Source organism: Panulirus ornatus, chromosome 20, assembly GCF_036320965.1.
Source record: "Panulirus ornatus isolate Po-2019 chromosome 20, ASM3632096v1, whole genome shotgun sequence".
Classification (NCBI taxonomy): domain Eukaryota; kingdom Metazoa; phylum Arthropoda; class Malacostraca; order Decapoda; family Palinuridae; genus Panulirus; species Panulirus ornatus.
The window spans coordinates 61,267,326-61,339,414 of NC_092243.1; the positions used below are offsets into that span (position 1 = coordinate 61,267,326).

The following is a 72,089-nucleotide window of genomic DNA, read 5'->3' on the forward strand; positions in this document are numbered from 1 at the left end:
CAAGTAAATTGGGAGGTGAGTTTGAATGGAGAAAAACTGGAGGAAGTGAAGTGTTTTAGATATCTGGGAGTGGATCTGTCAGCGGATGGAACCATGGAAGCGGAAGTGGATCATAGGGTGGGGGAGGGGGCGAAAATTTTGGGAGCCTTGAAAAATGTGTGGAAGTCGAGAACATTATCTCGGAAAGCAAAAATGGGTATGTTTGAAGGAATAGTGGTTCCAACAATGTTGTATGGTTGCGAGGCGTGGGCTATGGATAGAGATGTGCGCAGGAGGATGGATGTCCTGGAAATGAGATGTTTGAGGACAATGTGTGGTGTGAGGTGGTTTGATCGAGTAAGTAACGTAAGGGTAAGAGAGATGTGTGGAAATAAAAAGAGCGTGGTTGAGAGAGCAGAAGAAGGTGTTTTGAAATGGTTTGGGCACATGGAGAGAATGAGTGAGGAAAGATTGACCAAGAGGATATATGTGTCGGAGGTGGAGGGAACGAGGAGAAGAGGGAGACCAAATTGGAGGTGGAAAGATGGAGTGAAAAAGATTTTGTGTGATCGGGGCCTGAACATGCAGGAGGGTGAAAGGAGGGCAAGGAATAGAGTGAATTGGAGCGATGTGGTATACAGGGGTTGACGTGCTGTCAGTGGATTGAATCAAGGCATGTGAAGCGTCTGGGGTAAACCATGGAAGGCTGTGTAGGTATGTATATTTGCGTGTGTGGACGTATGTACATGTGTATGGGGGGGGGGCCATTTCTTTCGTCTGTTTCCTTGCGCTACCTCGCAAACGCGGGAGACAGCGACAAAGTATGAAAAAAAAAAAAAAAAAAAAAAAAAAAAAAATTCTTTTCTTGTGTTGTACTCTTCTTTCATCCAAGATAGCCATCATTAGGGCACATTTATGTCCATACCACATCAGTTACTAAAACAAAAAATATACACGAGTGCATCATATATATATTTTCAGTGCGTGATATTTGTTTTGTGATTCAACTTTTTCCCAGTACATCCTAAAACAAAAAAATTAGAGTACAAGTTACATTACCAAAGCTTGTAAATACTTTATATTTACTTAATTATAACAACAGTAAATTCCCTACTTAAAATACTCTCCTTTTTCCCCAGACATGATGTACAAAGGAGAAACAAACCCCATGAACCTCTCTAAATTGATCATGCCAACGTTGCGGTGTCCCTTCTCTCTGAAGTTGTACCCCTGGGATGAACAACAATGCCGCTTTCGTTTTAGCATCACCAATGTCAAGAGCGACAGCATAAAGTTTATTGCCTACTCTTTTAATTATACTGGAAGGAAAGTATTCGACGAATACTGTCTCTTCAACTGGAATATTGACGTGTCAAATAACACAGCCTTTTTATCATTCAAGTTACAACGCCAAGTGAATAAACACATCTGGTCGACATATGTCCCCACAGCCCTGCTCCTTGGGATCTCCTATGGAACACTGTACATTCCAGCTGAATCCTTTACAGACCGTGGCACCATGAGCCTCACCACACTATTGGTGCTAGTATCACTGTACACAGAGTCCCTCTCTAGCCTTCCCACAACTGCTTACAACAAGCACATTGACCTTTGGTACTTATTTATTATCGTGTATGTGTCACTCATCATCGCTGTGCACCTGGTCACCAGCAACTTCCATTCCACAGACACACAGTCCACCAAGGTCTTTACTGACCGTTTGAGTAGAAAAGGCCGTTGGTTCCACCACATCAACACCACCACCATTCTGAAGACAGCACAACTAATATTTGCTCTTGCCTTCATTATCTATGTCCTTTACTATGTCTATCTCCTGTGCTAAAATCCTTTCTCTGTATCTCCTTGATATTTAATGTGCCTCTGAGCTGAGTCAGTTGTGGATTTACCACAGATTGAGATCAGAGCAGAAATTGTGTTCTTTACTATTAAATGCACACAGCTGAAACCCATGTCCTTGTAAACCCAGATCAGCTAATTCTTCTACCATAAGAGAATGCCAACACACTTCGATATTCTGGTCTTCAGGATATGCTGTTGGTACAATATAAGTTAAGAGTATTTGTGAATACTAAGTCATGTCTTACTTGTGGTTTCCTGCAAGAAGTATCTTGCTAAGTAGTACACAACCTAGTTTTTGTGGGTCTGTCCGATATGTTCAAATTAGAGAAAAGGAAAGCATAAAAGTTAAGAGTTAAGTATCATAAAACATCAATGGCATATGCTTAACTGACTTGGTCCAAAAATTACTACAATTATCATTATCATATATTCCCCAGACCCCTTTGTCCAGAGGGATTCCTGTAGCTTCAAAGGTGTACTACTTACAGTTGCTGGAAAATGAACTCCTTTGGGCAGTGAAATGTTCCTCAAGAGACTGTACTCCCTTTTGTTACTAATGATGATACAGCTCACAAAAGATGAATTTTCACTCACACCATTAACACAAACTGGTAGATATAGTAATGCCCAAATAATCAATATGATCCATGAATCAATAAGACCCTCTTTCTGCTCACAGTCAGTGTAAAGCACATTTTCATTAAAAGAAAGGTTACTGATTGGACCCCTTCAACTAGTAAATCTTTCTGATTCTTTACTGAAAACATCAACAGCTTCTGTAATTCAGTTGTTCCTCCTGCATATAAACCTGATCAGTTTATAGCTAACTCTTTTACTGATGAAGCTTTCCTTTTCAACACATTAATTTTCTCTAACTCTGCTTTGGATGATTCCTTATCTTGTCCCTTCCCTCGTAAACTGCCTTTCACTAAACTTATGCCCTCTCTTATGTTATCCTTGCAATAGGACTTCTGAGTTCTGTCCATACTGTAGGTGAGCAAGGTGCATGGACCAAATGGCATACTTCCTCATGTCCTACATGCATATGCCTCTGAGCTAGCTACAATATTTGCTCATGCCCTACATGCACATGCCTCTGAGCTAGCTACAATCTTTGCATATCTTTCTAACTACTGTCTAAAATCCCAAACTTTCTCCCTTCTTTGAAGCAGGCTTTGGTCCTGCCCACCCTTAAGAAAGGAGACCATTGCAGTTCAATCACCCCATCATTCTCACTTTTTTTATTTCCATTGTCTTCAACCCTTCCTTAATTCCCACTTTCTTAATCACTTAGAAACCCACTACCTTGTTTTACATCACCCACATGAAATTAGCAGTGCAAGGTCTAGTGGTGATGATCTCTTCATGTAACCCATCTCTCCTCCTTTCTTTGTGCTTTTGTTGAATCTCTTGTCATAGTCCTCAACATCTCCAGAGCATTTCATGTGTAGCAAGTCTTTACTTTCTAAACTTCCTTCCTTTGACTTATCTGTTTCTCCCTGATCTCTAAAGCACAGTTTCCCTTCCAAACATTCCAATGTGTAGTTGTTTATGGACTGACTATCATGCCTTACTCTATCAACAGTGGTATCCCTAAGAATTCCTTCCTGTCATTCACCAGCTTTTTTTAGTCCATAAAAGATCTTCCTGCATTGCTATTCACTCTTATGCCAAAGATTCTACTTTACATTCACCCTGTTCTTAATTCTTACATATCCAAATTTCACTGCTCTTTATGATAAAAATCTATTGGCCTTGCAATGTTTCACTTTTTTACAGTGTCAGCCTAAGGAAAAATTTCAAACCACATGCATAACTTGGTAATACTTCCTCTTTCCAGCTTGAATGAGAAACTATACATTTTAATGATGCAGACAAAATCACTGAATAAAATTTTTAAATCATTTTGTTTTCAGTTGTCTTTTAATCAAACTCAGTATCTATTCTTGAGTGATTGCTGCCAGCATAAGGTGCTCACATTTCTTTTTCTAGTTATAATGAACTGAGAATTACATTGTTTTTTCTAAAGATAGTGCACTTAAGATTACTATGGTACTTGTCACTGAAATTTCATATTTTTCTTAGTTTTTGATTGGATGCAGTAACTTTTTAAGAATAATATATCAAGAGGAGGATAAGGAAGTCAAAGGACAGTACTTGGCAGGTATGTCATTCAGTTAAACATTATGGTGACACAAAGTCGAATTTGAATTTTTCCACCCATCAGTTTAGTCGATTTTTCCTTCAAAGATCATGTGAGGCCCACAATTTTTTTGTTAGGGGGTAACAGTTCACTTACAGTTAATGTGGTATGCTACAAAAAATTTCAAGTGTCTCCATCACCAAGTGAGAACAGGCTTTATATTCTGTATAATATTTCTTGTCTACAATACTGTATTTATGGTGCATATTGATAATAATTAATGGCATCTACTGTGGTATCGTGCAATACAGTGCTTTCATACTATAGACTTGTGTGTACTGCATTTTTGTGCTTATGTCTGAAAGATCATCCCAGGTACCTCAAAAATTACTGGTCAGAAATGCATCCCTCTCCTAATACATAAGAATCTATGGACAAAAATATTCCATATATCAAAATTTTGATTATTGCAAATTTTTTTGGAACATAACCCTTATGATAAATATAACAAGATGTATTTCAACTCATTTTCCTTCCCTTTTCATCTGAGTACTCATTCTTTGTATTACACAGAACATATTTCCTTTGTTCATTCAGAAGTATGCAGCATCTCACCATGGGAAAGCAGTAACCTGATAATGTTCAGAAGTGCAAAAAAAAAACTTCACCTATAACTCTTTCTGAACCTCAATCATTTCCTACAGTGAAATTTCAACACACTTCAGTTCAACCTATAATAACATAAACATATTGGGTATAACCATATTTTCAATTCCATCCTGGAAACTACACAGACTGAACATCACAAAATCTACTTACAAAAAGCTGGAAGTGTTGTACACGTGCCATAAGTATTTTCTTGTGAGCATTTCCTGGGGTCTCTTTCACCATAGTACAGAACTCTTAACACATTTGGGGGTGGCTCTTCTTCCACTTCTTTCTTTTCCAGAGTGGACTCAAAAGCTTTCCACTTCATCAACTTCTGCTCTTGAGAGCTGTTTACGTGTGCCCCAGCCCCTAAGATCTGAACCTGCAACACTTGCCCAGCTGAATACTTCCCATAATTTCTGTGTGGAAACAAGGCATACAGCCATTATGATAATTCCTCCTTTCCTTCAACAGCTAAGATGTGGAATTCTTTCTTTTTCCCCTCCTATAATATTTCTATATTTGCGAAAGATGAAAGCCGGCAAGGCAGCAGGTTTGGATGGTATTGCAGTGGAATTTATTAAAAAAGGGGGTGACTGTATTGTTGACTGGTTGGTAAGGTTATTTAATGTATGTATGACTCATGGTGAGGTGCCTGAGGATTGGCGGAATGCGTGCATAGTGCCATTGTACAAAGGCAAAGGGGAGAAGAGTGAGTGCTCAAATTACAGAGGTATAAGTTTGTTGAGTATTCCTGGTAAATTATATGGGAGGGTATTGATTGAGAGGGTGAAGGCATGTACAGAGCATCAGATTGGGGAAGAGCAGTGCGGTTTCAGAAGTGGTAGAGGATGTGTGGATCAGGTGTTTGCTTTGAAGAATGTATGTGAGAAATACTTAGAAAAGCAAATGGATTTGTATGTAGCATTTATGGATCTGGAGAAGGCATATGATAGAGTTGATAGAGATGCTCTGTGGAAGGTATTAAGAATATATGGTGTGGGAGGCAAGTTGTTAGAAGCAGTGAAAAGTTTTTATCGAGGATGTAAGGCATGTGTACGTGTAGGAAGAGAGGAAAGTGATTGGTTCTCAGTGAATGTAGGTTTGCGGCAGGGGTGTGTGATGTCTCCATGGTTGTTTAATTTGTTTATGGATGGGGTTGTTAGGGAGGTAAATGCAAGAGTCCTGGAAAGAGGGGCAAGTATGAAGTCTGTTGGGGATGAGAGAGCTTGGGAAGTGAGTCAGTTGTTGTTCGCTGATGATACAGCGCTGGTGGCTGATTCATGTGAGAAACTGCAGAAGCTGGTGACTGAGTTTGGTAAAGTGTGTGGAAGAAGAAAGTTAAGAGTAAATGTGAATAAGAGCAAGGTTATTAGGTACAGTAGGGTTGAGGGTCAAGTCAATTGGGAGGTGAGTTTGAATGGAGAAAAACTGGAGGAAGTGAAGTGTTTTAGATATCTGGGAGTGGATCTGGCAGCGGATGGAACCATGGAAGCGGAAGTGGATCATAGGGTGGGGGAGGGGGCGAAAATTTTGGGAGCCTTGAAAAATGTGTGGAAGTCGAGAACATTATCTCGGAAAGCAAAAATGGGTATGTTTGAAGGAATAGTGGTTCCAACAATGTTGTATGGTTGCGAGGCGTGGGCTATGGATAGAGTTGTGCGCAGGAGGATGGATGTGCTGGAAATGAGATGTTTGAGGACAATGTGTGGTGTGAGGTGGTTTGATCGAGTAAGTAACGTAAGGGTAAGAGAGATGTGTGGAAATAAAAAGAGCGTGGTTGAGAGAGCAGAAGAGGGTGTTTTGAAATGGTTTGGGCACATGGAGAGAATGAGTGAGGAAAGATTGACCAAGAGGATATATGTGTCGGAGGTGGAGGGAACGAGGAGAAGAGGGAGACCAAATTGGAGGTGGAAAGATGGAGTGAAAAAGATTTTGTGTGATCGGGGCCTGAACATGCAGGAGGGTGAAAGGAGGGCAAGGAATAGAGTGAATTGGAGCGATGTGGTATACAGGGGTTGACGTGCTGTCAGTGGATTGAATCAAGGCATGTGAAGCGTCTGGGGTAAACCATGGAAAGCTGTGTAGGTATGTATATTTGCGTGTGTGGACGTGTGTATGTACATGTGTATGGGGGGGGGGGGGGGTTGGGCCATTTCTTTCGTCTGTTTCCTTGCGCTACCTCGCAAACGCGGGAGACAGCGACAAAGTATTAAAAAAAAAAAAAAAAAAAAAAAAATAATAATTTAAGAGTCAGGTTTACAAACATCTAAGGAGCTCAGATTAATCCTTGTTGTATTTGGTTCCTGCTCACTATCTTCCCTTCATACAACATGGCCTCAACTGGGGTATGCTTTTGCCATAAAATGTAGGCTACTAAAAAGAAAAATCACTATGATCCAACATCAAAATAACCCATGAATCAGTATATCTAAAAATCAGCATAATTCTTAAATCAAGTTCATTATTGTACAACCAACTTGACCCCCCATGGGACTCCTCCAGTTTCAAGGAAGCACTCCACGCAGGAACAGAGTAAGGTGGACTCCTATGGAATGAGGATTTTGACAAAGCTGTAATCTTTCCAATGAACTGATGATTACACAACCTCATCAAAGGTGATTTCTAACTTATGGTGTTATCACTTATAATGTTGATTAACTGTAATGCATGAATCAACATGATCCATTAATCAATAAAGCTTCAAGAATCAGTTTGATCCATTAGGATGATTCAAGAACCACTATGATCCCTAAATCATTATGATCCATCTGTATGATTCAAGAATCAATGTGATCTATGAATCAATGATGCATTATTTGGTATGCATGCATTCTCCTACACTTAGCTATCATGTTTTGCATACAAATTGCTACCTTACTTCTGTCAGTAGGATGCAGCCCTACTTTTCTGTTTAACCCTAATAGCTTAATTAATTGTAGTGAAATACCTGTCAAATACTTCATTGTTAGTTCACTATATCCTAGATGTTACATATCTATGTGTAAGCACTGTCTCCATTATATTCATTATCTGCTAATAAACTGTACTTGCTTGCAAATAAAATTCTTATTCTTGCATGTTATGTTCTTACACTGCAGTAACATGCGATGATGAAAGAGTGACATGGACTGGATGACAACTGTATAAATGACAGTCATCACTATTGAATGATGGACACACAGGTGCCCATTAGAGATGCAAGTATAAAAGTCGAATTTATACTTAAAAGGCCAAACACAATGTTGTAAAAGATGAGATCCCTCTGAAAATGGCTCATGTTGGGGATGCCTTGCATTAACAACTTTGGAAATTGGTACAGTGAGTCCAATAAGACTGCTATACCAGTCTTATCAATAAAAGGTCAAGATGTCTAGTTAAGTGACATAGTATATGTTATCATGTAAAGAGTTCTGTCTCTGTTTAACTGTAGTTTCATATATTTCATAACAATCTACTCTTATAAGCTTACATAACTTATCTCCAGGACTTCAGGCACAGACTAACTCCCTATCTGGTACATATCCTAAAGAACCTTGATGTTAATATTTTGGTTTATTTACTAAATCTTTAGTTTCTTGTCCTAAATTCATGATAAAAAAATCTGAGTGGACAACATTCTAGTATATGATACTTAATGTGGATACCATTCTAGAAAATGATTCTATCAGCATGAAAATCTATCTCAGTTTCCAAAACAAGATGGGAGACAGGAAAAGAGGAATCTCATGGAGCTAACATACTTGATCTATCATCAACTGTCAGTAAAGAAAATAAAAATTATTTCAAATAATAAATGTAAAATGGGAAAATTGTATAATCCATAAGTGATCATTACAAACAGTGAAACTTTCAATTTTCAGATGAAAATATGAAGATACGAAGTTACATCATGAGCTGTAAACAAATCATAACACTTGAGCAGTCACACTGGCTAGAAAATTATGATTGAGGGCATTTTCTCGTAAATGGGTAAATGTACCATGGCCTTTGGCAGCCTATGATTAGCTAGCATCCCCATAGGAACACTTAAAAGTACCCAGTTTAAAGCTATGAAAGCCAGGTCACACACAGATCTGACAATCCTATGAAAGCCATGTCCTGAATGGAAATGGTTTAAGTGACATGACCAGGATGTACTATAATGATCCAGACATACATAGAGGATAAGTGAAGAAAGACTATCTATGTAAGTGGAGAAAGCAAGGGATAGTAGGAGTCCTAGGAGATGGATGGATGGAGTAGAGGAAGCCTGGGGTATCAGCCAGAGCATCCAGAAGAGAGAGAGGCATGCAAAGCAAAGAATGAATTGAATCATGGTGTATAGGAGGTAATATGCTGTCAATGGGCTGAAACTGGGCACGTGAAGCAGTCAAGGAAATTTGTGTTCATTTTGGGTAACACTGGATATGGCAGCTAGAGAAAGGATGTACAAATGAGGCCATTATTCACTTGTTTCTGATGTTATCTTCGTAAGGTGGGACAGACAAATAGGTAAAATGTTGTAAGATTTGATGAATGAAACTGTTTTTCTCCAGGGTGATGTTCCATAAGCTTTTGAGATCTCCAATTCTCTAATCTCTGTTGAGGTAAAAACTTAACACTTTTGTTAATCACCTATTTGGTGCTAGCATTCTACTAGCTTGACCCAAATTTACCCATCAACCAATCAGCAACCCCCCAATGGCAACCAGGTGGGTAATGAATTGCAAACTCATAATCCTCTGAATGCAGATGTCAACCTGATCATCACCATCAGCTATGAGAAAGCTTTTCTGAAAGAAAGGGGAAGGTAGGGCTGGAAACAACAATCTAGAAATGATGCTTGTGGGACACCACACTGGAGAGAAACAGTTTTTCTTTTATTCTTCGAAATTCATATAGATACTCTCCAGGGTCAGACTGTCCTCATACCCTATGGACCATACCAACTTGGAGGACAGTTAGAAAAAAAAATAAAATAGAGGATAAAGTAACACAAAAAGCAGTTACCTTAAGGATTATCTTTGAAGCTCTGAAGTCCACCTGCATCAATTGTAGCAATCCCATCACCACAGAAGTTAGAGCCACTATACACCTGATCCCCTACTTAATACCTACGTGACTTACAACTATCTGTACATACAACTGGAAAAAAATATAGATTAGAAAATAGAGGAAATATGAACTAAAGAATCTTAAATAAAGGTAAAAGGGAACTACAGAATCATGTAATAATGCTGGTTAATATAAAATGAGACAATCATGATAGAAATTGAGTAGGATAAAAGAATGTTTTACAGGTATGTGAATTCTACATGCCATGTTAACATGTATCTGACTTGCATCCATTTCAAGATCCGACTAGTTGGTCAGAACAGAACTCGGACATAGGTCAAGGGACAGGGTGTATTTGGATTAAGGTGAGTGTCAAATGAATACCAAAGACCTCTCTTTTGATCTTTTCCAGAGAAAGTCTTCTCAAGAAGGCCATGGTGGAAGCTATCTTCCTAACATCATGGCTCCAACAACTAGGCCAGGTTGAGCTAACAAAAGTTTCATAATCCAGGAAAAGGAGCTCCTTTCCATCACAAGTTTTAAGCTCCTGAACTGAAAATTTGGTATGAGATCTAACTGAAGAAAAATAATATACTGTTTAATTGTAGCTTTCCAAAACTAAATCACTACTGAGGTATTTCAAATTTCCATTCTTTTGCCAATAACTTAGGCTTGAATCGAGCTTGATCCAAGATATATCATGAAAAATGAGAAAGTTCTGTCTGGACACTGTATGCATCTCACCAAATCTCCTGCATCTAATCCATAAAGACGAGTTTTATGAAGAGCCATTGAGGCATTATGCCTTACACAACCCTTGTTTCATATATTCCAACCCTACACCATCCTTCATTCAATCCTTTTTAGAATGTTTGTACACAAGCCTCTTTTCCAAGCTTGCTCACTTTCACTTCTTTCACACATTTCTCTTTTTTTAAGATCAAAAATTTTCATATTTTCTTCCACAAAGAAATGATTATTGATTTCATCTGCCTTCTCTCCCAACATATTCACATCCAACAACCTTTCCTTTGCATGACTCTCTGTAAGTATATAATCCAGGAATCCCCACCGACCCCTAATTCTATTCATCTATATATACTTAACTAAGCATCTTCTTAAAACAAGTTTTCAGAGTCATCATTCCATTTTCAGCAAACAACTCAACAAGTTCTTGCCTACCTACATTTACACAGAACCCCACACCCCATGGCTTACCTTCAATTACCATGACCACCCCCTCTTCATTCATACCCCTTAGCATCATGATTCAATCCATTTCATCAAGACATTAGAGTGAAATGTTCCCTCAGCTCCAACCTTAAAGCACTCCATTCTTATTCACTCCTTTTAAAACCAGGTATAAAGGCACCAACAATCACCTATTTCTCATAACAGACTTTCACTCTAACCCACGTCAATCTTGAACCCACTTCCTTCCACTCTTACTCGTTCCACTGCTCCATTCTTCATCAAAAGTGCCATCCCCTCTTTCTCTCTCACAAACCCCATGATGTTTCCAAACCATTATATCCCCCTTTCCTTCAACATAATTTCACCAAGAGACATAATATCTAGGTTTTCCTATCAATCACAATACTATTCATTCCTTCTGTTCATCCTAGCTACATCCACACACCCAGGCATCCCAACCTAAGCCTTTGAAGACAAATTCTAGTTTTGATCTTTCTTCTGTTCCTGTTTCTTGAAAGTTATGATACCCCCTTTTTTCCTTAAATAGATAAGCTACAGAATTCTCATCCTTCTTCAGTCTTTCCCTCTTCATATAATGTATCTTCCTTTACAGGTTAAGTCTACAAATACTTGGGGAGCCCTGATTAACTTTGATTTTTTCCCTAGTATTTTTCTTTCAGCCAAGATGATCTTGATTGGGGTATTTTTGTCCATGCCATGTCAACCAAAAAAATTTTAAAAAATTAATAAAAATGTGGCCCTCCCATTCCTGTCCATCAGTCACCTAAGATGTAGTACACATGGGCAGAATTCTTAATCCCCTATCCCTAAGGTTAAACTTGCTTATCTAAAACATTTTCTTCTTTAATTGTAAAGATGTTTTTGAGCATCATGTCATGATTCATGGCACTTTAATCATCAATATATGACACATTCCCTGAACATTTTCCTGTATCGCAATTCTCAACACATATCACTTGTGCTGAAAACATAACTTACACAAAATTTGCACATAACAAGAAGAGAATGCAAAAACATGTTCAGCTGGCAGTCAGGAATTGTTTAAGTCCCAAGTCTTTAAAAATTGGGTTAGGATCCCATGATCAAACTTTTATTATGGCTACTGCAAGATGGATCCTCATCCCAAGTTTCATGTCAATTTAGCAGTTTTTGTTTGGTCATAAATGAACCATGGAAAATACAAAATATTTTCATTAACAAGATCCCTTAATCAAAAAACTAAACAAACTACCCTATGGTGAACTCACAAAGAATTACATGTTGTATGGTTGGACAGACAGACTACCAAGGAAGTATCTCTGCAGCTTGAAATAAAAGATTGGGTAAATTAATTAATGAAGTTCATTAATGACAAAACGGTGGATCCTGGTTCTTCAAAATTTATATCGACAAAGTGTATGTGCAAGCCTATATGCACTTGATACACCTTATGTAAATGGAAATTGAATTAATGATAAGAGAAAGACAGTGATAATGATGAAAACTAAGTTTCTAATACAAATCTTTATTTGTGACAAAAGCATACCAACAAATGCCTCTTACTTCTTAATTTAAATACACTCTTGATTTTCGAGAACTATTGCACTAAAATAAATAAGATATAACCCCATCTTATAAAATGACAATGAACTATCACAGTTAACATTAAGACCTGCTTGATCCACTGAGTTCACACACTTAACCCTTTTATTACATAATCTGGATATATCTAAACAACCCCATAGCAACAAATAATAATGCACCCTTTCACATTCTCTAAAGCTATCTTAAAATTATTAATGTTACTTGATTTCTACCAAGTTCAGGTAAAAACAATTGTAACAATTCAGCTTTGCACTTGTATAGTACATGAAAATAGGTATCACTTCTCTTCTGATCTTTTCAAATTCCACTACTTGAAAAGAGATTAAAAAAGGCCTTTCTTCTAAATCATGGAGATCTCTGAGAGCACTTCCTGAAATTTCATCATGCAACAAAAGGGTTAAGTACCTTATCTATAATACTGAACACCTGACTTTACATAGAAATAAACACTAGATAATTTGTGCCACAACTAGTAACAATATGGAACAGAGACAACCTGTCACAGCTAAAATATTCAAATTCACATTATGACAAAATAAGATACCAATGGAAGTCTGCAGTGGCAAGAAAGTTTCTGGTAAAAAACCACCTTCCATAATCTGACTGAACCATCTAGGGTACGTAAGTGAAATCATATCTGTTCTGTTTTCAGTACATAATGTAGTTAAGTATACAAGAAACTGAGGACTAAAATATCTCGTGAGAGTATGGATGGCGAGGCTTGTGGCAACTAAGACCCCAGGAAAGCAGGAGAATGAAGAGATGAGTTTTGTCACCACCAAATTTTGGGTCACACCCACCAAGCCACAGATGGGAACCAGCAGCACTAACAAAAATGAGCTGGACTCTTCTAATAACATCTGTTGAAGATTTAAAGGCTGTTTGTTACAAAAATCAAATCAGACAAGGTTTCAATTACTGATCCTTACAATCCATAAACATCAACTGAATAAGCAAGAAACTGATGGATATGATGAAATTAATGTGCAAATTTCATTATCATTCCAGGAACCCCTAAAATTTAAAAAAAAAGAAGTAAACTTTACATAAAATTCAGATAAATATCTTTTTACTTATCACAGTTACCATAACATACATGGCTGTTCATGCCTTAATGGACCGGTCTAAATAATACCCACCAAATGTTTTCTTCATTAACCTATATGGTATACAGTTACCTAGTAAAAGTCAAGTATTCCAATATTCAACTCGATCATGATAATTTCAACATCAAAGTGTAAGGGTGCCATCTTGTTAATGGCCAAAAGGGAGTGGCCAGTTCACTATCAAATGTACCCCTGACTACATCAGCCATCATCTTTTTACTTATCTACCTAATGCCTTAAAATCTCTTCACTACATAAGGTGGACCTAGTGCATGAAGTCTAACAGTCTTTTCACATACATCCTAAACCTGTCTATGTATGGTAAAATGAGCCTTCTCCAATACCATCTATCTATCTATATTTCTGATGCCTGGTCTCTCACTTTTCAACACAGCAGAAGAATCCTAAAACCAATAAATATTTTCCATGTCTTTAATATAAAGTAACAATTTTTGGTAAGCCACAGCAAAAGTCTCCACTCACCTCTATCCTTACATGCCTTCCCCACATACACCATCCCATGCATTCTTCCACCATTTCTCTCCCTCCAGTGCTCTAAAACTCTATTTCCCATGTCACAGGCAGTCTTTTTCTCACACCAACCCTTTTAATCATACTATCATATGCTCTCCTTGTAAACTCACTGTCTTCCATTCTTTCCACAGGCCTAAATCACCTCAAAGTATTACATTTCACCCACTCTACCACTCCACAATGCATTTCCCGCCATACCAAATCTCTCATACAACCCCTTATTTCTTTCTTTATTCCATTTAGTCATACCATTATGCTCCTCTCAAATAGCTCATTTCCACAACCTGGATTCTTGGCCTTTGTGATTAATTCCATGGCCATGTTTCAATTGCACAGGTCAGGGTTGGGAATACTGTGTTGTCCCTTAATCCTTTCTCCACTTCCATATTTATACTTTGACTCTTCATTATTCTATTAGGGGACCCAATGACTCTTCTACCCTGTACTGCTCTCTCCCTTATCTCTTCTTTCACACCACCAAACTTAACCAAGATAAATAAATACTTAAATTCTATCACTTCTTCTGTCTTTTCACCCATATCTAAAACAAAGTTTGGTACACTCTCTTCTCTCACTCTATAAGGCTTTGCAAAATCCTTACTCCTCCCCATTACTATAATGCTTCATAGTCATCAAGACAATTATTCTTCAGTCTGATAGAAATATTCTACCTCATAAAAAAAAATTCCAATATACATTCAAACAGTAAATAATAATGTGATTCATGCAGGACCTTCTACAAACACGACATATCTTGAGACGAGCAGCAGAAACAGCACTCACTAGTATTGGTGGCAGAGTGGGGATTGGCATATGTGTGTGTGTGTGTGTGTGTGTGTGTGTGTGTGTGTGTGTGTGTGTGTGAAGGTGAAATTGTAATTCAGTTCAAATAATTTTATTTAACATGTAATTTTTCTATACATGCACCATTACGTTTCACAGAGACAAGCCACTTCATCAGGAGTAAACAATTTATAAATTTTTTAAATCCCAACACTACCATACAAGTTCTGTCTTTGAACAATTCATAAAATTTTCAAATCCCAACATCACCACAAAAGTTCCATTTTCAAACAATGCATAAAATTTTTAAATCCTGACACCACCACACAGGTTCCATCTTCCATAAGGAAGAGGGAACTTGTAGGGTGGTGTTGGGATTCAAAATCTTTATGAATTGTTTGCACCTGATGAGGCACATTGTCTCCATGAAATATGGCACAAGGAAGATGGAACTTGTGTGGTGGTGTTGAGCTTTAAAAACTTAATGAATTGTTTGCACTATAGGAGGATTGTCTTTGTAAAACATGTAGTGGTGCATTTATAGAAAAATTACCTAAAGTAAAATCATCTGAACTACTTAAATGCGATTTCACCTTCAAAACTATCACAGACTTGTGTGATCAACAAATATAGTGTGTGTGTGTGTGTGTGTGTGTGTGTGTGTGTGTGTGTGTGTGTGTGTGTGTGTGTGTGTGAAGGTGAAATTGTAATTCAGTTCAAATAATTCTATTTAACATGTAATCTTTCCATACATGCACCATTACATGTTTCACAGAGACAAGCCACTTCATCAGGTGTAAACAATTTGTAAAATTTTTAAATCCCAACACTACCACACAAGTTCTGTCTTCAAACAATTCATAAAATTTTCAAATCCCAACATCACCACAAAAGTTCCATCTTCAAACAATTCATAAAACTTTAAAATCCCAACACCACCACACAGGTTCCATCTTCCTTAAGGAAGAGGGAACTTGTAGGGTGGTGTTGGGATTCAAAATCTTTATGAATTGTTTGCACCTGATGAGGCACATTGTCTCCATGAAATATGTGAGTGTGTGTGTGTGTGTGTGGGAGGTGTTCCTCCTAAAAAAAGTATATCACGGTATTTCCAAAATCTCAGTGAATATGATAATGAACTGGTAACTGATACTTTACTTAAGAGAAACTATAGGAAATCTAACACTGTCCAATGATGATTCTTGTACTTTACTGACCAGAAGTTACAATAAAAACTAAGTCTACCCTATTACATATCACGAGAAAATATTAATCATGAAAACCTTAATGATTCTAATAAAAAAAACCATACACGACCTTTAAGTAATGTCTGAAAAAACTGACAAGCTAAGTGATTACATCAAACCACTTGTGGATAACACGGCTTTGAGCCCTTGAATAAATACCCATAGCATAAAGTACTAAATTGCTCTCGCCTTCACGAAGTTTTCTAATAAACAGTCTAATTAATGTAAGTGAGGGATGAGAACATGAGTAATTATGAGCCAGTTCAGTCACACTTAATGCACACACGCTAAAAAATCATTATGAAACATATCTTGAAAGGGGTTTGAATTTTTTTTTTTTTTTTTTTTTTTTTTGAAACTTGTACTTACTGGCTAAACCACTACCTTGTGCAACCAGCTATGACATTATACCACTAAACCCCCACCTGGCTACACCACCATATTCTAAACCCCACAGGTCAATGAAAGATAATCCACACATCAAAAGGAAAGGTAGGCTAAACAATAAGAAGAGAGCAGTTGAAATGTTAAGCTTAAAACTTGCCTTGAACATGCTCAAAGCCAGCTTTCTGAGCAAGGTACTCCTTTACCCTCTCCTTCATACAAAATACAAAAGAGAGAATATATGAAATCACTAAAAGAACAAACATTTCCAAGTTAATCCTCTCCAAGAGATAACCATCTAAGCGACTTCTTTTGGAGAAGACTTAATCTTCCAGGGATTACACCTTCTCGCAATAAAATGTATCAACATACAGTTATTCATTAGCAGAAGTCTGAATGGACTTCCAGAAATCTTGTCAACTGATCATTTGCATGACATGAGAGGGAATGGATCTTATTGAAGAAATATTCTTGCCAAAATGTGTACTCTATTATGAGTCCTTTGCTGGCAAATCTTGACTGTTCTAACCAGCCATGAATCTCTCACTCTTCAACACAGCAGAGGAATCCTATAATCAACCGAATTTTTCATGTTTTCATTACAATGTAACAATTTCTGGAGAGCCTAGTCCTGTGAAAGTTTCCAGGGAAGGACACAATTAAGGAACACTGGCTCAGTTACAAGCTGCTGGCCTGCTGAGCCTATCACAGCAGTAATATTTCTACGCAACTCAAGTTAGATCCCATTTATCCACCAATGAGAGGAAAATGAACAATAGGGTGGGCTGTGTGCTGCCTGCCCATGCCAGGGATCAAATGTGGGGTGTTACTGGGCTCTGCCCGCATGAGGTCATACCATCAATTTTGGATAGATCAGTAGTGGAGAAGTTGTGCAAGAGATAATTTGAAGACATGACATTACACAGCAATTAATTGCAAGAGATGGTGACGACAAAGTCAGTGATATCAGATCTCTCTTTAAGAAGATTTTCTAGACTACAACAGTGGGACAATGTATGCTTTATTTTTTCAATAAAGTGTAACTTCAACAAAAATGGTCATGGATGTAATCAATGGCTTTTTTCCCTTGCCTCAACTCATGGGGGTTGCTGGCATTCAACCACAATCTCACACTCTCTTTTTCTCATACACAATGCTTGACAATACATAAATGAGACATTATTTCATCTGCTATCTTTTTCCTTACTTTTCAACATTAAAAATTCATGGTAGTACAACCACTATGTAAGTCTGCTGTCAATTTGGAGCAGTGCTACCAGTCGGAAGGGGTTGGGCAGATCCTAAGGCCCATGTGACCAACGCTGTGCAATTGGGATCCCCCATTTCCACAGATACAACTCCAGGACCCGACTCATTTTCTACCCATTTCTGCAACATTTGCAGTCTTAAACCTAATCTTAAACCACCTGATTACCTTCTTCCCTGATCTTTTTCTTTCTGAAATCTAACTTTCCAAGGCTACTTCTCCATTGATAATCCCTACTTTCATTTCCACTCCAAGGGTGGAGTTTGTGCCTACTGTAGTACAAAAACATCTACTGCTCACCTCAAGGATCTTGAGTCTCCTAACTTTGATGCCATCTCTCAGCCCTCTTTTACCTTGCTCTTGTGTTTTTTTTTTGTTATCCTCTCCCCTAGGTTCCTCAAACTATGTACAGCTCTCTGACTTCTTGCCATAAGGCTTTGCTCTCTATATATCCATGCACTGAAACAATCCATTCAGGGGATTTAAATGTACACCACAAGAACTGGTTACGCTCTGACCAGGACAATCCTGGTGGAGCCAAGGCCTTTGTATCTCGAATCAGTGATCTCAAACAATCAATTGATCATGCTTCCAAAGTTCCAAACTGTCAATATCAAGCATGCTTGACTTTTTTACCTCTAAACCCTCATACTACACATACATAATTTCTTACCCTTTATGGTCCTCAGACTACAGTCTTGTTTCTGCCAATTCTACTTAGGCATGCCCATCTTCTATCCTCTCCTCAAAATGCCAAACTTTGGCCCTTTACTGACTTTCTCTGGGATAGGTACTGCTTCTCTGGTTGGGATGCCTTAGGTGCTGAATGCAGAGCAGAGATTATCTTGGCTGGGAAGGATTCCTACATACCATATTCAAAATAATTTTCACCTCAATCATGGTTTGATCACTCCTGTTCTGATATGTCATATCAGGGACAGTGCATACCTGACTATAAAACCCTTCCCTTCCTCTGAAACCGACTACATTTTCATTTTTGTTCAAAATCATTACAAAGCTGTTCTTCAAAGAGCCAAGAGCACTTTCATTAAAAGAAAGTGTGCTGACTTGACTTGTGCTGACTAATCTTTTAAGAACATAATCAAAAGAATTTACAACTTCTATGATTTAACATTTCCTCCTCATTTTCAATCTATTGCTAACTCTCCAACTGATATTGCTGCTCCTTTTGGCTCATTGTTTTCCTTTAACTCAATGTCAAATGATTCAGATTCTGATCTCCACCCTTACTCATTGTACTGAACCTATACCATCTCCTATATTCTCTTCATGCAGGGCCTTCCAAGTACTCTCCCAGACTCACGTGGACAAAATGTGATTGTCAGCACACCTCAAGTTCTGTGGGAGTATGCCCCCTACTTTCAGATCACCAATATGGATTTTGCAGTGCTATGTCTACTGGTGATCTATACTATGTAAATTACCTCTGGTCTCCCCTCTCTCAGTTAATTTAATGAAACTTCCTTCATAGCCCTTGACACCCCAAAGCATTTGCAGGGTGAGGCATACATTTTCGCTTTCTAAACTTCTTTCCATTAGTTTCAATACTTCTCTCTGTTCTCTAATGACCATTCAATTGCAGCAGTCATCTGAAGAGCAACTTCCCCCTCCTATTCTATCAACAGTGGTGTTTCTTAGGGTTCTGTCCTATCACCAAATCTCTTTCTTCTCTCATTAGATGATTTCCTCTCTACTTTTAACCTTATTCACTCGAATGCTGATGATTCCACTTTACATACTTCAAATCACTTCACCTCTCCTCCTTTAATAGTTGCTTTCTCTCTCATGCTGATCATACTCCCTTTCTCAATTCAAACCTGCACATTATTTCAGAGATGAGTAGCAGTAACCTTGTAAAATTTAATAATGCTAAAACACAATGTCTTCCTATCTCTTTCTAAGCATTATTTGTTTCCATTTATTCAATTTCAAAAACCATATTTCAACCCTGTAATAACATACAGTATATGTTTGTCATAACCATCTCCTTCACTGTCTTGGAAACCCTTAAGAATCATCACAACGTCTGCTTCCCAAAAGCATGGAATGTTGTATAGGAGCTGTAAATATATGGAATACTGCTCACATATCTTGGGTGGCTCATCCACCATCTCTCTATTCGGCTTCACATCATCTGCCTTCTCTCATTAATTCTTAAAGCATCACCTCTTTTCAACCTTTCCTTTCCATACATAATTTTGCTGCTCTTTTTCTATTCTACAGATATCATTTTGGCCATTATTCTCATGGGCTGTATGTCTGTGTCCCTACCCACAAGGTTTGGACCCATGGCATTCATTTGGCTGCTGCTTCCCATAGTTTCTGTATAAATAACCACCACTCATGAACAGGCTGTTAAGATGCCTCTTTCTTCCCTTAAACAGCTAAACTGTGGAATTCTCTTTCATCTATTGTTTTCCCTTCTTAATATAACTTCTCTTACTTTAAGAGATGGATCTACAAACACCTGATGAGCCCTAATGAATTTCTAATTTCTTTTTAATTTACATTTTTCTTTCACCCATGATGGTCATGTTTTGCTTACGCCCTGTCGGGCACAATGAAAAATAAAACACTGATGACTCGAAAGAAAAATATGATGGTGAGATAAATGAGGAGTCTGCATGTGAAAGGCCATAAGTGCACTAAAGACTATAACAAAATGCTGGTTTCTGAACATACTAGAGATCCTTTTCATGCATAGTTATATAACATTAAAATATGGCAAGAACACTAACAAGCTATGGTAATGACAAAATTTTTATAGATGATGGATTGACAAAAAACTGACATGGACCACTGTTTCATACAAGTGAGAATGTTTATCATAATCACCTGATGATTTACTGACAAAAAACTGCACTCCAATTCTGGCCAAAATCTGAAAGACAAAGCAGTGATTACAAAAAACTGACTTCATAAATCAAACTGAACAAGAAGACTGCAAAAGGATAGTATATCCCCAGCTCCATCCCCAGCTCCAAACTATCCTGAAGCAACATGGGTGTTTCCATCACAGCCTCTTGACAAGAAAAGAGTAAAAATCCAATAAAAATCCAGCATGGTTGCACGTATTTCAGTAGGATTTTACAATAAATTTGCATCCAAATACAAGTATGGATGTAACTATACATACAATCCTGTAGAATCTTGAGATCTGAGCTGATCAATAAAAACAGTACACTCATGTCTAATAAAAATCCAGTAAGACAAAACAAACTGAATGATGAGTAAATGAGGCTGATGATGCAAATATGGGTGTGTGTTACCATACACATTTTGGCTCTATATTCAGCATATGATTAATACAATTAGTATTTCATTAAGTATTATAAATATCCAATACAATTTAGAAATGATGGTTGGTTAACATAAAGGTTTAGCAGTGATGAATGTACACGTCACGTCAATACTACAGAGCAAACAAATGAGTATTCTAACTTGTAATGAATGGATTACAAGTGACGTGTTGAAATAAGGAGAAAGTATGATGGAGTGGATGTATTTGATATGTAATTCAGCATGGAAGCAAAAGGTTATGCCTGAAGATTACGGTGAAAGCTATTATATCTCTTTATCCAGAGGGAAAGAAGCTAGGATGTATGTAGTAATTATACAGGAATAAGTCTATTATGTATTCCTGGAAAAGTGTATGCAAGAGCATTCCTGACAGAGTGATGGAAGTGACTGAATGCAGAATAAATGAGGAGTAAGGGAGTTTCAGGAAAGGTAAGGGATGTGTGGATCAAATTTTTCTTGTGAGAATGACAGTGGAAAAGTATCTGGCAAAAGGTAAGAAGCTACATGCAGCTTTTATGGATTTGAAAAAGGCCTTTGTCTAAGTTGAGTAAAATGCTTTAAGAGATGTGTTAAGGATACATGGGGAAGGGGGACAACTGTTGGATGAGTGAAGCCTTCTACAAAGGGGAAAAATCATGTGCAGGAGTGGATGGAGAAAAGAGAAAATGTTTTGGTAAACATGTGGGTGTGACGTCAACATGGAGTGATAAGAGAGATGAAAGCAAAACTAGGTTGAAGGGATGTAGAGACGGCATGTGGCGGTGAGGTATGGTGGCTGGTAACAAGGATGTTTGCAAATGATACTGTACTGTTTGCTGAGAGTGAAGAGGAGTTGCAGAGGGCTGTAAGCATGTATTATGATGTAAGTATTGAAATGAAGATAAATATGAGTAAAAGTAAAGTAATGGTGTTGAAAGGAAACAGAGCAAAGGTGCAGATTCTGCAAAGCCCTATAGAGTAAGAGAAGAAAGCATACTAAACTAAAGAGAGAAAAAGAGAGATAACAGAATCTAAGTATTTGGAAGCTATCTTGGGTAAGTATGATGATATGGAAGATGAGATATCGGAGAGAGCAATACACGGTACAAGAGTCACTGGGTCCCTCAATAGAATAATGTGGGTAGAGGCAAAGGAATGGAAGTGAAGAAAGGATTAAGGGTCAGCACAGTCCTGCCAACCCTGACCTATATAGCTGAAACATGGACAGGGGATGTCACAGAGGTCAAGAATCCAGGCTGGGGAAATAAGTTATTTGAGGGAGCATGAGATAGGACTACATGGAATGAATAAAGTAATGAGGGAGCATGTGAGAGATATGACAAGGCACGAAATGCAAAGGTAATAATTTGTTGAGTGGTAGAAAGGTGGAACATAATACTTAGAACTGGCTGGGAAAGTGGAAGAAAACAGGATGGGAAATTTACAAGAAGAGTGTTTGATGATGCAATTAAAGGAGTGGGTGTGTGAGGAAGACCAACCTGTGACATGAGGAAATAGAATGCAAGAGTACTTGAGGGAGAGAAATGGGGGAAGAATGCATAGAATGGTGTATACAAGGGAGAAAGTAAGGAAAAGGATAAGTGGACTCTTTTGCCATGGCCACACTCTTGGTGGGAGTTCCCAACGGGAATGGACATCAGAAATATAAATAGATGGATACATAGAGTATTCTCACCAACTCTGATAAAAACCCAGCAGAAAGTCAGAAAAAAATTGTAATCAGAAACAAAATTCTTCAATGAAGATACAAAAACAACTCAACTTCAGCTCTGAATCATTAACATTAATGACATGGTCCTATCTTTAAACCTGAGATAAGAATTACTAAATTGAGTATCTCCCTATATTTGATTAAATCTAACTTTATCAGCAACTAGTGGTCAAAGGAAATTGACAAAGGCCCTTCCAGGTGTTCTTCAGCGCCCCTTCACATTTAATCCACACATCTGGGTTATCCATAAAATGAATATGTGAATGAATGCTCAGCATAGAACACAGCTAGCTAATGTCAAGATTTTGCACTATTCCCCCATATCAGAACTTGGAATAAATTTATCCGTATCTTTACACATGCATTAGCATGTACCCTGAATGCAATATCAACAAAGTTTCACAGTGGCAAGACTCATTATTACAACAGCAAGTGAAAGCAATACTAACAGGCAGAGACATGTATAACAAGTGGAGAACAAATTAAATATCCTCCAATCATTGAATAAGAGGATAAAATTCAGAACTCCATCAAATAATGTAGTAAAATGCTGTTTTCTGAACATATCTGAAATCTATTGATATAAAGCTCCACATCATATCTGGTTTAAGCCTAAGAAAAGGAACTTGCAATAATGATCAAAAGTGGCAAATGGATGACATAGCCAGGCAAGATGAGCTTGCACTGTCACATGACATACAACAGTGACGTACATACACACCATAAAGGATTCATTTTCAGTGTGGTAGCATCACAAGACTTCTGGAAAGCTAAAAAGCTGGGAAAAATGTTATGTCACTTCACAAAACATGAAAACACCAAATTTAAAAAGGTTTCTAGTATATTGTCCTAAAAATATACTGATGAAATCTTTATGTAGATAGGTATCAACTGATGAAGGTCTTGAGCTCAATATAAAAACTATCAAAATAATCCTTAAACATTGAAATCTAATCAGATCATTCATGCACAAGTCTATGGAAAATTCGAAATATCTAAAGTAAAACTTAAGTCTTGAATATACTGTGCTCATTAAGTCAGATTAAAGTATATGTGCAAACACACAGATAAACACACATGCACAGACTAAAATGAGCAATAAAAAAGATATATATTTACCATTGCTGAATACAGAAGCGTGAGCAGTGAAGCCATAGCCCAAATAATGGTAGAGGGTGCAGTGCACAACAACAGTGATGGTACCACTATAGCTTGTGTACAAAGCAACCCAAGAGTTACCACTGATGGAAGACCAACACCTTCAATGCTGCTACCATCTTTCAGAATGCCTGAAATATTAATATTAATAGCTGTATCTTCAGATCATTTAATACAAGATATTTGTCTACAAATTTGTTAAAAAAGCATCCAAAACCTGTGTGAGTTGTTACACAAAAATATCCAATGGATATGAATGCACACAATATCAAATGATTATGCTGTCATATTGATGCCTCATACAAGCCTATAAGAATGACTGTCTAGTGGCTTTAGAATAAACTGTCTGGAACTTCTTGGAACAAGTCTCTTAAGTCTTTCTTCTTACAGAAAAAGTACTGGGCCTCCACTGAAACCTAAATGGGAGATGGCATAGATCATGAATCTGTACAATCTGAGTAATTTTCTGGCTTTTGAGTGCCTCAGAGGCAACTCCTGAAAACTTTCTCTGATGAGACTTAGGGCTGGGAAAGGAGTTGGAGAAACAGATGTAACATCCAGACATAAAAACCCTCTCATTGTCAGAGATGACTATTTTGGGTTTAGATCAATCCAAACTCAAGTTTCATACAATTCTGTATGTTTCAAACTATCCCTAACTTTTTCTGAGACGCCTCTCCTAGGAAGGGATCAATATGAAGTCTTTGCCATTTCTAGACACAATCTTATCAATAACATCCTAGATGTTGACAACCAACTTTGCATGGTGCTGTGTTTGCCTTCCTTGACACGGAGGTCTGATGTTTTTAGCCATTGTTTTCTGTTGATTAAAAGATTTTTTCATGTGACTCTCCTTCTCATGTTGATATGTTGGGAAATCTTTATTTTTCAAAAACTCATCTTTCTAGTCTTTTTGACAGTTGCTGACCTAAAGCATCTAACAGAGTGGGCCACAACTGAACAGAGAGATCTGACCCATGCTGCTATGGGTGAATGCAACATATGTAGGTCACCATATAAGCCATTTGGCTTAATTGAACCAGAGGTCTACAAAGGTCAATCTATCAAAGAGCTACTTGGTATTCTAATCTTGTATGTACATTTGCTCAAAACACCCTAAATTCAAATTCAAAAAGTTTGCAACAGTAAGGTCTTTAGTTATGTTGATTGAAATATGGAATCTTTAGTGCTTCAGTCCATACACACCCACAAATTTGTTGAGCAAAACAGCATTTTGGTAAGTTTGAGATATAACCCTAGGAAAAGAAGAGCAAAGTCACAAACCATTAACATATCACATTGTGTAAAACTGTATTACAGTTCAAGCAATTCTTTAACACAAAGAACTACATGTGAATTTCAGAGGGAAAGAATATTTTAACGGCAATAAAAAGAAGCAATTACCAGTAAAAAAATTTCTATCATGTGGAAACCTGAGAATGGTATAAACTAAATAAAAATGAATTCTTGAAATCTAGATAATAGTTCATTGAAATATAACATAGGGATGAAAAACTTCAACAAATCAGTTTGGGTTTCACAGTCTAATAATCTAATAACAGAATTCAAATACTTCAAGCTGAAAAATTATAAGAAATCACTCACTTTGGAGCCATGGAAGGAGTAGTGATGTTGGAATGGCAACTGCCAGCTTCATTATCACACATCCTATAAAGCTAGTCCATGAACTGGTTTCTAAATCTGGAGGGAGTAGTCCTGTAAAAGAGCTTTCCTGAACATGTGAAATCAAACATCCATGCAATAAGAAATTTAATAGAAATCATGACTACAACTGTATGCATTACCAGTATAATAAAAAATTTCACTTATGAACTATGAATAAGACCTATAAAATAACCAGTGTCTGAAATCTGCAGGATATTGCTTGTTATGGGGACTAATCTTTACTCAAATGAGAAAAACACATTCACACCCTGAGCACACCAAGGTAGCTTACACAAACTTAAATACTAATCTTTACCAAGGATACTAGTGCCATGAATAGATAGATGGACAACAAACATAACTTTTTTATCATTAATTCCATTCCTAATGCCAAAGGGTGGGTCTGATAAATACTGCATTTCAGCTTACTCATCCACATCCTCAACCTATGTTCAGTGTATTAAGTGAAACACATATATCCAAATCTTAGCATTTCTAAACTCTTTCCATGTGTATATAAAGTTGATTTATCAAACAATATCAATCTAAGCGGCAAGGCAAAATATTAAGAGAAGACCAAGAAAATTGATTGGAGTTTTTAACAAGGAACAGTATTATCTTCAATACTTTTTGCAATTAAGAGTAAATGAAGAAAATTGATTGGAATTTTTAACAAGGAACAATATTAGCTTCAATACTTTTTATAATCCTAACTTCAAACATAAATAAGGACATTAGGGAGAGTACAGTCGAGATTTGTAAAACAGTACAGCCCATGAGTACAGAAAGATACCAAGAGAAACTACAAAGCAACCTGGATACTATCTACATATGAGTGGAAGAGAAGGAACTAGAATTCTGTCAGGAGAAATTCATGCAAATATACCACGGAATCATTAACAGTGTATCAGTTCCTTCTCACAAGGATCCTATGGAGAAAGAAACAGAAAGCCATGAAAGTGTCAGAAACTGAATAGTTGCTACAGATGATAAGACTGAACTCAAAGAACACCTTAGAAAGTTACAGCTTTCAAGCTAAATCATAAGAGATATGACAATGAGAACTTTCAAAACAGACAGAGCAAATGATGAAACTGTGTATGTATAAGAAACGAAACAGAACACTATTGTGTTGTGCGATAACCAGTTAAAGAAATAAGCAAGCTGGAAAGAAAATAAAGACACTTCACAAGCAAAACTGATGACCAGGAGCATATGAATTTTACTTTGAGAGTCTGAAAGAATTTAACTCTGCAATCTAAAAAGAAAAGAGGAACAATAAATGCATGGCAGTAGGCATAAAGAATAGAATTCTTAATCTGAAAGCATCTTAGCAAGGAAATGCAGAACTAACAAGTCAGGAGTTATTCCTAGGAACATTATAAATAGGTATAAGACACATGTTTACAAGAGATATAAGATAAACATTTACAAGTGTCCTGCAAACAAGCTAGAGTATCACTTAATTTTCTACCAGGAGAAGTAAGAAACATGCATGAAGTGACCACAGAAGCATTCAAAAAAAAAGATCAGACTTTTGGTTGAAGTCAATCCCTAATGAACCATGAATAAACAATACGAGAGGCAATGTGGTGAAGAGAAACTGCATAATTCAACGAGCACAATGTAGCAAGTGATATGTGCGAGCCATGCTATTTTGGCAAAATCTCATCATTGGTACTCTTACGTCGGTACTTAGGTAGATACAATGTCATTCCTTATATGCTTAAACTGCCTGAAATCAAATACTGTCTCAGGCACTCCACTTTTAACATGCCAACCCTTTCCTTTTTTGTATTCAAGGCCTAAGACTCACATCCATACAACACCACTAGGATTACTGTGCCTACAAACATCTCAATACTCACCCTAAAATATAGTGACCTCTCCTTCTACATACCCCTCAATTTGCCCATGACCTTACCCCCTATTTACCACTCAAAGAGACACTTCAGCCCTTATGGTTCCATCTATTGCTAAGTCCACTCCCAGCTATCTAAAGCCCTACACTTCCTCCAGGATTTCTCCATTCAGACACTCTCAAGCCATCCTGTCTCATCTCCCTGCTGCTCTTAATTACCTTATATTTATTCACATTCATTCCAAAATTTCTCTTTTCACACACTGTCTCCCAATCATCAGCCACCATAGGTTCCCTCTTACTCTGCCAACAGATCCATGTTATCTGTAAATGGCAAGTGATTCACCTCATCTGTCCAAACATCTAGTACTGCAGACTTGCCTCACATTCAAAGACCCTTGCAGTCACCTACCTCATCATCCCATCCACAAATATGTATAATTATCAACTACCCAGCACCAAGAACACTTTTATGGGGCTCCTGTAGCTTCAAAGCTTTGAAACGAGAAGCTCTTAAACGAGACTGTTTCATTCATCAAAAATAATACAGCCTCTCCATAAGTGATTTTTGCAAGTAGAGTTTGATGATTCCTTTACTGTATATAGAATGAAATGCAGAAAAAAAAATATTCTAAAATTAGGCTCATATGGAATGGAGTTACAATAACTCCCAGGATTTTCTAAAACATCTTACAGCTGTAAAGCAGATTCTTCATTACATATCAGGTTAACTTCTGAAGATAGCTAGAAAGAATCATTTTCACTATAAAAGGGAAATCAGCAACTTTTAAAAACAAAACTAAATTTGGACTCAACAATACTTCTAAGACATGATAGTTATAAAAAAAAATAACTGTTTTACTTTCATGCTTGCATCAACTAAGCAAAATTTCAGACCTGCAGGGTAAGCATCTACAATGATATGAATGAAAAAATTTCAACCCACTGATGGCAGTCAATCAATGACAAACAGGTACATGTCGTTATCATACAACCCCAGGACTCCTTTTAAGGATTTCCTGCAGTTTCAAGATTTTACTAACAGCAGGAGCATGAATATGATGGACTTCTTTGGATCAAGAGGTTCCTCAGTAACACTGTACTCCTTTCAAACCACTATTGATGACAGCCTCATTCAATGTGACTTTCACTCAGAGCACAACCAATGGTAAGCAAAGATCAGGAACAAAATATACACTGTAATGATTCAATCGCCTTCTTCCATTCATGGAGGTGGGGTATGCATTAACAAACAAGCTTAAATACAAAAGCTACTTAAAAATGTATCATTGGACAGTACATTTGACTAAATGGTGAAGTGAAATGCACTCTAAAGAGAATACATATACACTACAAACTGTACATCAATCCTTTCATGCAAACAATCAATAAATTCTACCATACTGAACTAAAAAGTTCAAGACTATCAGTGGATCATACTCTTAACAAAATGTGCTGTATCTCAGTCCTACCATGGAAAGGAACAATAAATGCATTTTTTCCACTGGAACAAGCAAGTTTCAAGCAAGAAGTCATCTGCAAGCCTGTGCAATGCATGTTTTAAAGCTAGACAACTAACTTGCCTTCACCTCATGTAGCACTCTCACAAGTTGTTAAGGTTACCCCAAGCAGAGAAGGAAAACACAAAGTTCAATATGCCACAGTCCTGCTTTAATGCACGCAAAAAGAAAAAGTATAAAGGTTCCTTACCTAGTTCGTTTTCCCAACCACAGTTTTGAGTATACATTCTTAGAACAACAGACACAATTTTGCCAATCAAAGCATCAAGTTTTGAGCATCCACAGTTACCCATGACACCGCCAAAATTTTAGCCATGCACTGGGCAAGTGTCATGTGGCCATCAGCTACTTGTGGCCCAATCCAGAAGACCACTACTTCTGGGCAGACACAGAAAAAGTGTCATGACCAAGTGGTGTTGCTAGAGCAAGCATTAAGGAAAACTTTCGTGAACTGTAGCTGGCTGACTGCTTCATAGGAGTATGAAGGTGACACACTGTCATCATTTCATTAACCTCTCAGTTTTGTACACAGGATAGAGTAAATTGGAATGATGTGGTATACAGGGCATATGTGGCAAGTGGGGGAAATCACAGGAAGGTCTGTGGAGCCTGGTTTTGGATAGGAGGCTGTGGTTTCAGTGCATTAAACATGGCAACTAGATGTAAGCAAATGAGGCCTTTTCTCTGACTGCTCCTGGCACTACTTCACTAACACAGGAAACAGCAAACAAGTATAAAAGAAAAGATGCCATGTTTTGTACACCACTACATTGTACTATTTCAAAAGAAGCATTTTGTTTTAGAAGCATAACATGTTCATTATATGGGATGGCCATGATCATAGCCTCAGCTGCCCATGCCATCTCACCTAACATAAAAAAAGTATCTCAAGGGGCACTCCTCCTATCCTCCCCATTTCCCATAAGCCCTATACCTTGCTAACCATTGTTTTACCAGTCACAAGGTCTTCCAGGAATGTAACCCCAGTGGTTGGCAAGTGGCTGCTGTAACTATAATGCATCCTGTGAGTGATTAAAAAAGAATCTTAAAAAAGATATATAACCATACAATTCTTGATCATCATCATGTAATTAGCCATGCTGTCACACCATCCAACCTACAATCCCCTCACTGACAAGTAATTCAATCTCGGACTATAAATATCACTGGAAAGTGACTTAAACCCTAGAGGAATCAATGGGCTGGACAATGTAGTAATTGTGAGTGAGGAATATAGCTTGAAATTTGCTTTTCCCAAGCTAAAGGCTGACTTTGTAACCAAATTCCCTCTCTAGCCTTCACCATATGTAAGTCTTACCAAAGAAGGTAATAGAATCGGATATACTTTACAGGAAAATCAGTTCTCTCCTAGGACTACACATTTTTATGATGAATAATGGGGGAGGAAAATCATTTGCAGAAGTTTTGATTAATCTCCAAAACCTTTGCTGCCTGATCCTATAACAAGACACAAGAATTAAGGACATTAATGGTGAAATACTCTCTAGACATTTTTTTTTTTTCTTTTTTTGCCGCTGTCTCCCGTGTTTGCGAGGTAGCGCAAGGAAACAGACGAAAGAAATAGCCCAACCCACACCCATACACATGTATATACATACGTCCACACACGCAAATATACATACCTACACAGCTTTCCATGGTTTACCCCAGACACTTCACATGCCTTGATTCAATCCACTGACAGCACGTCAACCCCGGTATACCACATCGCTCCAATTCACTCTATTCCTTGCCCTCCTTTCACCCTCCTGCATGTTCAGGCCCCGATCACACAAAATCTTTTTCACTCCATCTTTCCACCTCCAATTTGGTCTCCCTCTTCTCCTCGTTCCCTCCACCTCCGACACATATATCCTCTTGGTCAATCTTTCCTCACTCATTCTCTCCATGTGCCCAAACCATTTCAAAACACCCTCTTCTGCTCTCTCAACCACGCTCTTTTTATTTCCACACATCTCTCTTACCCTTACGTTACTTACTCGATCAAACCACCTCACACCACACATTGTCCTCAAACATCTCATTTCCAGCACATCCATCCTCCTGCGCACAACTCTACCCATAGCCCACGCCTCGCAACCATACAACATTGTTGGAACCACTATTCCTTCAAACATACCCATTTTTGCTTTCCGAGATAATGTTCTCGACTTCCACGCATTCTTCAAGGCTCCCAGAATTTTCGCCCCCTCCCCCACCCTATGATCCACTTCCGCTTCCATGGTTCCATCCGCTGCCAGATCCACTCCCAGATATCTAAAACACTTCACTTCCTCCAGTTTTTCTCCATTCAAACTCACCTCCCAACTGACTTGACCCTCAACCCTACTGTACCTAATAACCTTGCTCTTATTCACATTTACTCTTAACTTTCTTCTTCCACACACTTTACCAAACTCAGTCACCAGCTTCTGCAGTTTCTCACATGAATCAGCCACCAGCGCTGTATCATCAGCGAACAACAACTGACTCACTTCCCAAGCTCTCTCATCCCCAACAGACTTCATACTTGCCCCTCTTTCCAAAACTCTTGCATTCACCTCCCTAACAACCCCATCCATAAACAATAGACATGTATCAACTATTAACATTTCTCCTTACCAGTTTGAAATTCTCATTCCTGAGCATGAAACATGAGAACTAGAATTAACAAAAAGTTTTTCAGTCACAATATAAGCAGTATATTTCAGGAACTGCCATAATGCAAAAACTGGGTTAAGCATATGATGTTTCCCAACAAAATGTCTCCATGCCTCTATCCTAAAGGGCTTTCTATCAAATTAGGCTCTAGTTTTTGAAAACATGGACTGACATAAACCTAAAAGAATTTGTTCATATCAAAGCCTAATTAATTCCTACTGAAGTAGGGGGTGTCGATGCTGTTTCTTGTGGAGTGGGGTGGTGCTGAGAATGGATGAAGGCAAGCAAGTTTGTGTATATTTGTATATGTCTTACGTGTGTGTATACTTATGTACATATGTATGTATATGTACGTGTATGTGCATGTATGCGTGTGTTTGGGTCTTTCTTCATCTGTTTTCTGGCGCTACCTCACTGACGCTGGAAACAGTGATTAATTATTAAAATAATGATAATAGAATATATACAGTATATTGCCAGAATCATCATTTATGCTCTCTGAGATAACGTTCTCTCCTTCCACACATTCTTCAGCACCCAAAACCTTTGCCCCCTCCCCATCCTATGACTCACTTCTGCTTCCATGGTTCCATATGCTACCAAGTCCACTACCAGATATCAAAGACATTTCACTTCCCCAGTTTTTCTCCACTTAAACTTATATCCCAACTAACTTGTCCCTCAATGCTGCTGAGCCTAGTAACCATACTTTTATTCACATTTACTCTCAACTTTCTCCTTTCACATACTCTTCCAGTCACCAACTTCTGCAGGTTTTCACTCAAATCAACCAACAGTGCTGTATCATTAGCAAATGACAACCAACTCACTTCCCAGGCCCTCTCATCCCCATCAGTCTGCACACTCACCCCTCTCTCCTAGACTCATGCATATACCTCCCTCACAACCTCATCCAAAAACATATTGAACAACCATGGTGACATCACATTCCCCTACCACAGATCAACTTTCATTTAGCACCATTCACTCACTTCTCTTCCTTCTTATACACATAATTTCTTAAGGCCTTCCACAAAGCATCTCTATCATCCCTATCATACACTTTCTCCAGATCCATAAATGGCACATACAAAGCCATCTGTTTTTCTAAGCATTTCTCACACAGTGGAAACACCTGATCCTCACACCCTCTACCACTTCTGAACTTATGAAAACACACTGCTCCTCCACAGTCTAATGCTCTGTACATGCCTTCACCTCAATCAATAACCTTTCTATACAACTTACCAGGTATAGTCATCAAACATAATCTCTGTAGTTTAAAAATTTGCAAAAATTCATTCAAGCTTTCTAAGTGTTACCTTTAAATCATGAGGAATGGACAAAGGATATTTTTTTGTATCTTAAAACAGGCCCGACCACTTTACTGTCTCACAGAACAGGTACATATTTCTGTTACTTTAAACACAAAGCCAAACATTTGTTGCCTCAGAGCATCTGTTAACCAGAGAATCTGCCCATACAAACCAGTTATCTATCTAAACAACAACCCTCATTCCTTGTCTCCTTAGATGTTCTATACAAACATCCTGAAATTTTGAGAAAATTCTGGGAGTTATAATTACACCAAAAATTGCAATCTTGATCATGTAAATTTGGTGGCAAAGGAAATTCTCAAATTGTGGATTTAAGGAGATATACCAGTAAACATCATGAAATTTTGAAAAATTCTAGGAGTTATAATTACACCAAAAATTGCAATCTTGATCCTGTAAACTTGGTGGCCAACCCTAAAAGCAAGGAAATTCTCAAATTGTGGATTTAAGGAGATATACCAGTAAATATCCTCTAAGTCAATGGAAACCATCCACATATCTTTCTGAATTATTCACCAGATTAATTCTACTGTTGTCATTTTGAGGAACAGGCATAAAAAAAAAAAAAACTGAGACAAGCCTAGAGCCACTCTCCTCTTGGGTGCATGCTTTTCTTTTTTTATACCCAACAGCCACTTTCTTGAAAACCATATGAAATATGCAATTGCATGTTTATCATATCTTTGCACAAAACTCCTGAATATACTTTTTTAACAACACTGGTTGCTGTATGCTTGAATATATTCCATGGTTTCTTACTATATCAGCACCATGAGAGACCTTTAAAGATACCACAATATGCCTATATCGATAACTGTGAGATGATCAGTAATCTAAAACTCTCCAAGAGCCATCTGATACAAATCTTTTTAAGATCAAAAAAGCACGAAACATACACCAAGAAAATTAAGCATAACAGGTCAAAAGTTTACACCACGCCTAACTGCCAAGTAAATTCAAATATCACTAAAAAATTCTCACAAAATGTAGTCAAGATTTTGTGACAGCATCACAAAATAAGAACAATACATGGCAGTAAAGAGGTAAGCAGTTAGTTAGTCTGACATCATGGCTAGTTACAAAAGTTTTTGAGAATTGATTACAGTGATTATATAATTTTCATGTAGGTTCTTCACTATCTTCAGGACACTTTATAGCTACATACTTTCCCTGCATTAGGCATGACTGGCATACTTAGTCACTCCATTCTAATTCTCAACCTAGGGTAAATCTGACTGATTATGAGAGCACTACATAGAGCAACTAAGGGAGTTAGCCTAAAAGAAGTAAAGCATACTTTTTTTGTAAAGTATAAATAAGCTAAGATCATTTCTAAACATACCATGCAGTAGATCAATATACAGAACCACAAAGGTTTATATCAAGGGTACTTACTGGTGATCCCCTTAGAGTTACTTGCTAAGAGCCTAAGCACTGCCATCATACTTAGAAGGCTCACTAAAGTAACTAGCTGATAGTTAATGGAACTCCTGGTAAAGAGGGCCAATTATTATTAATGTAGTAGCTATACCTGAGTTTTAGATACATATCAGATTATCATTATTCAAGCAATTGTTTTTGATGATTTTAAGAAAAAGGAAACATTTCTGTGATGTAAAGTACAGTTTGGGTACAGGAAACTGCAGCTCTCCTTCCAGTGTCTGTCTTACTGGAAGCAACACAAAGTGCAAGAAAAAGTTTGCACACACATCTTTTAATGTAAATGCCTAAAAACCAATACAAGGTAGGCACAGGGTTTCATTCAGTGATGCCATCCTAAAACCAATAGTATGCATTCATTCCATAAGTTGCAACAGCAGTGTAAGCTTAAAAGGTTGGGTAAGCGGGAGGTATACAATAACATGTCCTTCCTGATCCATATTCTACCAAAACACAATGCATACTTTCTTGCTTTCTTCTTCCCTACAAAATGACTAGAGTTACTAGAAACTGTACGTTACACCTATACTCGCCCAGAGATTTCTTTTTCTGAAGGCTTTGGCCACATATAAAAGTCCTCCGTGAGATCAGGCCTTATAGAAACTAAAAATGTCTAAAACACAGAAAGGAAGGAGAGAAAAGAAAACCCAAGAGTTCATGAGAAAGCAGAAAACCTACCCTTTAAAAAATGGGTCCCTCAAAGCTGTTAGGAAAGGCATGAAAGGGGAAAGAGTCCTAAAGCTCAGAAGAGTAAGAAATGAAACAAATCTCACAATAACAACACTCCCCACTTTTTAACTACCAATGGCCACACAATTCTAATGTGATGCACACCCTTCCAAGCATTATGATCTAACTAATGGTACAAGAATACACAGAGCCAGTTCTTTGGAGCTGAAACTGGAGTAATACCTAAAGAAGATTGAAAGAAAACCAACACTACAGTGCACAGCAAAAGGGTCAAATATTGAGGTAAGACTGGGAGAAATGATGCACTGTAATGCTTTAGACTCAACTATCAAGTAAACATGAAAAGCTGGAACCTTCCTAGACAGGGACATACTATCATCAGGTTTCAGGAAGGACTGTGGGGGTGGTGTAATGAGCCACCACTGTTGCATTTGTTACATACCCCATTTCTGGGCCTAGATCACTATCCATTTTTCCCTTCCCTCATCTATATATGGGTTGTTAGTACCTAATCCCAATCCTATGCCCTCTTTTTCTAAAATACAACAGTTCTTAACACAAATCTCATAAAGCTCTTTACTTTCTTTTATTTATACAATATCTAACGGAATAAAAACCAAAAAATATTTCTTCATCACCGATTTAGAGCAGTGCCACCAGTAAAAGGGGGCTGGTTGGATCCAAGGGTCCACTTGAACGCAACATGCGACTGGGATCCATCCCACTCCAATAAATAGGGCTCTTAAACATGGCCCTTTTCCTTTTCATTTCTGCAACATTTGCTGTCTCAATTCTAACTTTTGGATTTTGGATCATTTCAGATTAGGGATGCTAATGGGCTAAGAACTACACCAAATGCAAAGTGAGGAGAATGAAAACTAAGAATTGTTCCTCCCTGCCAATTTGAATAATACAAGAATATTTTTTTTTTTTTTTTTTTTTGCTTTGTCGCTGTCTCCCGCGTTTGCAACCAAATTTCAGAAAACTTTAATTTTTCAACAGTATAATTCTACACAGATCTGCTCATCTAGATTTTCCCTATCAGTCATCCAGAATATTTCACTTAGAAATTTATCTAATTATAGGCAACAGTGTACAAAGACCTTTTTGACCATTCCAGGGATAAATACAAATTTGATAAAACCCACAAAAATACTTTCCAAAGCTGATCACAGAAACAAAAATTTTTCACACTGCAAATAAGCATTAACTTTTTAATCCACTGCTCTCACAAAGCTGGAAATTGCTTTAGAGGGCTTACAAATGATTTCAAGAAATAGAATTAATGAGGCTGTGTTTAGAAATATTATGCAAAAAATATTCAAAGTGACCAAAAAATTCAAGACCTTAAAATCTTTGGGGAAAACAAAATCTGAATGCATAAAACAAACATTATATGTAATTTTCCAATAAAAACAATAAACTTCAAAGGCACATCTACAAAATGATTGTGATAAATGAATAAATCCCAGTTTGCGAAAAAAAATTTAAAAATCAAATTAGAATCTAAACAAAATCATAAACCTCCCAAAAATTGCAATACTGTAATAGGTGAGTACTCCCAGAATGCGTAATAAGTAAAAAAAAAGGACAATAAACAAGAAAGTTGTATTCATTTGAACGAAAAGATTCTAATATGATTGTTGTTACCCATTTATAGGACACATGCTGCTAACTCTTAAAGTATGGTAAACAAGGAAGAGGCCCTTTGCCTACCATGGTTCTATTAACAGCAGGTTTGAGTACATGTTTAGAATAAAGGATGCCCTTTTACCAAGCAATGCATCAGGAAGTGTCATGCAGCCACCGGCTGCTTGTAGCCCAGCCTGGCAGACCACCATTTCTAGGGAGAGGTCGAAGGTCATAACCAGATGATGATGCTAAGGCATGTGTCGAGGTAGCCTTTTGTGAGATATAGCCAACTGGCCACTCTGTGGGACTCTGAAGGCATGGCACCAGTGGTGACATACTGCCATAATGCTATTAATTACAGTTTTGTACATCATTTCTTTGTACTTTCATAGAAAAATTATGTTATTTTTTGAACCCCAAAGTGTTTATTATAAGACAAAGTACTCATCTCAAGGGTGATGCTCCCTGAAACCCAACCACCTTACTATTTCCCATAGGTCCAGTACCTTGAAAACCTTGATTTACCTGACAACAGGGTCTTCCAGGAACATAAAACGTGGTTAACAAGGAACTTCTGTATCACAGGAAAGATTCTTCTAACTATATCGTTTTTTATCATTCAAATTCATTTATTTTATTCATTTTTCATCATACTTTGTCGCTGTCTCCCACATTAGCGAGGTAGCGCAAGGAAACAGAAGAAAGAATGGCCTAACCCACCCACATACACATGTATATACATAAATGCCTGCACACGCACATATTTATACCTTCATTTTAAAAGAATATAAAAATTAGTGTTTTTCTTACCATGTAAAACTAATTGGATGTTCCTATGATGGTGGTAACATGACATGGCAGGGTAGGTGAGGTGGTGAAGTGACATCACTAGTTATATAATTTTCTGTAATTATCTGTCTACATGTAAAAAAGTGTCATATTCACTCTCCCTCCAGGTGCTTCTCTAGAAGCATAGAACTACATAACAAAACAAGATGTGCATAAAAATAAACCAACCAACCACAAGGAAGGGTAAGTTACAGAAGCAGCTCTCTACCTTAGAATATATTGAGTGATCTCTCTTCCTGAATCTCATGGACTAGCATTAACTGAAATGATGCTTTAATGTGATTAAATTTTCAATATATCTATCTAACATATGTGACCAAGAGCAGAGATTAGATCAAAATTAAAAAAAAGATGCTTTATGCACAGAGGTACTCTTCAGACATGGGGAAATGTTAACTGAGAAAACATTTCTACTTAATTAAAAACAACCAATGATTCTATGAGAGCAGTTATCTCTGTTTGGCCTGTGTCTGTACATTTGAATTATTTCACATTGTGTAATAATTTTTCGAAAAATAAACAAAAACTGAACTTGCAGTTTACCTGAAAAGAAAACACAGTGATGTTTTTGTTTACTCTAGTTGGTGTTGTTGCTAATGTTGGCCCCACGGCATCATATCCTCACTGAATGAAACCTAATGTCTCCCTTGTATTAGCCTATGACATTATTCATCAAATTTTTCAGCTTCTGAGTTCCATCAGAATAGCTTCCAGCATGATTCACTCAGGATGGAATATAGTTAGTCCACCCCATCTATTTACAGAACACAGAAAAAAAGGCTTTACGATATTTACCTCTCTAACCAGACTGACTAAGCTAAGAACACTTCAGTCTGTAATTTCTAAGTTTCAACTAGATGTAATATTACTTGGAAACTGCCATACAATAAACTACAGAAGCTACATGATTGCAAAGAACAAAATACTGGGAGTCTATCATTGACATACATGTAGACAAAGCTCCACTAATGTACAAAAGCCCAAGAGATGGAAATATCCCAACTCAAGCCCTCAGGCCTTATGTTAGGGTGTAACCATCTTCTGGCAGGTTTTAAGCAACACAGACAATCTTTGTTTACATTTTACAATATCTTCTTACAACTGAAGTCAAGCATCTGTAACAGGGGGTCACTGTAGCTGGTTATGTGGATATTTTTTCACTTCCATGTTTTACCTACTTGAAACTCAGACAAAGGCTGAGAGCTGAAATGTTCTCAGCTGAGAGTAAGGTTAAAATATGTAGCAGTTGTTTCAATGTATGTACATACATTTCAGACAGAATACCAAAAATCTGTAATCCTTAGGAACAAGCACTGTGCACAGTTTGAATTTCTACAATTTCTGAAATATGGCCCACAGACTATGGTTGGACCAGGTCATAACCTTAACTGAGTGTTTTGTATACCTAATGCAGGTATGAAATGTTATATGTATACAAAAAAAAAATTCAATAAACATTTACGGAAATCATCTACTCAACTCTCGTGCTCTTTGGAAGCATGGGAGTTTATTGATTCCTGAAACAGACTTTCAGTATTCTACCTAAAAAACTATCTATTGCTATTTCTAAATAATGTGTTAATTCTGTGCCCTTTCAATTAAGAATATAACAAATGATTAGGAAATATTGTGGTTAACACATATACATACATTATATGCACTATCAATATCCTATTCCCAAAGACTATCTCTTACAGCTAGTGTTAGCATCATTATTTACAAAGCATGCAAAATTTTGTTACAGGAGTTGCCCTCTGAAGGTCAATGCTTGCAGGTACCAGAAGGAAACTTATTCTGAAAAACATAGCAGTCTAGTTATCCCTTTTCACTGGGCATCAGTTGCCTATACCTGAAATATTTCCCTTTTCACTAGACATCAGTCAGCTATACCTGAAATGTTAGTCGTCAACAATCTAACGCCTTCTTCTAACTCTTCTGTGTGGCGGTCCAAAATACTTTCTGACACTTTACCATATACCTCACATACACCTCTCATGACAAAGCTCAAGCCTACACAACTAACAAAGAACCACTTGAAATTTTTCATTCTTTATAATCACTTTCAGTTGAGAAATAAGTTCAAAACAGTGAAACTTTGGTCATGATGAAAAGAATTAGAGTGCTGAGTGCAAGAATTAGATGTGCAAGTTTTCATTTTAAAACAGAATGTAAGTGAAAAATGAGGATGAGTGTACTGGATCCATTCCATAGAATGAGAATATTGTTAATAATAACAGACTAATAGATAGGTATGTAGGCAACCATATAAGATATAAGAAAAGTATGCACATTTTGTGGAATCTATTTCCAGAAATGTGTTCCCCAACCCTAAAAGTTGGTAAAGGGCAATAATGTTCACTTCTGAATACAGTATATTTCTAATACTCAGTGAAGCAATAGGAGATTCCTTACCTCCATATTCTTTACCAATCAGAAACATCAATAGATGTGTATAATTAACCAATTCACTGAGGGTGGGTCATAAACGTTAAGGTATTATTTTGTTTAGTTTTACTGATGAACATTTTCAGTGATCATATTTGTTTGTGTAAAAAAACGTATAAACAGTGAAAGGGTCAATTTCCTTATATCACTTATTTTCACAAAATTCTCCCTAGCATACTCACTCATAATAGTTTTTTCATTTTTGTTTATCTATGGGTACTGTAACTACATTCAACATGATTTCTGACACAAAGTCTTACTTTCTAATCATAAAACCATACTGTAGTAATCTTGCATCAATCCTTACCATCATCTAGTAACAGAGCTTCCTTTTCTTTAAATACTTAAAAAGTTGGTCTCCAACATGGGTGATGAAATTTAACCCAGCAAATGATAATTGGGAAAAGCAAAAGAAGGCCTCAATGTGACCATTACCTAATAGGATATAAGCTTCAAGATTCTGTGTGTGACAGAGACTTGGGGGAAGACATAAACCCAAACTTGTTGCCAAAGACCCATGTTAGGAAAATAGTTAAGGACACAAAACGTCTGCTGGTAAATGTCAGAACAGCTTTCAAGTATATGGATGAGAAAATATTTTGCAAGCTATTCATACCCTACATAAAGTCAAAACTAGAATATGCTTCTCAGGTTTTGTCACAATACCTCAAGAAGCACAAAGGGCTCATAGAAAAGGCCACAGGAGGGAAACAAATATGATAAAAGAATTAAGAGAGCTATGCTACAGGGAAAGGCTATGGGCTTAAATCTAGATACCTTGGAAAAAAGAGACTGAGGAGTGACCTGGTCACTACCTTAAAGTTTTTAAAAGAGTAACAAAGTTGATACAGGAAAAATCTTTGAGAGATGCAGGGATTGAGCTACCACAGGGCATAACATGGAATTAAGAAACTTGTAAATATGGATACAAAGAAACACTTTTATGGTATAAGATTATTATTTTTTTCATACTTGACTGTGTTTTCCCACACCAGAGAGGTAGCACCAGGAACAGACAAAGAAAGGCCACAACCATTCACATTCATTCTCTAGCTGTCACATGTAATGCACCAAAACCATAGTTCCCTCTTCATAACAAGGCCCCATGGACCTTTCCATGGTTTACCTCAGCCACTTCTCAAGCCCTGGTTCAATCCACTGACAGCATGTCAACCCCGGTACACCATGTCGTTACAATTAACTTTATCCCTTACACTCCTTTCACCTTCCTGCACATTCAGGCCCTGATCACTCAAAACATTTTCCACTCCATCCTTCCATCTCCAATTTGGTCTCCTTGTTCTCCATGTTCCTTCTACTTCTGCCACATATATCCTCTTTGACAACCTTTCCTCACTCATTCTTTCCATATGTCCAAAAAATTTCAGCACACCCTCTTCTGCTCTCTCAATCACACTCTTTTTATTTCCACACATCTCTCTTACCCTTTCATTACTTACTCAATCAAACCACCTCACATCCTCAAACATATCATTTCCAAAACATCCACCCTAATCCATAAACCCTTATCTATAGCTCATGCCTCGCATCCACATATTATTGTTGGAAATACTATTCCATCAAACATACCCATTTTTGCCTTCCCAGAGAACATTCTTCCTTTTCACAAATTCTTCAGCACTCCTAACACCTTTGGCCCCTCATCCACCCTATGACTTGCTTCCGCTTCCAATTGCTGCCATATCCACTCTCAGATATCTAAAACACTTCACTTTCTCAAATTTTTCTCCATTCAAATACACACCCTAACTAACCTGTCCCTTAACTTAGCTGAACCTAATAACCTTGTTTTTATTCACATTCATTTTTTACCTTCTTCACACACTATTTGTCATCTCTAATATTTTATTACATGTGGGGAAACTGCTGGATTCTTTACATTACCATTCACTGAACATGGCCATTACTTTCTCTTTGTAACTGCAATAGTTCTATACAAGATGAGAAACAATACTCACCCTAGGTACCGAACTGTTATGTTGACAACAGAAGGACACACAATGGCAGCCAAACCATAGCTGAGACTGACTCTTGACAACACTCCTGCTCGACTGCACTCAGAGCTCATACGGACAGCAAGAAACTGAGAACCTGTAGTGGCACATAAGTTGTTCAAGGAAGAGGTAAACGCCTTTCTAAAATGAAAGATGTCATTATTTGATGCACATACGTGATATATAAATTTCTTTTTTGTACATGCTCACCATTTCCTGTGTCAGTGAGGTAGCAACAGTAATATCCGAAGAAATAGCCAAATTTCTCACATCCACTCTCCAGCTGTCATATATAATGCCTGAAACCACAGCCTTGCATCCACAACCAAGCTCCAAAGACCTCTCCATAGTATTTCCTAACTGCTTTATTGCCCTAGTAAAGCTCACTAGCAGCATGTTGCTCCTTGTAAAACATCATTCCAATTCACTCTATTCCTTGCATGCCTCACACCGTCTCGCATGGTCAGGTACCCATCCTTCAATGCATCTTCCACTCCATCCTTCCACCTCTTCCTTGTTCCCCACTTCTAGCATGTACACCCTCTTGGCCATCCTCTCCTCCTTCAACCATCCCATACGTCCAGAGCTTTCAGCAAACCCTCTTCAGCTCTACTATACATACTCCTCTTTCTACCACATCTCTCTCTTACCCTATACTGCTTTCAAGTATTTAATTTCCAACACAATCATCCTTTCTTTTATGACTATGTTTAATGCCCATGCCTTGCATTCATACAGCACCAATATGACTATTATACCATCAAACATAACCATCTTTGCCCTAAAAGACAGAGCATTTCTCTTTCCACACATTCCTAAATGTGTACAAGACCTCTGCCCCCTCATCCACACTATGGCTCACTTCACTTCCCAGGGTTCCATTTGCTCCCATATCCACCCCCAGGTATCTAAATTTATCCACTTCCTGCGAATTCCCACTCCAAATAACCTGTTTCTTTTCAAATCTAAACTTAATAACCTTGCTTTTATTCATGTTTGCTTTCAACTTTCTCCTTTCACTCACTCTCCCAAACTCATCTAAAAGTTAAACTTACGAGAAATACCAAACGATGCAAAAGTTTTACTAAAGCTGTAAAATTAAAAAGCTTTCCGATTCATAATGTCACCATAAAGGCTACTTTGTCAAGGGATAACAACTGGTGTTAGGAAAGTACCATGAGTTCTGCTTATCTATCTAGCCATTCATCATTACTCTATTCCTATTTCAATGGGATGGATCAGGTACACACAGCCTCTGAAAATGACTCACACACATCAACTGATGCCTCGTGTTTTAAAGAAATACATGATCTTCCATACTTATAGAAAGACCTCCACTGAAACTGATTCTCAATCATTCTACTCGTATAAGTAAATATTCCTTGCCCTAATATTATCTTTCATTACATCTATCTATCTCTTCCAGAATCTACCTCTACCTTTGTTCCTTCTACTGCACTTCTATGTGTATTCTTGACAAAATTATAATTTTTGTTTTATGTTAGCTGGGACAGCATGGGCAGCTGAGGCCCCAATCAAATCCCTAATCAATGAAATGTTTGAGGACAATACGTGGTGTGAGGTGGTTTGATTAAGTAATGAAAGGGTAAGAGAGATGTGTGGAAATAAGAGTGTGGTTGAAAGAGTAGAAGAGGGTGTGTTGAAATGGTTTGGACATATGGAGAGAATGAGTGAGGAAAGATTGACAAAGAGGATATGTGTGTCAGAGGTGGAGGGAACAAGGAGAAGTGGGAGATCAAATTGGAGCTGGAACAATGGAGTGAAAAAGATTTTGAGCAAACGAGGCCTGAACATACAGGAGGGTGAGAGGCGTGCAAGGAATGGAGTGAATTGGAACAACGTGGTATACAATGTGGTGTGCTGGGGTCAACATGCTGTCAATGGACTGAACCAGGGTATGTAAAACATCTGAGATAAACCTTGGAAAGGTCTGTAGGGCCTGGATGTGGATAGGAATCTGTGGTTTTGGTGCATTACACAATACAGCTAGATATTGACTGTGGTTTCAGTGCATTACACATGACAGCTAGAGACTGAAGAGGTAGCAACACTGTCTCCTGTAGGGTGCGGTTGCACCAGGAATGGATGAAGGCAAGCAAATATGAATGTGTACACATGCATATATGTTGATATGTATATGTATACGAACAAAGTGAATACGAACACGCACCGTCATAAAACATACAAACCTCCAACAGTCAGGACTGAACCCGGGACCTAACTGTTCAACGCAGAGGTATATGAAGATGAACAAAGTACATATGAACGCGCACCTTCATAGAACATACAAACCTCCAACAGCAAGGATTGAACACCTTTATCCCCTTTGCCTTTGCACAATGGTACTATACATGCATTCCACCAATCCTCAGGCACCTCACCATGAACATTATACATAACTGAATATCCTCACCAACCAGTCAACAACACAGTCACCCCCTTTTTTAATAAATTCCACAGCAATACCATCCAAACCCGCCACCTTGCCAGCTTTCATCTTCCACAAAGCTTTCACTACCTCTTCTCTGTTTACCAAATCATTCTCCCTGACCCTCTCACTTCGCACACCACCTTGACCAAAACACCCTATATCTCCCACTCTATCATCAAACTCATTCAACAAACCTTCAAAATACTCACTCCATCTCCTTCTCACTTCACCACTACTTGTTATTACCTTCCCATTTGCCCCCTTCATCAAAGTTCCCATTTGTTCTCTTGTCTTACGCACTTTATTTACCTCCTTCCAAAACATCTTTTTATTCTCACTAAAATAAGATGATACTCTCTCATCCCAAATCTCATTTGCCCTCTTTTTCACCTCTTGCACCTTTCTCTTGACCTCTTGCCTCTTTCTTTTATACATCTCCCAGTCGTTTGCACTATTTCCCTAAAAAAATCGTCCAAATGCCTCTCTCTTCTCTTTCACTAACAATCTTACTTCTTCATCCTACCACTCATTACCCTTTCTAATCTGCCCACCTCCCACCTTTCTCATACCACAGGCATCTTTTGCGCAAGCCATCACTGCTTCCCTAAATACATCCCCACTCTCCTTGAGTCATTTGCTCTCGCCTTTTTCCATTCTGCACTCAGTCTCTCTTGGTAATTTCTCACACAAGTCTCCTTTCCAAACTCACTTACTCTCACCACTCTCTTCACTCCAACATTTTCTCTTCTTTTCTGAAAACCTCTACAAATCTTCACCTTTGCCTCTACAAGACAATGATCAGACGTCACTCCAGTTGCACCTCTCAGCACATTAACATCAAAAAGTCTCTCTTTCACATGCTTATCAATTAACACGTAATCCAATAACAGTCTGGCCATCTCTCCTTCTTACATACGTATAATTATGTATATCTCTCTTTTTAAGCCAGGTATTCCCAATCACCAGTCCATTTTCACCACACAAACCTACAAGCTCTTCACCACTTCCATTTACAACACTGAACACCCCATGTACACCAATTATCCCCTAAACTGCCACATTACTCACCTTTGCATTCAAATCATCCATCACTATAACCCGGTCTCATGCATCAAAACTGCTAACACACTCACTCAGCTGCTCCCAAAACACTGGCCTCTCATGATCTTTCTTCTCATGCCCAGGTATACAAGCATCAATAATCACCCATCTCTCTCCATCAACTTTCAGTTTTACACATATCAATCTAGAGTTTACTTTCTTACACTCTATGTTTATAATATTTCACATTAAAACATATTCAATGAAAATATTAACATTATAGTTCATCCTTCACAACCATCATCACACAAAAAGTTTAACGATCTGTTTTCAGTGATGTGAAACCTACAGTATTTACTGATAATGTAACCAATCTAACAACCAATTTGATAGTCTGAAGCACTTACATGACATTTTCATATCACTTTAATCAAAACAATTCATATTTGTCAATAAATAACTGTTTTGTGGCATAACTCATTCATGAAAAAGTTTCCAGTCACAGCCAAAAGTTCTCATCAAGTGAAGGTTTCATAGAAAACTTAAAACATAAACAAATTGAAAGAACAAAAGGAAGATCAAGAATGTGAAATCACTAGGTAAAAAGGAAAATAAGTGTACTGTGTCATTTATGTATGAAAAAGCTGTCAAGTGTAACACAGAAGGCTGCAGCTCAGTTTTAATGAGACAAAGCAAGATAAGCAAGCCTGATATGGATGGCATAAGGTTACACCATGCACCACTTGAACAATCCAAAGTTAGGATAATAGTGCTGTATATCCCTTAGAGCTGCTGTCTACAACCTAATACCTAAAACTTACTATTTGTTGGCCATGTTTATATGGATAACATTGAATACCCTGAAAAATAAACCTGTATACAAATCACAAAAACAAATAATCTTACAGTGTATTTTTCAGGTGTCTAGATCATCCCACGAAGAAGAGTCTACCTGAAGGGTAATCACCCAAACTAAACAATATTCTCTGATTCCATATCAAGTTCAATTAACAAAAAAGACTGTTACAAATATATTCATGACAATCATCTGCAACAAGCCTGTCATACATAATTATCCTGATTATCAAAATTAAGTAAGAAATCATTAAATCCAACACTTCAGTCACTGCAACACAGTTGCTCCATTAAACAAGTCATGCACAAAGATGTTAAGAAACTCACCAAATAGACTTGTATTCAAAAATGGCAGATATGAAGTAAGGTGACCAAGAGCCTCATTGGCGAAGTAATCTTGTAATCCTACTAGTATACAGATAACCTGAGGTATCAGCAGGGCAAGCTTTGGTGAGGTTATGTCACAGAGTATACCAAGGAAGAAATTTCCTGCTACTTGTGAGATTATTGGATGCACAGCCAATGGTAGCTTAGATGCAGACTGCAAAAGATAGATACAAAACAATATAAAATGTAACAGAAAATCTCATTGCATAATGGGCTGCACAAAGTTGTTTTTCATTGTTATATCAACACTGTCATACATCTCTAAACCTTTCACTAACAACGTACTGAATTTTATGAGACCAAATAATACAATACAAATTAGATATGAAATTCCAAGTCTATAAAACCAAAACTTACCCTTAAACACTGATTAGTTGACAAAATTAATCCCCAATATGCAAATACATAAATATGGATTACAGCCTCTGGAATGAGACTATTCAAAGAATAATTTTCATCTAAAATTTTTGAGTTGTAACCACTGTCTGAGCTAGAGCTTTCTGTACCACGACTCACTGTTTGTCTCATTAATTGACCATTAGCAACTGCATGGGTCCGCACTAGAGGAGTGGCAGCTCGAGCCCTCTCTGCTGATAGGCTGCTTATCCAATTCAAAATGTCAGGTGTCACATCATTCTTCACTTTCAGAGTTCTTTCCTCAGCTATTGAGTCTAAGGTTTGTGCTATTCTACTAGTAACTACACATGTTGACATTCTGCTGATAACAGACACATTACTTGACACAGACCACTTGGAACTATGAGATGAAATTGCTGAATCCAAAGAACCTTCCCTTGATAATGAGTTTCTACTTATCATGTTATCCACAATATTTGACACTGACTCTTTTTCCTTCTCATCAACAGGGTCTTCATGCTGCACTTCAATTTCTTGATTTCCCTTTGAGGGCTGGCTTCGGGTCTGACGTGCTGTTGAAAAGAATAACACAAGCATAATATATTTAAATATGAAGATACATGTATGTTTCTTACGTTACAAACATATGTGGCTTTTCAAAGGGATAATTCAATTGCGTATTACCAACAGTAATACATACTTGGCTTTGATAGTGTTGCTTGTCTGATTTCTAGTGCACCATCCTTTTTCAGGATTCTTCCCCTACCTGACCTTCTGATCATCCTTAATGTCACCTGTAAAGCAGCAAGTGTATTATCTATCTTATCAAAAAAATCAACAGCAAAGAAATCATATAACAACAAACAACACCAAGAGTTATGTGTATTAAAAGATGAAGTGGACATCTTTCACACATCAAGTCTGAACAAATGTCATTCACAGTCTACTAATAAAGCTGAAATCCAACACAATGACTCAGCTAAATATTCTGCTTGAATCCTAACTAAGACTGCATTCTCACAAAGGAGAAATTTTCAAAATACCATATACCACTTTCCTTTAGTAAATATGCATTAGTCCTGAAACCCAATGATCATAATTTCCAGTTTGACAAAAATAATTTCAAAAATATGTTAGCAGGCAGCTTAGGGGCAACACTGAAGTAACTTATTAAGAGTGAAGAACAACATATCAATGAACTTCTATCACTCAGTAGACATGATTTACAAGGTCACATTAAATAAATATAATCCTACAATAATAAATATTCTTTAGTTACCTTCTGATGCCCTTAACCTACACACTTGTATTCAACATGAGATTGTTATAGCACATGTTCCAAAACTTCATGGGTATGCAGTGTGTTACAACACCCATTTTCCTGACTTCACCTAAAATAGGTTGTTTCATTTGGATTCATTACTTAACTAAATTTTCTTAACTTGGCATAAGTTTGACTGGATTTTTCTAGGTTTCCACAAATCCATTTTTGACCAGAAAAGCTAAAATGTTAAGTTACAGCACTTCTGTCAATTTCATTCTTTCATTCAATTCCACACTAGATCTTCCATACTATATCTTATCTTCACTTATACTAGTAATGATAATGAGAACATTACATATAATACACCAGTCTGGACAAGTGATCATGAAATGCTCAATTTTCAGTATGTGGTAAGAGAGGACATTAAAAAAGCAGAGGTGGAACGGGGAATAATGAGACATGATTGCAGAAACTATACAAACCTCAATAATTTCTATAATAACATAGGTTAGGAAAGGGAATTCAGTAGCCAGGAGCAAGAGCTCTGTGGTGAAAGGTTCTGTGAAATTTACAATGAAGTAGGAGGCATGGTTACCCAAAGCCTTAAAAACAGAAGAAATGGTAAGAGGGAATGGAATGGTTTTAAAAGAATATCAAAAAGCAAAGGAGCTTCGAGATGCACAGTGGTGAAGATACAGATAGAACTCTAGCCAACGAGCACCTGCAAATTCATGAGAGCAAGGTCAGGTACAGCAGGATAATAAAGGAGGAACAAAGAAACTTTGAAAAGAAAACAGTGGACAAGGCAGGTGAAAATCCACAACTATTCCCTATATTCATCAGGAGTCAGTTGTTAGTTAGGGAGCAGCTAACCAGGGTAAAGGATTCCGTGGAAAATTTTTTAGAGGAAGGTGAGGATATGTGAGGAACTGAATTACAAGTTCAAAAGTGTTTTCACAGTGGAAGACACTGTAGCCCTAACACCACACATAAAATGGGGAGGAGGTTTTGGAAATCATTGAGATTTCAAAAGATGTTACCAAAATACTTAAAGGACTTAACCCATACAAGGATAGTGGTCCTGATGTAAATCCACTGTATATGCTAAAGATGTGTGCAGATATGCTCGATAAACTACCTGAATTACTGTTCAAGATGTCACTGACGAGTGGCAAAGTGCTAAGGGAATGGTAAAGGGCAAACATAATTTCTGTATATAAGAAAGGGGACCAATACCAGGCACTGAACTACAGATTGAGCTCACTAAAGAGTGTGGTGTGTAAGGTTCTGGAAAAGATTAGTAGAAAGCAACTGGATGACTTTCTATGGAAGAAAAATTTCTGAATTGAGGGACAGCATGGTCTTAGGGAAACAAGTTCATGTGTAACTAACCTCTTAGAATTTTACAAGAGAGTGAGCTCAGCTCTGAACAAAAAGGAAGGCTTGGTAAGTGTCAGTATCAGGACTGACAGAAAGCATTTGACACTTCCGCATAGGAGGCTGACTAAGAAGTCGGATCAAAAGGTACAAATACAGAGGAATAAGCAATAATTCAAACAACATGCCACTGAGTCCTTTCAAGGCTGTTTGGGATGGTGGAAGAGATCAGAGACTCAAAGGTTATTAAAAAAGAATAACCTGCAAATTGTCAAAGTGACTTTAGGAGAAACAAATAATGTAAGTTGTAAACTTGGAGTGAAATGTTTATCAAGTCTATTTTGTTTTTACCCACTTTAATTGGCAAATCTTCCCATATCTTAGCAATCCTATTGAAGAAAAAGTACTTCACCTCATTCAAGGTGAAATGTTTGCCCATGAGTTTGCAATCATTACTGCAAGTAAAATGAGCCAAATCAAATCTTTGAGTATCTTGATAAATCAAGATTATCAGAGTCTTTGATAGTTTTGAATACTTAGATTACCTCTTAGCCTTCTCTTTTCTGAGCTAAATTGAATTAAGTGTTTAAATCTGCTCTCAAAACTTGTTCTCAGGCCAGAAATCATCTTGGTAGCTCAATGCTACACTCTCTCCATCCTGTCTTTGTTTTTTTTGGTAGAATGACAAAAACTAAATATAATAATCAAGACAGGGACAAACCAATGAATTGTAAAGAGTAAGGATGGTTACCCTGGATTTTAATTTGAAGGCCCTACCTATGAATCCAAGAATTTTGTTCGTTCTTTTCACTGCTTCTGTGTACTGCTTACTTGAACTTAGGTCACCAGAGATTACTTCTCCCAAGTCTCTTTCCTCATTTACCTTTTGCGGTTCAAGAGAATTTATACTGTTGCTTGCCTTTTTATTATTGTTATTGATATGTAAAACTCTGTACTTATTGATCTTAAAATTCATTAGTCACCTATGAGCCCAGTCCATCGGTCAGTCTATGTCAGTTTGAGGCTGCAGACATTCAAGTTCATTTGTAGATTTATTTATAGGGTTTGTATATATGTGCCTGTGAATATGAAGACTGTACGAGGTAAGGATGAATGATATTTTTCTGGAGAAATTTGAATGTATAAACAGTTTTGAGAATGAGAGAAATGTGGTCATATTGGGCGATTTTTTTTTTTTTTTTTTTTTTTTATACTTTGTCGCTGTCTCCCGCGTTTGCGAGGTAGCGCAAGGAAACAGACGAAAGAAATGGCCCAACCCCCCCCCCCATACACATGTACATACACACGTCCACACACGCAAATATACATACCTACACAGCTTTCCATGGTTTACCCCAGACGCTTCACATGCCTTGCTTCAATCCACTGACAGCACGTCAACCCCTGTATACCACATGACTCCAATTCACTCTATTTCTTGCCCTCCTTTCACCCTCCTGCATGTTCAGGCCCCGATCACACAAAATCTTTTTCACTCCATCTTTCCACCTCCAATTTGGTCTCCCTCTTCTCCTCGTTCCCTCCACCTCCGACACATATATCCTCTTGGTCAATCTCTCCTCACTCATTCTCTCCATGTGCCCAAACCATTTCAAAACACCCTCTTCTGCTCTCTCAACCACGCTCTTTTTATTTCCACACATCTCTCTTACCCTTACGTTACTTACTCGATCAAACCACCTCACACCACACATTGTCCTCAAACATCTCATTTCCAGCACATCCATCCTCCTGCGCACATCTCTATCCATAGCCCACGCCTCGCAACCATACAGCATTGTTGGAACCACTATTCCCTCAAACATACCCATTTTTGCTTTCCGAGATAATGTTCTCGACTTCCACACATTTTTCAAGGCTCCCAAAATTTTCGCCCCCTCCCCCACCCTATGATCCACTTCCGCTTCCATGGTTCCATCCGCTGACAGATCCACTCCCAGATATCTAAAACACTTCACTTCCTCCAGTTTTTCTCCATTCAAACTCACCTCCCAATTGACTTGACCCTCACCCCTACTGTACCTAATAACCTTGCTCTTATTCACATTTACTCTCAACTTTCTTCTTGAATGCAAAATTGGGATGTGATGAAATTGGTGATATTGTTGGTATTTGGAGAGTACCTAGAGTAAATGAGAACTGAAGCTATCTTGTGGACTCATTCCTTGCAAACACCTTTTTTCAATACAAGATGATCCACAGATATACATGGATGAGGAATGATGAAAGAGAAGAGCAAAAAGCTTTGACTGACTATATGGCAGTAGCTAAAGATTGAGAAAGGCTGTGCTGGATGCTAGAGTAGTAAAAGGATTTTTTGGAGACTCTGACCATTTTGCAGTTCTTGTGGGGATGAGGGTCAGTGAGAAGTGGAGGTATGGTGTAAGGAAGAATGGAGATAAAAGTGCTGATAAGCGAGAAGATGAATCAGGAAAAATGCAGGGAGGAGTATGAAAATGAAGTGAATGTAGGAATGCAGTCATGTGCGAATGAGGGGTTTAAAATGCTTAGAGAAATATTATTAAAGGTTTTACAATCAGTGGTTGGATACAAGGTAGTGAATTACAGGAATAAACTGGACAATGCATGGTGGACAGAAGAGATAAGAAATACTGTGGAAGAGAAGAAAAAAGGCATATGCTAGATTGCTCAGTGGGAATGTACCAGTGAAAGTCCAGCAAATGAGGAGGGAAGAATACAAAATATGTAAATGAAGTATTAAGAAGCTGACAGAGGAAAGCAAAGAAAAAGTAGATGAAACAGATTGTGGAAGAAAGTTTGAAAAGTTTCAGGATAATAAGAAACTACACTGGAAGAAGGTGAAAAAGGAAAGAGGTGGATGTAAGAGTGGTAGTGCTGATGTGAGAAATAAGGAAGGGGAACTACTGAATCAAAAGGAGGAAGTCAAAGGAAGAGGGAAAGAGAATTTTGAAATGAATGTGCGAGAAGGGAAGGCAGCAGTTTTCATACATGGGTATCGAGGATGGAAGGAAGAGGATACAAGTGCAGGGGCCTATAGCAAAAAGGGAGGTAAGAAGGGCAATAATGAGACTGAAGGTAAGAAAGGCACCTGGATTGGATGGGATTACAGCTGAAATGCTGAAGTATGGTAAGAAAGTGTGATAGTGTGGATGCATCTTATATGAAATTTAGCATGGAAACAAAAGGTTGTGCCAAAGGATTGGGTAAAAGCTGTTATCACTCCTTTATTCAAAGGGAATGGCACTAAGGATGTATATAGCAATTATAGGGGAATAAGTCTGTTCAGCATACCAAGAAAAGTGTATGCGAAATTATCAACTGATAGAGTGATGGAAGCAACTGAATGCAAAATAAGTGAAGAGCAAGGGGGGTTTAGGAAAGGTTGGGATGTGTGAATCAGATTTTTGAAGTAAAAATGACCGTGAAAAAACATTTAGCAAAAGGCAAGAAGTTGTAAGCAGCTCTTATGGATCTGTTGAAAGTGTATGACAGACTCAAGTAGAATGCTTTGTTGGATGCAAGGATATATGGTGTAGGGGAACAACTGTTGGATAATGTAAAAGCCTTCTATAGGGGAGCAAATGCATGTGTAAGAGAGGGTGGAGAGCTGAGCGAAAGTTTTGGGATACATGTAAGTGTGAGGCAGGGCTGTGTGATGTCACTGTGGCTTTTTAATTTATATATGGATGGAGTGATAAGAGATGAAAACAAAACCAGGGAGAAGGGGTGCAGAGATAGCGTGGCAGTGAGATTTGCTGGCTAGTAGCAAGCCTGTCTGTAAATGATACTGTGCCGTTTGCCAAGAGTGAAGAGGAGTTGCAGAAGATTGTAAGTGTGTTTTATGATGTGTGTATGTGTAGGCAACTGAGGGTAAATGCATGTAAAAGTAGAGTAATGGTGTCTGAAAGGAAACAAGAGTGAAAGTATTTATTTTGTAAAACCATATAGTGCAAAAAAAGAAAGTGTACTAAATTATGCTGTGGATATGGGGGAAAGAGAATGGAAGAAGTGAGGGAATTTAAGTATCTGGGAGCTGTCTTGGGTAAGTGTGATATGAAAGAAGAAATAAGGGAGAGATCAGTACAGGGTAGAAGAGTCACTGGGTCCCTTAACATAATAATGAAGGGTAGAGGTGTAAGTATGGAAGTGAAGTGAGGACTAAGGGACAGCACAGTCCTCCCAACCCTGACCTATGCAGTAGAAACATGAAAAAGGAATGAGGTACAGACTTCATAAATCCAGGCTGTGGAAATGAGCTATTTGAGGAAATCTTGTGGTTTGACTAGATGGAATGAAGAAAGAAATGAAGGGGTTTATGAGAGATGTGGTATGACAGGGAATGCAAAGGGTGTGAACTGTGGAGTGGTAGAATGGGTGAAATGTAATACTTTGAGGTGGATTGGGCATGTGGAAAGAATGCAGGACTGGTGATTACTAGGAGTGTATGACAGTACAATTAAAGGAGTTGGTGTGAGTGGAAGACCCCCTGTGACATAGGTAAAGAGGGTGGAGGAATACTGGAAGGAGAGAGATAGAGGAAGAATTCATGAAATGGTATATGCGAGGGAGACATGTAAGGACAGGGATAAGTGGAGACTCTCTTGCCATGGCCACCCCTTCATGGGAGTTCCAGGAGGGAATGGGTGTCAGAGATATAGATAGATAGATAGATAGGATTATCACTGAATTTTGAAATCTTTCAATGCAGTCCATTATCATCAATATATAAGAGAGAGAACCAGTCCCAAGACTAATCCTTCTGGCACTCCACTTGTTACATATACACATTCTGAGGCCTGACTATCAATCACAACTCTTGTTTATGGCCAGTCAATCAATTTCCGATCTACTAAAGTACAATCCTCATCAATGCCACATGGCTTAATTTTTGGGAGTACCCTTTGAAGCAGAACCTTATAAAATGCTTTTTGAAAACCTAGGTAGATGACATCAATCTATCAAAAAATGGGTGACTGGGTGATTACATCAGAAAACATGCTGAGAATCATTTATCAAGTGGTGGTCTTCTAAATGATTTAAAATTCTATCTTGAATGATGCTTTCCATGAATTTTCCAACAGCAGACACAAAACTAACTGGACAATAATTTCTGGGCAGCGACTAATTACCTTTTTTGAATGTTAGTTTTACATTAGCAAACTTCTACTCCTCTGGAACTTTTCCTGTAGCAAGTAACTTAATGAAAAGGGCAGTCAAGGGCTTCACTATCTTATTTTTTTATCTCTTTTATTAGCCTCTCATTATGCTGTTTTATTCATACTGTTTAATGCTGATAGTACGTCTTCAGCTTTTATGTCCATCTGTTGAAGAATGATTTCCTCATCAATGAAACTGAATTCAGGACAAGGGTTGTGTCTCTGATCATAAAAAATCATTTAAGGTTTTCGTCATGGTTTCAGTCTTGAACAAAGTCTCCATTTTCTGTAATTAATGTATCAGTTGACTAAGTAAGGCTTCTCTTGCTTCTAATATAACAATAAAACTCCTTAGGGTTTCTTTTGCTATTTTCAGCAATATATGCCTCACATTGACATTTACTTTATCACACAGCTTTTTTACTTTCTCTATGCAGTTTTACATGACTCATTCTATTATGTTGGTAATTAGTCTTTTTGAGTTTCTTCAGAGCTATACTCTTAGACAAAAGGAACTTTTTCATTTGTCTGTTCCACCACCTTGGCTTCGTCTTGCAAATAAACCATCTCCTACGCACTGACATGTATGTTCCCTCCACTGTTTTGAAGGTTTAAATGAAGCTTTTACAAGCCGTGTTTGTCATTTTCATTGACTATTTCATCCTATGTTTGCCTAGCAATAGCAAAGCGAAGATCAGGTATTTTCTTGCAACTATCACATTGGCTAATATTAAATGCAGTGCTGAAAAAGACCTCAAAAGTAAAAGTGATCACTTGTACCATACTTTTCTCCAACTTCAGCATTATGACTGAGATCTTCATTTGTAATTAAAACTAAATCAAGGTATTCTCTTCTCAGGTATGTTTCTCGACTAATTGGATCAGAGCACTACCAAGCAAATTTGAGCAGAGTCCACACCTGGAACTACTGGAAAGGGATTCTCCCCCTTTAGATACTAGTATGTTAAAATCTCTGAGACAAAATCTTGTTCATTACAAATTTCAAATTTCTGCTAACTGGAAATAAATTCTTTCCTGTACATCTGGTGAATATCCAGGAAGCCTATAACTAATCCTACCATTATTTTCTTATGAAGTCTATCTTTAATTTCCAGAAATTTGAAGTCAATAGCTACAACATTTTTTACAACAGGATTTGAATGAGCTCTAACAAAGAGAAAGTCATCTCTGCCTACTTTGTTTCCCTTATCCCTATAAAACAGGGTGTAGCCTGAAACTGAGTATTAGGCAAGGAAATCTCTATCATTGAAATCCTGAATATTCAGAAATGGTAATAATATAATTCGGAAATGGCAATCATATCACAAATACGGGGGGAAAACATTTATGATGGGTAAAAGATTACCTCATTGGGAGGGAACAAAGGATGCATGTTAGAGGAGCCTTTTCCAAAAGAGTAGAAGGGACCATATAAGTGTCACTGGGTTCTGTTTCGGGACCATTACACGTACGTTTCTTGATCCATATGAATGACTTGTCTGAAGGTATGGAATCCTACTTGAATATGTTCGCAGATGATGCAAAGGTCATGAGGGAAGTGAAAAGCAAGGAGGACTGCATCAGCTGACAAGGGGACCTAAAAAAGACTCCAAAGTTGGTTTGAGCAAATGTAATGGGCCAAAGTGAAAGACAGCCTCAATATGAATACTGCATGGTAGGAAATAAGCTTGACCAATCTGTGTGTAAGAAGGACTTAGGAGTCAATATTGTCCCTAACCTGTTGCCAGACTCCCATATTTGGAGAACAGTTAAAGGTGACAAACTGTCAGTTGGCAAATATGAGAACAGTTTTTAAGTATATGGAAAAGGAAATATTTAGCAATTTAGCTATTCACACCATGAATAAAGCCAAAACTAGAATGTGCTTTTCGGGTGTGGTTCACCCAACCTAAAGAACAAATAGCTCACACAGACAGTCCTGAGGAGGGCAACGCAGATAGCACTAGAATTAGAGAGCTAAGCTAAAGGGAAAGGCTGGTAGCTTTAAAGTCACCCAACCTGGAAAAGAGAAAAATTAGGGGTGACTAGTTCACAACATTCAGTTTTATAAAGCAATTAACTACATGGAGACTGGACAGTTTTTCAAGACATATAGATAAAGTAATGAGAGGATATAACATGAAATTAAGTAGGAAACTTGTAAATAAGGATGTTAAAAAACTTTGTTTTACAAGAGTGGACGAAGAACAGACTGGCTGAAGACATGGTTCACGAGATGGGGGTCAACAGGTGCAAAACTCATCCCCATACAGTAGAAAGAAGTAATAACAAATAGGTGCTTAATTACAATCATATCCCTTTTCCATGCCCTGCCCTCTAGTCAATCGAACAGACCACAGTGGTCCTCACCAACTTAAACTGGACCATGTTCTAACTGACAGATTTTGATGAAAGTGGTGCCATCTGTTTCCTTACATTCTGAACACGGCACAAGGTGATTTCATGCCACAATCTCCAGTCAAAGTTCAGCCCACTTCACTGAGGCTTCACCTTATGTGAATAGAAAGTGCTACAGGCTAAACTCACTCTCTACATCAACTCCGCAGAGTAAAAAGACTTCATAGGTGCCTTTATCATCAAAACTTATCAACACGCGTGTCCGCTTTACGGTAAATTACCATCTGGAGCAGAGCCATATGGAACCAACGTTGGTAATAAACTTCTTTAACGTGATTTATATATCTATTATGTATATTCCATGTGATAAATTAGGACCTACAAATCCTATGATAAAAGTCAGGTTTAGAGACGGTACTATACTATAGAGTTCATGAGGGTTTCTTAGATATATAAATAAACCTCTACGATCTCCCACATAAGCTAACTTTGACCTCTCGAATTCAAATAAGCTCATCATTTTTCATTTAATACCATACTTTCCAAGCAATGATAAAATACGTCGGGTTTACGAATTTGTGTAGTTCAACAAATGCGTTGCCTTTAAAGTAAACTTTTAACCAAGTCTTATGAACCTCTGAGCAAAATTTCGTTTAGATATCCACAGTGAAGGAAAAAGGTGCACTTAAATCTGTCCTCCAGCTTTCAACGAACACTTACCTTCACTTAACCAGCAAAACATCTACGTATTTTCATAGATATTCCCCACACTGAAAAGTTACTATGGCATTTGTTCCGCCCAGGTAGGCCGCCGCCGCTATCGTTATAGTGATGTCAAATGCTTTATCTGCCTTAAGACATCTTCTGTGATATAATAAGTCACCCTTTTTCTTGGCCACAATGCAAATATCTCTATATCTATATTTAAATAACTTCATTTAAATACATTTTTTAATAGCTAGCACAACAGTAACCTCCAAACTTATAAAGTATCTACAGAGTCAACAAAACTTCAAGTTAACTTAGCACACATTGTCATAAACCTTTGTTTTCCTCTATCGATAACATGTTTAACGATATCTTTTTCACTTATTAACATTATATTTCGAGCTCTATAGCAAATAAGAGAAGATACGAATTATCTCAGGGGCGTAAATGAATTCTACATATCCAAATAGGCATAGGGATAAGTAATATATCTAAATAATTTTGAACTTCGCGCCGATTAAACGCACTCCTCATCATCAGATTTTTTTTTAGATGTTAAGAAGATTATTCTTAAAAGATGTCCAAACTATCGTGCAGTAGACCTGCTTGCATTACAACAGACCAGCTGTAGCTGGTTGTGCTAATATATTCAGACAGCCTCTTACAAGATATACATGTATAATAGATAGTATAAGAATAATACAACACGTAATGAAGGAATGAAAATAGCTTCTCCACAAGTTTATGACAGATATAGAACACACAAAACAAAATGCAAGAGGAATTACTTAATATGTACATTGGAAAGACCTGACTGAGAGCATGGCCACATGCAAATTGAGAAAGTTTGTAGTCCTGAATCTATCTAAGCACCGGAAGGTGCCAACGAGTTGTTTGGTGATTACAGCCTAACCTTGACGGCATTAATGAGTCTAGCAGGTATGAAACTAGAATCCCAAAGGATATATATATTTAGTGGTTATGACGTTGACGGAACAATGACCCTGGCAGTTCATAAGACTGAAGCCTCAAAGGCTATATGTGTATATAATAATTACTAAAGCCCGAACAACCACATAACCATTCCAAAGTAACGATCAGTTTGAGAATCGTATAGAAAAGCCGGATGGCATAAAAAATTAATCGTTTATAAACAAAACCAAGAACATAGCAAGTGATTAGCAAGTAGTCAATTTCAGTCACTTGCGCAAACACACTGGAAACTAAAAGGATTCCAGAACAACTACAGGTGAACCAAAATAGGCCTAGATTGCTAGTAAACAACGACCAGAGGGAAGTTCTCAGGCACTACAAACTGATTAACAAGGAATAATGATATATATATATATATATATATATATATATATATATATATATATATATATATATATATATATAATCCCTGGGGATAGGGGAGAAAGAATACTTCCCACGTATTCCCTGCGTGTCGTAGAAGGCGACTAAAAGGGGAGGAAGCGGGGGGCTGGAAATCCCCCCTCTTTTTTTTTTTTTTTTAATTTTCCAAAAAAAGGAACAGAGAAGGGGGGCCAGGTGAGGATGTTCCCTCGGAGGCCCAGTCCTCTGTTCTTAACGCTACCTTGCTGATGGGGGAAATGGCGAATAGTTTAAAAAAAAAAAAAAAAAAAAAAAAAAATATATATATATATATATATATATATATATATATATATATATATATATATATATATATATATATATATATATATGTGTGTGTGTGTGTGTGTGTGTGTGTGTTTCATGATAGAACAAAATCAGAGAGAAGTAAATTAATTTAAACTGTAAAGGGGAGCTGAGAGACCGAGGAAGAAAGAATGAAGAAAAAAATAACAAGCGAAAATATTGCAGATGAAGATAGGATGCAAAGCGGGGATCCAAGAACGTATCTAGCATGTAATTTTCTGGTACCAAGCTACGCTTACATTTAGAAAATAAAGTTGGATACACAGAACTCGAGTCAAAGCAGAAACACAGTACATAGTTGCTAGCATAAGTCAAAGCAATAAAAAAGAGAAAATAATAACTTGTTTTATTCAATGTAAGAAGTGTAGTATATACAATTTCTGAAAGTGAGGGTTTTATGAAGGAAATTGACATCATTATTGTAGATGGGTCACTGTGGTCAACAAAAAAGCGATGTAGAAATTAACCTGATTGGATACAATACATTCAAAATTAAAAGGATAGGCAAAGGTTACTTTGAAATCAGAGATACTACGCAGTTTGCATTCTGTAAACGGAAAAGTGTTGAAGATGCAACCATAACTTTATCCCATCAAATTACTTATCTTGACATACCTAATACTTATGCCAGAGTTTTATTTTGTGATCAGTAGTGCATTCAATACTATACAACCTCATATTATGTTCAAGAATTTACATTCTTTGAAGGTATATAGCAATCTCATTTGTTGGATATACAGTTACCCTAGAAAGACCACAATTTGCAAAATTTAGAAATTTTGAATCTCATACTATATTTACGAACACTGGTGTTCCACAAAGTTGTGTTTTATCGCCTATATTATTTACTTTATTTACAAATGATTGCACTAGTAACTACGGAACCTGTTCTGCTTTCAAATATGCTGATGACACAGTGATTATTGGAAATGTAAGGGATAAATATGAGCGGAAAAACGGGCTAAGTTAATGACTTTGTTCAATGGTGTGATGAATACTTGCATCTGAATACTCAATCCATCTCTTCCTTATTTCATCACCACCGGCTACAACTTTCCCTTTTTCATCAATGTTCCTATTTGTTCTCTTGTTTTTGTTGCATATCATTAATCCCCTTCCAAAAGATCATACCTGATATGATATTCCAATATCATATGAGTTAAGGTAGGATGTACAAATAAGACCCATTTATTGTAGAGAAGATTGTTAATAGTTTTTTCAACTGTTCTTGAGTTCATGTTGTGTGATGTTAGTCAACCATGAGTTCGGTCTTGCCTGAGTGAGGTCATCCAGATGTAAGGTCAAGGTCACGTAGTACTGAGTGGGTCACACTAACCCTTGTGCCAACCTCGCCTGTCACTATTTACAAGGTTACTTTACCCCATCCCATATTTCCTCCGGTTTTGTAGACATAACATTTATTGTAATTTTTTTATTTAATTCGCTATTATGGGCGATCATAGCCTAGCAGTCAGCGTTCCTGCTACCACGCAAAAGGTCCTGGGTTCGAATCCTGGTTTTTGGAAGATATTATGTGTTCTATGAAAATGCGCGTTCATATGCCCTATATTCGCATACACTTGTGTGTGTGTGTGTGTGTCATATTTACTTTGTACTAGAAGAACTATTATGGGAAAATGAATAGTACTGTGAGGAACAGAATCAATATAATAGGAAGTCTGCCAGTCATGGTTCAAGACAAAATATCAACAATGTGTGTATAAGGGTACGATTCATCAAGCATGACTGTACGACGCTTGAACACGACGGTACGACTCTAAGGTATGACGGTACAACCTCATGAGCACGATGGTACAACCCTTGGTTATGACTATATGGCATTTGACCTAACACTTAAGCTTTGCTGAAATGAGAACAGCAGGGCAGGTGGCCATGGCGGCCCCCGCCAGTGTACATACACACACACTCACGCCGCATCAGCTAGCTTGGCAACATCACCCAACCCGGGCCGCACTGGGTTAAGGCTTTCTCGAGGTTTGCCTTATTCATCTTCATCAGCCTTTTATGGCTGCAAAAGTTTAAGTTCAATAACAAAAACCAGAAAGATAAATTACAAAAGATTAAAATCAAACTAAGGAGAAGCAACACGAATATTTGACTAGAAATACATAAAAAATCTAAGCAAGAAAATTAAGAGTTTATCGTAAATCAATTTGACGAAGCACTGTACGACTTTCAACTTATACATTAGACACATCTGTCTGAAAGTGTCCATCCACTACTCTACAGCTACACACGTACCGCCCTGCATCAGTAATCACACCCTGAGCACACACACACACACACACACACACTCGACCTGTGCCAGTAATGGTACACCCGAGGACGGGCTGTGTCACTGACAGGAGTCCGTCCTAAGCTTTGTCTAAACAAAACTTAAACACGCGCGAGCGCCCACACACACACACACACACACACACACACACACACTCGTGGACCTTTGTCATATTGTGGTTAGCGTTACTGGCCATGGGTCAGCACGAGCCAGCCCGATATCGGACCCACATGGGTTCGAATCTTGTACGTGGTAGTCGGCTTACAGCCTCTACCCCAATGATTATCCTTCCCTTGGGGATCGTTGATGTATTGGTATCTGCCGTAGGCTGGTGTGTGTCCATACATACACAGGATTAAAGACATGATATATATATATATATATATATATATATATATATATATATATATATATATATATATATATATATATATATATATATATATATCCAGGCCCCACAGACCTTTCCATGGCTTACTCCGGACGTTTTACATTTCCTGGACCAGTTCACTGACATGTCGAACCCAGTATACCATATCGTCCCAATTAACTCTATCCCGTCCACGCCCTTCACCCTCCTGCATGTTCCGGCCCCGGTCGCTCTAAATTTTTCTCTCCCTCCTCCTATCTCCAATCTGGTCCCTCCGTTCTCCTTCTTCCCTCCACTTCTGACACATATACAACAGAGAACCGAGCCTTAGAGGGAATATCCTCACTTGGCACCCCTTCTCTGTTCCTTTTGGAAAAGTTAAAAAACTGGAGGGAAGGATTTCTTGCTCCCCTCTCCCACCCCTTTTAGTCGCCTTTTACGACACGCAGGGGGATACGTGGGAGGTATTCTTTAACCTCTATCCCTAAGTATATATATCTGCAAGTCTTAATACGCAAATAGTCAAACAACGTTTTGAAAAGAAAAAATAAATGAATTTGAAAATTATTACACCTTTGATTTTTTTCACATAAGCAATTTTCTCCTGGAAACTTATTAGCCATTAACTGTAATTAATAAAAAAATTAAAATTAACAAAAATATGAGGTAAAGTTTACTCATCGAAAGCTACCTACCTAAAAGGAATTAATCATTTTCCAGGGATCAAGCAAACACCTCAAAGCAACCACCACTACCATCATCATCACAGCGTCTGCCGCTGAATATAATGGCGGAGCGACCTTTCCCTCGCGTACGAAACGAAACCCAATTTAATGACCCTATGAATAGCACGTATGACAAATCATGACCACTAATGTTGCAATATTTGTGCTCTCATTTCTTACCTGATCTATATCCCAACATCACTACAGTGTGAATCATAAAGGAAGTTTACAGTAGATGCCAGACCAACAACCTCCACTGGTCACAGCTTTTTAGAAGTGGTGCCACGATTCTGTCACGAGACCCGGCAAGCCATGCCGAGAATGAGCGTCTGTGATTACCCGAGTATCCACACGACTCGGCTTCCTCCATGTGCAGGTCAGGCCTTCTGGAATGTAGAGAGACCATACAGCAATGGATATCTTAGACTGATTTAAAAGATATCGAGCAATCAATCAATCAATTAATCAATATATATATATATATATATATATATATATATATATATATATATATATATATATATATATATATATATATATATATATTTTGCCGCTGTCTCCCGCGTTTGCGAGGTAGCGCAAGGAAACAGACGAAAGAAATGGCCCAACCCACCCCCATACACATGTATATACATACGTCCACACACGCAAATATACATACCTACACAGCTTTCCATGGTTTACCCCAGACGCTTCACATGCCCTGATTCAATCTACTGACAGCACGTCAACCCCGGTATACCACATCGATCCAATTCACTCTATTCCTTACCCTCCTTTCACCCTCCTGCATGTTCAGGCCCCGATCACACAAAATCTTTTTCACTCCATCTTTCCACCTCCAATTTGGTCTCCCACTTCTCCTCGTTCCCTCCACCTCCGACACATATATCCTCTTGGTCAATCTTTCCTCACTCATTCTCTCCATGTGCCCAAACCATTTCAAAACACCCTTTTCTGCTCTCTCAACCACGCTCTTTATATATATATATATATATATATATATATATATATATATATATATATATATATATATATATATACTTTGTCGCTCTCTCCCGCGTTAGCGAGGTAGCGCAAGGAAACACGAAAGAATGGCCCAACCCACCCACATACACATGTATATACATAAACGCCCACACACGGACATATACATACCTATACATTCCGATGTATATATATATATATAAATATATATATATATATATATATATATATATATATATATATATATATATATATATATATATATATGTACATATTCATACATGCTGCCTTCATCCATTCTCATCGCCACCCCGCCACACATGAAATGGCATGCCCGCGTGCGCACGAGGTAGCGCAAGGAAAAGACAACAAAGACCACATTCGTTCACACAGTCTCTAGCCGTCATATATATATATATATATATATATATATATATATATATATATATATATATATATATATATATGTATATATATATATATATACTTTAAGATAACTGATATGTTATGGTTAAGATATGCATTAAGTTCGGGAGAAAAATAACTCGCAAACACCATTGTCGGTCGATAGGAGTGATGGCGCAGAATTGTTTTGTAAGTCCTCAATATCCACTTGGAACCTACCATTTTCCCTTCCTTGATTCCTTTTTATCCCCACAGCCTTAAGAATGTTTACAAAAAAAAAAAAAAATTCATATAGAAATATATCTCCTTTCTTTATCTTCCCTCATCCCAATTTACGTCTCCGATAACCTTAATGTCTTAATCAATGAGTCTAAAAAGAACCAAACCAAGTGTTACCTTCCCATTTGAATTACACAAGGAAAAAAGGAAAAGTAGAACCACGTCATTTAAACTATTGGGGATTTACATAGGATTGATATCATTTCACGTCATCTTTAATCAAATGCATATTCTCAACAAGGAAATGATGACGTTTTAATGCATTATCAATCACCCGTGCAGTTACCATATGTTGAAGGCAACGTCCCTTTTGAATCGGTTCCAAACATTAGATATTACGATATATTCAAAGAGACGGATAACGTTATAACGTTAAAAAGAAATTCACATGGAAGGACAAGATTGACTTGGTAATGGTTTATTATGATTCATCATCCAAACACTTTCGTATATATTTTCAAACAATTCTAGGTACACGACCTTGAACTAAGCAGTTATGTAATGAACGTCATTTGTTTTATAATCTCAAGGTAGGGGTTACATGGCATACTGTGTATGTTGATAGACTATCAGCAGGAGATACCTGACTCAAAGTAAATTACCTCTCCAACTATGCTGCAGGAAAAAGGATTTTCATTTGATTTCTGTCGCTATAAAGAGTCGATTATACTGTGCAACCCTACACATCCTGTGAGCGTTGCTTCAAAAGATAAACACCGAAAATCCCGGACATGACAAAACGATATAATTATGATACAAGTTTCATGAGTGAAGTAATTATAATTGACCAAGTTTGAATACTTAAGTATCTGGGGCAAACAATCACCATGGATAAAATGTTTACACTAACGGTGTATAATGAGGATGATCTCTGAATTCATTTATTCTACAAGTGATTAGCAATGGATGAAAAACTTCACAAAGTTCTGTGTAAAATTAAGGTAGATTCGAGACAGTATTGCCAAGCTGTATGAAAGTAGCATGGTTATACAATACTTCATGAACTTATGTATAACTGCCTTCAATCTTGATTTCCATATATCATCTTATCTATGAGATTAATGGTCATGATGAAGAATTTAAATATGACAAATAATAAATTCATACGAAAGGTCCCCAAGGATGTTTAAAACCACAGAATCTCCGCTTTTCTGCCCCAAATTACAACATATAATGAAGTAGTAATGCTATCATGATTACCCTTCCTACTCACTGATTCGCAAAACAAAATTAGATGAGAAAAAAAAAAAAGATCGCCAGGTTATGAATTTTGTTCTGCTACATTCGACATGTCCTTGCAGTCTCTTGGCAAAATATTTCTTCATCTATATTTGCAAGGAAAATATATGAGCGCTAAGTATTTACGACATTTCTCTATTGGCTTGTGAATTTTCGTCTCCCGTCACACTCAGGGTTACCAGGTTCCCTTCACCTCAAAGTCTTCCTCCTCAGTCCACTTGTGAATGTCATTCTGTTCATTTACCAAGAAAACATAAAAACAACATTCAGCATTTTTCTTTCGTTTTAAGGTAAGGTCTGACACTGAGCTTATTTGCTTACATAAAGAATAACTTTCTGGAGATGATATAGAGTTTAACGGGTCAGTTTCTCCAACGTTCCTCATATTCTTTGTACTTTCTCTCGCTTTCTCAATCTTTATCAATTCATTGTTCAGCGATTTGTCGTAAAAAGTGTCTATTTTCCATTTACTGTTCACCGTACACCTCAGTCATCACATGACGCATTTTCGATGACGTCCTTCCTGACCCCAGCTGATACGTGCCCGCTCCTCCCCCATCTGCCCACACAATCTTCACACACACTACCACGCATTTGTTTGCGTCCAGGAGCTCTTCAGATAATCAAACAATCAAGTAATCTTTATCTTTCACTATTATTGCCACTAGATATCTATCTTTATTCCGAGTCATTTCAAGTACACATGATGCGAGTGGAATTTAATCTTAACTTTGCTAAATAGGATACCACCTTGAATTACTGTTCTCAGTCACCTTTTAAAAGGGTATCACCTTAAATTAATATTCTCAACCACCTTTTGAAATGATATCACCGCAAGTTAATCTTCTCAGTCACCCTTTTAAAGGATATCGCTTAAATCAATATTCTCAGTCACCACCTTAAATCTATGTTCTCAGCCACCTTTGAAAAGGATATCACCTTAAAATCAATGTCCCCCAAACGTTATCCACTTCGTCACTTACTTTTGCCCACTATTTGGTGTCAACCAATATCAATATATTGTAAGAAACTTAAAAAACGTAAAATGACTGGGAAAGCTGATAGACCAAACGACCATACGTGGTGGTATATGCCACTGGATATAGATATTTTGCAAGTGATATGCACATTCAGCTAAATCTATATCGTCCACACAATCAATAAGCTTAATATACACTCAAAGACATGTAGACACCAAGCATATCGCAACTCACACAAATGTGAATACATTAACACACACACACACACACACACACACACACTGGAAGTAATTTGTGTCACTCTCTCCTTTGGGTGAAGGTTACCTCAACGATGTTTATTACTTGCTTGCATTGGACACCACTACGCTCTCTCTCTCTCTCTCTCTCTCTCTCTCTCTCTCTCTCTCTCTCTCTCTCTCTCTCTCTCTAAGAAATCATCTATATTCGTGCACTTCTGTTGTGGGCTGTGAGTTTTATTGTATTCTAGAATGTATTCATTAGTGTCTCGTAAGCGCATACCTGTCTTGTGTAATAACTAGATACCTCATAGACTAAAAGGTAATATTTTTCCTTATAACTCACCACAAAAATTCGGATTCATACCGCACATAAATCCATTATGGTACTGATAATTACACTCTCTATCCCCACTGATTAAAAAGTATGACATGGTTCTGTAATCTGACTTGTCTTTTATGTACTCAGTGTGTCATGGGCCACATGCATAGTGAGAGTGTACGTGGTCTTAGAATCATCTCTAACACCTGAAGGAGGTGTTAAAAGATGTTTCGGTTGGTGGATGTAGCAGCTTATACGTTGACGGTTTTAATGACTCCTAAGCATCAAAATACCAGGAATGTAGAGCAAATTGATCTTTAAGGCTATAGAATCCATCCATCATACCTGACTGTGATAGTGTATTTTCCTCGTCTCTGAAGTATCGACATGTCAACAACAACATAAAAGACAATAAACCGAAATTTGCCTGTCTTTTTTTTTCTCTCTCAAATTTTACTAAGACGAATAATGTCTTAAACTGATGTATTCTGATGGAGGAAAATGAGAGATACTCAGGAGGTAATTGTTCTAGGAAAAGAGTAAAGAAGTCATAAATCTTCAAGTCACAGAAAACCATTTATATGCACGGGTCGGGGGAGGGATACACGACACAGATTTTACTAACCAACAATCTATTCTCCACGTTTTACAAAATATTTCTGAAAACTTTCGACCACTATTTCATGAACAAACATTACACGATCTTATATTTAAAGAAAAGATACAGGCCCACGGACCTTCAGCCCGTTTCGCACATAGAAAATAGATATGAAACTATTTTCTAAGTCACAGCTAAGAATACATATAAACTTACTAACCTAAATTACAAACGGTAAAAGTCTACATAGTTGCCATCAAACATACCTTAAGAAAAAGAGAAAAATCTTTCTTATAACATTATTAAGAAGTCTTGCAAACAGAAGTTTTCATACATTTTTACCGTTACTGTTCTTCATCCTCAGATATATAACAATATAGTATATACCATCACTAAGGGGGAAATCATGAAGGAAGATAAAAGTGTATGTGATCTTGAACTATGCGGAAGACCTGATGGTGCTTCACAATTATCGACTGAGTATCATATCCTGTCGCTAGCGTCTCTAATGACCCTGTACAACGTTAATAGCCTTACAACCTAAATAATCAAGCAACCAAAGCGTCATCAGATACACAAGGAGAACATTTACATATCTCAACGGAGAAGATAATATTACTAAGAACCAACCGTCACCGCACCTATGAAGGCCTTCGTACCCTTTAGTGACACATCTTTTCCCTCGTAGTGACGTCTTTCACAACTGGACGAATCAATCTTTTACCATCAGTCATTAAAACAGTCATAAAGGGCATCCTTAACTCTACTATACCAGCACGAAATGTCTCATATATGAATATATATATATATATATATATATATATATATATATATATATATATATATATATATATATATATTTTCATACTATTCGCTATTTCCCGCGATAGCGAGGTAGCGTTAAGAACAGAGGACTGGGCCCTTGAGGGAACATCCCCACCTGGACCCCTTCTCTGTTCCCTCTTTTGGAAAAAAAAAAAAAAAAAAAAAAAAGGAGCAAGATTTTTTTTTTTTCAGGCGCTTTGTTACCCCATGTAACTTTTTCTGGCCTTCATTCGACGCTATTTTTTTTTTTTTTTTTACGCCTGCAGTACCCAAGTAAATCATTAATTCTCATTTGTTCATAAACTTTACGTACACTTTGACGTCCTGAAAAGTGTAGAATGACTAACACACACACACACACACACACACACATACACACGTGACCGCTATTTTTGAGGTTATGTTTTGAGGACAGAAATACAATTCGAGATCCATGACTCGAATCTTCAGATAACTATTTCTTTTGTTTGGGCTGAAGCTGTGTGTGGTGACATGCCTGGGTAAGATGTTACAGACGACCGCCTTTTCAGTCGGCAAAACAACTGAAGCGTTCCATTTGGGGAGTTAGGTCTGTTGACGGGTGGAAAACAATCTGTAAGATTAATATATTTAATGATCCGACACATCAAGATCAGGCTCTGTTAGATGACCCCCTTCATGATATGGGCCAAACACCGAACGGGGAAAAAGAAAATAAACGCGCTCTAGTTACAAAAAGCTTGCTTACATTTTAAACTTCCTCAGATTTTTTTGCTCAGATTATCAACTTCCTCAGATTTTAATGAAAATATGTGTGTATAGATGTTAGTTTATATGGTATTTAAGTATTTGGAGTCAAAAGACTGTGATTCATAATATTAACCCTTTTAATTAGCACCTGGACTGATTATGATAAAATTTAGATACTAATTACTCGACTAATTATAAGAATTTTTAGATTTTGACCACAGATTCATATTCAGCATACACAAAAGTATCTATGGTGAGAATTTCAAGAAAATCTATTTTTTCAAAAAAATCAAGAAAAATCCAAGCCTTGGATTACTTTTGCTTAGATTTTCAACTTCCTCAGATTTTAATGAAAATCTGTGAATAGATGTTATTTTATATGGTATTTAAGTATTTGGAGTCAAAAGACTCTGACTCCTAATATCAACCCTTTTAGTTAGAACCTGGACTAATTATGATAAAATTTAAATGCTAATTACTCGACTAATTATAGAAATTTTTAGATTTTGACCACAGATTCGTATTCAGCATACACAAAAGTATCTATGCTGAGAATTTCAAGAAAATCTATTCTATTAAAAAAATCAAGAAAATCCCAGGCCTTGGATTTTTTTTTTGCTCAAATTTTCAACTTCCTCAGATTTCAATGAAAATCTGTGTATAGATTTTATTTTATATGGTATTTAAGTATTTGTAGTCAAAAGACTGTGATTCATAATATTAACCCTTTTAATTAGCACCTGGACTAATTATGATAAAAGTTAAATGCTAATTACTCGACTAATTATACGAGTTTTTTTTTTTATTTTGACCACAGATTCGTATTCAGCATACACAAAAGTATCTATGCTGAGAATTTCAAGAAAATCAATTTTTTCAAAAAAATCAAGAAAAATCCAATGCATTTTTTTTGCTTAGATTTTCAACTTCCTCAGATTTTAATGAAAATCTGTGTATAGATGTTATTTTATATAGTATTTAAGTATTTGGAGTCAAAAGACTGTGATTCATAATATTAACCCTTTTGATTAGCATCTGGGCTAATTATGATAAAAGTTAAATGCTAATTACTCGACTAATTATACGAATTTTTAGATTATGACCATAGATTCATATTCACCATACATAAAAGTAACTATGCTGAAATTTGCAAGAAAATCTATTTTTCAAAAAATCAAGAAAAATCCTGGCATTTTTTTTGCTCAGATTTTCAACTTCCTCAGATTTTAATGAAAATCGGTGTATAGATGTTGTTTTATATGGTATTTAAGTATTTGGAGTCAAAAGACTGTGATTCATAATATTAACCCTTTCAATTAGCATCTGGACTAATTATGATAAAATTTAGATGCTAATTATTCGACTGATTGTACGAATTTTTAGATGTTGACCACAGATTCGTATTCACCATACATAAAAGTATCTATGCTGAAATTTTCAAGAAAATCTATTTTTTCAAAAAAATTAAGAAAAACCCAAGGCATTTTTTTTTGCTCAGATTTTCAACTTCCTCGGATTTTAATGAAAATTTGTGTATAGATGTTATTTCATATGGTATCTAAGTATTTGTAGTCAAAAGCCTGTGATTCATTATATTAACCCTTTTAATTAGCACCTGCACTAATTATGATAAAATTTAAATGCTAATCACTCGGCTAATTATACAAATTTTTAGATATTGACCACAGATTCGTATTCAGCCTACACAAAAGTATCTAAGCCAAAACTTTCAAGATAATCTATTTTCTTAAAAAAAATCAAGATTTTGACCACAGATTCGTATTCAGCCTACACGAAAATATCTAAGCTGACACTTTCAAGATAATCTATTTTTTCAAAAAAATCAAGAAAAATCCTGGCATTTTTTTTTTTTTCATATTTTCAACTTCCCCAGATTTTAATGAAAATCTGTGTATAGATGTTATTCTATATGGTATTTCAGTATTTGGAGTCAAAAGACTATGATTCATAATATCAACCCTTTTAATTAGCACCTGGACTAATTATGATAAAATCTAAATGCTAATTACTCGACTAATTATTCGAGTTTTTTTTATTTTGACTACAGATTGGTATTCACCATACACAAAAGTATCTATGCTGAAAATTTCAAGACAATCTATTTTTTTCAAAAAATCAAGAAAACTCCTAGGCTATAGCCTGGCATTTTTTTTTTTTTTTCAGATTTTCAACTTCCTCAGATTTTAATGAAAATTTGTGTATAGATGTTATTTTATATGGTATTTCAGTATTTGGAGTCATAAGACTGTGATTCATAGTATTAACCCTTTTGATTAGCTTCTGGACTAATTATGATGAAATTTGGATGCTAATTACTCGACTAATT

At 37.2% G+C, this 72,089-nt stretch overlaps 2 protein-coding genes across 6 annotated transcripts in view; one reads left to right on the forward strand and one right to left on the reverse strand.

Moving 5' to 3' along the window:
- The window catches only part of LOC139755753 (uncharacterized), a 19,756-nt gene extending 17,934 nt beyond the window's left edge, over nt 1-1,822 (forward strand). The window contains exon 4 of the mRNA XM_071674382.1: nt 1,119-1,822. Within this exon, the coding sequence (XP_071530483.1) occupies nt 1,119-1,822 (704 nt within the window). The remainder of the gene's footprint in view (nt 1-1,118) is intronic.
- A 1,023-nt stretch (nt 1,823-2,845) lies between these two features.
- On the reverse strand, nt 2,846-58,180 carry LOC139756060 (uncharacterized). 5 transcript variants are annotated; one of them, XR_011714250.1, is made up of 10 exons: nt 58,063-58,180; nt 47,885-47,978; nt 47,185-47,756; nt 46,768-46,981; nt 42,057-42,189; nt 34,417-34,511; nt 25,583-25,693; nt 23,939-24,108; nt 9,623-9,757; nt 2,846-5,049 (listed from the first exon to the last, which is right to left on the reverse strand). XR_011714250.1 is itself a non-coding variant. In XM_071675060.1 (10 exons), the coding sequence occupies exons 2-10, from the start codon at nt 47,964-47,966 to the stop codon at nt 13,154-13,156; spliced, it is 1,596 nt and encodes a 531-aa protein (XP_071531161.1). In that variant the 5' UTR covers nt 47,967-47,978; nt 58,063-58,180; the 3' UTR covers nt 13,004-13,153. The 5 variants fall into 5 exon arrangements, 4 of the variants coding, with proteins under 4 accessions (XP_071531160.1, XP_071531158.1, XP_071531159.1 ...); XM_071675060.1 differs by lacking the exons at nt 2,846-5,049; nt 9,623-9,757 and adding exons at nt 13,004-13,326; nt 20,644-20,689; XM_071675059.1 differs by lacking the exons at nt 2,846-5,049; nt 9,623-9,757 and adding an exon at nt 12,371-13,326 and having other exon boundaries at nt 47,344-47,756.
- Between the last annotated feature and the right edge of the window lie 13,909 nt (nt 58,181-72,089).

Coding starts and splice junctions, on each gene's coding strand:
- LOC139756060 (XM_071675057.1), bottom strand. CDS start 47,966: ATGATCAGAAGGTCAGGTAGGGGAAGAATCCTGAAAAAGGATGGTGCA. Junction 47,757..47,884: donor AGCAACACTATCAAAGCCAA/GTATGTATTACT, acceptor TCTTTTCAACAG/CACGTCAGACCCGAAGCCAG. Junction 13,327..23,938: donor CGCTTCTGTATTCAGCAATG/GTAAATATATAT, acceptor AATCTTCAACAG/ATGTTATTAGAAGAGTCCAG.